The sequence below is a fragment of the Chelonia mydas genome, chromosome 2 (genome assembly GCF_015237465.2).
Source record: "Chelonia mydas isolate rCheMyd1 chromosome 2, rCheMyd1.pri.v2, whole genome shotgun sequence".
Lineage (NCBI taxonomy): Eukaryota > Metazoa > Chordata > Testudines > Cheloniidae > Chelonia > Chelonia mydas.
The window spans coordinates 92751247-92821033 of record NC_057850.1 but is presented as its reverse complement, the minus strand read 5'-3'; the positions used below and the strand labels follow the sequence as shown (position 1 = coordinate 92821033).

The following is a 69787-nucleotide window of genomic DNA, read 5'->3' as shown; positions in this document are numbered from 1 at the left end:
ACATGTCTGTTGCCCTCCCTCAAACAATTCTAACAGATTGGCAGCACATGCTTTCCCTTTACAAAAGCCATGTTGACTCTTGCCCCGCATATTCATTTATGTGTCTTATAATTCAGTTCTTTACCATAGTTTCAACCAATTTGTGTGGTACAGAAGTTACGCTTACGGACCTGTAATTGCCAGGATTGCCTCAACCCTTTTTAAAAATTGGCCTTGTGTTACTATCCTCCAATCATCTTGTACAGAGGCTGATTTAAGTGATAGGTTACATACCGCAGCTAGTAGTTCAGTATTTTCGTATTTGAGTTCCTTCAGAACCCTTACATCAATACCATCTGGTGCTGGTGACTTATTACAATTTAATTTATCAATTTATTTCTAAACCTCCTGTGATAAATAAAGTGGGGGGATAGCCCCCCTTTATGAACACCCAGCCAGCCAGTTAGCTGTAAAATCCCTCTTGGTGTCTATTTGCTGCGTGCTATACCTGTAAAGGGTTAACTAATCCCCCAGGTAAAGAAAAAAAAGTGGGCACCTGACCAAAAGAGCCAATGGGAAGGCTAGAACTTTTTAAAATGGGGAAAGAAACTTTCCCTTTGCCTGTTGTTCTCCGGAGAAGCAGGGACACAGTAGCAGTGCTATAAGCAGGAATGCTGTGTAAAGTTTGAACCAGGTATGAAAAATTATCTTCCATACCTAGAAGGAATCATTTTGATAGGGAACATTTAGATAAATGTGATCAAGTTCATTCTTTATTTTGGCTTGTGGATCTCCTCTCTGCTAACCCCATATGCTTTTGTTTGCTTGTAACCTTTAAGCTGAACCCCCAAGAAAGCTATTTTTTGTGCTTAATTTTTGGAAACTGCTCTTTTAAAATCAAGCAAAAGCCTAAGTTCCAGATGTATTTTCTTTCTTTTTGTTTTAATAACATTTACCTTTTTTAAGAAGGATTTGGATTTTTGTGTCCTATGATGTTTGTGCATATGCTGTTTGATTAGCTGGTGGCCACAACTAATTTCCTTTGTTTTCTTTCTCAGCTCTTAAGGGCTTAAGGGTACCCCACAGGGAGGAATTCCCAAGTGCTTCTTCCTGGGTCCAAGGGTTTTTTTTTGCATTTGGGTGGTGGCAGCGTTTACCAAGCCAAGGTCAGAGAAAAGTTGTAACCTTGGGAGTTTAATACAAGCCTGGAGTGGCAATTTTTAGAATCCTTGTGGGGCCCCACTTTCTGCACTCAGAGTGACAGAGTGGGGATTCAGCCTTGACACCTCCTCTGTTGACTCCTCAATCTGCCACGGTTCCTCCAACTTGTCACCTAAAGAGAATGGTTCAGGTGTGAGAATCTCCCTCACATCCTCTGCATTGAATACTGATGCAAAGAATTCAACTAGCTTCTCTGCAACGGCTTTGTCTTCCTTGAATGCTCCTTTAGCATCTTGATCATCCAGTGGCCACAACGACTGTTTGACAAAGTTCCTCTTCTGATGTACTTTTTTTTAAAAAAAGGCTGTTTAGCTTTTTGTGTGTTTTGCTAGTTGCTCTTCAAATTCTTTTTTGGCGTGTCTAATTATACTTTTACATTTGACTTGCCAGGATTTTATGCTGCTTTTTATATTTCTCAGTAAGATTTGACTTCCAATTTTTAAATGATGCCTTTTTGCCTCTAACTGCTTCTTTTACTCTGCTGTTTAGCAACAGTGGCATTTTTTGTCTTGCTATTTTTGTTTGTTTTTAGTTGGGGTATACATTGAGTTTGACCCTATATTGTGGTGTTTTAAAATAGTTTCCCTGCAACTTGCAGGCACTTCACCCTTTTGACAGTTCCTTTTAATTTCCATTTAACTAGCTTCCTCATTTTGGGTAGTTTTTGAAGTTAAATGCTACAACAATGGCAGGCAGCACACTTTCAAATAAATGTCAAGTCCTTCATTTTCATTAGAAAGTGCAATGGGGCGCAGAGCTTCCACAGCAGCGCCTCCTGCTGGTTGGTTTGGGAATTAGCTCTTTCAGCAGTGCAACTTCACTAGTGGTGTCTCACCTACTGCTACTCTCTCGGTCTCCACAGTTGGACCCACATCACTCTCGGACTGCGGCATCCGCTTCTGGATACTGCCCTCCAGCTGTGCCCGCTTCGCTGGCTCTCCTGCCCCTTCTGGGGGACCAGCAGCTTCTGTTTCTATCACCCCCCTTCAGTGGCTCACTGCAGTCCTCATTCTTGCCCCTTCCTCCAAGAGCAAACTGTAGTCTGTTTTAGCCACTCTCATCACTGGCAAGTGGGGGGAAAAATGGGGAGCCCAGGCCTGCCCACTACTCTGGGCCCCGACCCAAGGACCCTGTAGCAGCAGCCACTTACTGCCCTCCTCCAACTCTCCTCTACTGCCTGCTTCCCTCGGCCACTTCCCCACAGCACCAGCACCTTCTCTGCCCCTTTGTGTCAGGACCCCAATCTGGCAGTGGTCAACCTAGACCTCCCCCAGCCTCTACTGACTCTGCCAATCCTTGCTCCGTTTTGGGCACTTCTCTAAAAGCCAGTTCTTCTCCCTTTGCCCTTCAGGGAGACACTGCCCTCCTCACTGCCTGGCAGCCTTCTTATAGGGCCCAGCCTGGCCCTGATTGGCTGTTTTCAAGCTTCCACTTGATTGGCTCCTAATAAGCCCTTCCAGGATTGGCTGCGGCTCTGCACAGCCTCTCTGGCTTGCTTTAACCCCTTCCACACCAGAGTGGGACATCTTATGTGTATGCTTTATAATTCACACTAAGAATGGTGTATTCCCCCACTGTCTCAGCAAATGTTTAATAATGGAGCACAGCAGTGTTGTTTCACATTATTAAAATATAATCATTTTAAGTGAAAAAAATATCGGAATTTTGCTAAAGGCCAACAATGTGCCTGGTGTTATGAGACATGGAAAACGAGACCGAGTCAGATTCTGATCTCATTTAAACCAATCTAAACCAAGAGTAAATTTGCAATGGAATTAATCTTGATTTACACTGATGTAAATGCCCCCCATCCCGAATTTAGCCCCCCTTCATCCTGAAGATTTTACAGTGTAGGCACCAACCCTGTAAGGGTCTATTTAAGCGGACACTTGCGACCAAGTAGACCCCCATGTGGAGCAGCTGTAGCATGCATAGTAGTATATTATGAAGCATTGGACAATAATTAAAGTTATAGTTATTTAACAGTATTTTCCACTGTAATTATCCTTTTTAAAATTGCTTGATCATAGGATTTCATAAAATCTTATGATTTGCAATGAGTCTTCCAATCAGTTAAAAATAATGACATTCACTCTTTTTGGCTTTATTAAATTTAAAGTTATTGCTACTTTTGTTTGCATATGTAACTAATTGGGGGAAGCTTGGTGAGGGGAATTCTGCCCTCAGATACATATGGTGCATTTTACATCAACAATAGCCTTAGGCACATATCTAAGTCAGAATTTGTTCCCAAGTTTATACAGCTGTGTACTGAAGGATCACAAAATTCCCAGCTTGAGTCCATGAACAGAGAGGACGACCTTTTATTAAATGAAAAAAAAAAGATTTGATGCTTGAGCTCTAATCTACAGAACAAAGACCAACGTTTTTTGGGGGGGCAGTTCTTCAGGCACACACAAATACAGTAGGACAGAAGGTGGTAAGCAGCAATGAGAGCACTATATTACTTTCAGATAGATCCCAAGCCTTTCTAGCCAATAGACACCATCGGTTTATTTGCATGCAGACATTTTAGGCCCTGTCTACACTGGCAAGTTTCTGTGCAGTAAAGCGGCTTTCTGCGGTGTAACTCCTGAGGTGTACATACTGCCAAGCCACTTAGTGCGCAGAAATGGCTTACTTGCAGCGCTGTAGAAAAAGCCACCCAAATAGAGGCGTATAGCTTTCTGCACTAGTGGGTGCAGCGCTGCGGTGCCGGTGTAGACACCCTGGTTGATTACAGCAGTGCGATTGGCTTCCAGGAGGTGTCCAACAATGCCTGTTCTCACCTCTCTGGTCATCGGTTTGAACTTTACTGCCCTGCCCCCAGGTGACCAACCATCATCCCCACCCCATAAATACCTTTAGAATTTTGAAAGTCCCCTTCCTGTTTGCTCAGTGATGTATGCAGTGGTCTCAGCGCATCTTTCCAGGTGACCATGCCTGCTCCACGCACCAGGTGATCCCCCGCTTGGAGCAATGCCGAGTTGCTGGACCTAATCAGCATTTGGGGAGAGGAGGCTGTCCAGTCCCAGCTGTGCTCCAGCTGTAGGAATTATGATACCTATGGACAGATTTCATGATGCATGCTCACAGGCTTGTTTCCCAAGGCTTGTTTCACTGCAGTCAGTGCTTGTTTTCCAAGCCCAAAAGCGGCGTTCCACTGTGGTCAGCACCTCCGTGAATGCCACAAGCAATCTCGTGTAGTAGCTAGTATGCATGGTGAGATCAATGTCACACTCCTCTTGCCTTTGTAGCGTAAGGAGTAACTCCACTTTCACTTGTGATATGTTAGTCAGAGCGAGCAGCATACTGGTCAGCAGTTCAGGATCCATTCCTGCAGACCAAAAAGGCAGAGCGCGCAGTACGCAAACCATTGAAAGATGGCGCCAAATGTGGATGGAAGCACAAGTATTGCTGGGATGCGAAGCAATGCATCACGGGGCATTGGGACAGGACCCAGGATGCCCCATGACCCCCTCCACCTTCCCACAAGTCTTCGCAGCAGAAGAGGAAGAGGTGTTCTGTGGGATACCTGCCGAGAGTGCACTGCTCTGAATACCACTGCAGGTGCCGCAAGTGTGAACATGCTATTGCACAGGCAGCTGACAATGTGAACACACAACAGCGGTTTCCCTTCAGCGCTCTCTGAGCGGCGCCGTAACTGCCGGCACTGTAACTCTGCCAGTGTAGACATACCCTTAATTACCATTAACCCCATATTTATTAGATTAAAGAAATGGTACAAAGTACATCTCTGGTATCCCCCAAGTCATGGGAAAAGTAAATTATTTTTACATAAAGATTTTCCTAGACAATTACAATAAAGAGAAAGGAAGCTGATACTATTATGGCATCTTTCTTCTTTAACTGATGTCCAAGAAAGTATTCAGATATCTTATTAGCCATATCCAGATTACTATATTTATATATAGATAGCCTTATGCAGTTGATTTCTGGTTGCATAATGATGCAACGTATCCAATGTCCGACTGAAAAAACACTGATTCTTTACAGACAACTAAGTCTGCAGCGGTTTTTTTACTGTAGTGTCAGCCTATATCTTGGCACAGAATGTTCTGTGCTATATCTAATTGCGTACAATCCATTTTAGTAAGTGGAAATTCTATTTCTGTTCCACGTATCCAATTTTTGGCAAAAATGTTTGGTACATGTGTTCACAGAGATTGAGCTTTTGAACCCAGGAAATACACATGTAAGAAATTGTTCCAATTCCCTTTTCAACTTAAACACATTCTATTTGAATCAAAAGATGACATAATACCTTCTAGTGGTTATTTTTTTTTAGGCCTTGGCAAGATTTTCTTCTACAATAGGTGTAATGGTTGTGTGGATTATTGGCCATATTTTCCCACAGTTCTCTATTGTCGAGATTTTAACCAAAAGTAGGATCCTCTGCCATTTGTCAGATGTGTATGCGTACTGTTTCATCATCCTACCCTCACACACAATCTTGTCTTGCCGGCTAGAGCTTTAACCCAAAACATGTATCTTTTTCTCTGGAGGTACATGAAAAATGTCTGCTAGACAGACTACATTTATTCTTCTGGACCGGATACAAAATAATTTCCTTGTCTGTTGCATAGTCTCGGATAGCCTCTTGCCTTTTTCTCTTGTTTGCGAAAAGTCTTTAAAGTAGATTTCATCTAACACACTTTACACGTTGCATCCGATGAAGTGAGCTGTAGCTCACGAAAGCTTATGCTCAAATAAATTGGTTAGTCTCTAAGGTGCCACAAGTACTCCTTTTCTTTTTACACTTTACACTGAGTATTAGGGTTAAAAGGAAACTAATGCTAAAATCAGTTGAAAAATACAGAACTGCCAAGGATAATGAAAATTTTCATGTCACTAACAAATGGAAGAGGCATTAGTGTCACAACTCTCAACTGCCTTTCTGAAGGAGGAGGCACTTGCTCTTTTTGGCTCTATGTGTATTTTCATCCTATGAACCTGCCTAGAAGTAAAGTTATCCCCTTTCATTTCAATCTTAGTTTGAAATTTCCATTTTGTTCCCTTGTGTCCAAATTTCACTTGTGTTTCAGGTTGGCTTATTGAGAAGTGTACATAGTCTCAATCCCAGCAGTAGGGTTGTGGACAGGGATTGTGATACATACACAGATGACTGTAATAAAAAAAAGAGGGGGAACAAGATGTCAATAGTATTGAAGAGAACAAGTTGACTGTGCAAAAGGCTGTAGCTGCAACATCAAAATGCTTAAAAAGAGTATGTTAGTACAGTAGAGACACAAGGTGGGTGAAGTAACCTCTTTTATTGGGTCAATTTCTGTTGATGAAAGAGACCAAGTTTGTGAGCTACACAGGGCTCTTCTTTAAATCAGAAGAATATGTATGTTTTAGTGTTTCTCTGCATTATGTACTCTGACTGCCACAATAAAGACTTTCATTCACTTTTAGTTTCAGTTGCACTTTTTGTTTTGCCTACATTACCAGAGTTGTAGAGAGGGGGGGAAAAAACAGTGGTTTGCATGTGCTTTGCCTTTCAAAGCATGGCCTGCTTTATACCGTGGAGCTGTTGAGGTATACTTAATCCCTAACTAGACAGATACCGCTCCGTGCAATTTTACAGTAGTATTCAGATATGGCTACAGCTCTGCCTACTGAACCTAATTATTTTGCACATCCCTGGACTACGCCAGTGGGAGGGGAAAAATCGTGACATCTCTAATGAAGAAATAATCAATTGATTAACTTTAAAGGATGGAATCTTTATTTCCTTCAGACTGATTGTCCCTCTGTCTGAACAAAAAAGGCTGATTGCTGAAACAGTTGTCTCACAAATAAATGTTCAAGTGGTGTGGCCACGACACAGTGGAATCCCCTGAAATGTATAAATTGTCGGTTTTCACTTGTCACAGTGCAGGGCAACTGCAACTGCATTGCCCCTCATGGTCCAACAAGGGAAATCAATCTGTGCTCCCAGCTCCACAGCCATCACTTCTCTTTGGCAGATGCCCACATCTCTCTCCCTCCTGACTGGGGTATTTCCCGACTGTACAGCTCCCCTGCCTACATTGGGAACTTCCCAGAAAAGTCAGACTGCCTAAAGAGGACTGTTTTATTTTTCTCCTCAGAGACAGTGTAACGGTGAGGCCCCCACCTCTCACAAGCGCTTCTTCTGGTCAGGTGTGTCAGCAGTAGTCCCAGTCCTGCTATCGACCCGTATCCCCCAGGCTTCCTTGGAGAGGTACTTTTATTATGCCAACAGGAGAGGTCTCTCCTGTCTCCATAGAGCATTTTTACCAGATACACTGCAGCGCTCTATGTGTAGACATCCCCTAAGACTTAATTCTGACTAACAGGTAAGAATTGGTTACAAATCTGAACATAGAAAGCACTGTGGGTAAAAGTGATAGATATTCTGATTCTAAGGAAAGGAAGGAGTGAGAACAACAGAATAAGGACAATGGACTTCCACAAATTAGACTTTAATAAACTCAGAGAACTTGTAGGTAAGGTCCCATAGATAGGCAAGGCCTTAGATTTTCTTCATGAACAGTTAGCTCACAACAATCTAGGGAGTGAATCTACCTGCAACAGCCTGCTGCAGTCAGACTGTACCCAGGTACACTCCTGATGTGTGTTAACAATGATGAACTTTAAGCTAGTCCTGTTTCAAAGAGGACTAGATCGGCAACCTTTCACACTCGGCCACTGAGAACCATTAGCTGTGGTTCGCTGCTCCAGGCCAATGGGAGCTGTGGGAAGTGGCTGCCAGCACATCCCTCGGCCCACGCCGCTTTCCCCACAGCCCCCAGTGGCCTGGAGCGGTGAACCACGGCCAGTGGGAGCTGTGATTGGCCGAACCTGTGGACGCAGCAGGTAAACAAACCAGCCTGGCCCAGCATGGGGCTTACCCTGGCGGGCCGCATGCCAAAGGTTGGTGATCCCTGGACTAGATTAAAGGGTGCATATGGACAGTTCGACTGCAGCAGGCTAGCACCAGGTAGAGTCCCACCTCAGCTTGCCATGGTCTGATTTGTTAGTGTAGACCATTCCTAAGGGAAAAAGGAGTTCAGAAGAGCTGGCAGTTTCTCATAGAAACAATATTAAAAGCAAACAGCAAACTATCCCAATGTGATGGAAAGATAGGAAGAATAGTAAGAGGTCAGTGTGGCTTCATCAGGAGCTCTTTAGTGACCTGAAAATAAAAAAGGAATCTTACATAAAGTGGAAACATGAGCAAATAGCTAAGAAGGAGCAAAAAAGAATAGCATAAGCATGAAGTGCGTGTCTCCATGCAGGGTTTCTACTGGTTTAATTTGATTGATTTTTAAATCAATACAGTTGAACTGGTGCAGTTTTCTGAAACAGATGAAGCCTCAGGAACATGTTACTATCATCTCAAATCTGTCTCATCATCACCTTATTTATAGAATCATTTCCTGGGTAATAGAAGTTCTGGAGATCTTACTAAAAGTGCTAATGTGTTTTGCATTAGTACATCATATTAGACATCTCTTCTGGGACCATCGGATACTTGTCTTTCTTTCAACAGTGGTAGACAAAGATTTTATTTAACCACAATATACTGTTAAATGCTTCCAACAAAAATGAGGAAAAAAGTGTTCTAAAGCCTTCACTCAGGAGATTACGATGTCCAAGAGAGACGCTTCTGGAACCAAATTTGAAAGATGTGACACTCAAACTGTGGGTCTTAAGCCACCATAAGGCTTTTCATAGTCCTGTATATGGTATTCTTTTCAGGTTTGAGTAAGGCACTGAGTGACATCCTGAGAGAGACATGACAGCTTTCTCAGAAAAAGAAAATCAGTATGAAGTAATATATAGTTAACTATCTTCCTTAACTCTACCCTTACCTGAGCTTATACAGAATAGCATTCTAAATCAGAACACCATTATCTGAAACAGATTTTGGTTAATAGTGGGTACACTAAAAAACTGTTTCTTGATTAACCCGGATAATATTAATATATATCACTCAAAACATGTAATTCCTATGTTGTAACTTTCACTAATTCATGTTTAGTGTCACCAAGGGATTGTGTGCCAGACCCTATGGTGGTGTATGTTATACAAATCATCAGATATATAGCTCAGTGAGCTTAACCATGCAGCTGAAATCACCACAAGGTAAGGGTGATCCTCCCATGCCACAGAGCCAACAGAGCCCATATACCACTTCCTCTCATGCTGCTGCAACAGTAGAGTTAAGAGGATGCCCCAGCAACATGCTGATTGTCAAATGTGTTTTCAACTCCTTGGGTCATCTGCAATCTCCTCAGGTTGCTGTAGCACAACACCAGGCACCAGCCCCTCACAGAACGGCAATAGGGTCAGGGCAGCGTGAGGGTGAGCACCTTTCACCCACCTTCTGACCTGCCCTATTGCAATTGCACTCCAGGATATCTCTGTTTCCAACTCCCATAATTTTATTACGTCTTGCGATATTTCATGTTTTACATAAAACCCCAGCTTGGAAAACAAGTACAGTACGTTTTCTAGACCTCATGGTTGGGGAGACAATCATGAAAATCTGACCCAACCGCATCCTAAAGGCTCAAAAACCAGAAGGCAAATGGAAAAAAAATGTAATGTTAATCTTATGATTTTTAAGCCAGTCTCAAATTTAGGGGGGGAGGTGGCTTGAATGTTTGTGGTTGCCAATTCTGGGGTATGGCCACATGTTCCTGTGACAGAATGTGAGTAACTTAAGGCTATGTCTGCACTGCACTTTTGCCAGTAAAACTTTTGTTGGTCACACACAAAAACACAGCCCTGACCGACAAAAGTTTTACCAATGAAAAGTGCCAGTGTGGACAGCGCCTTGTCAGTGGGAGACGCTCTCCTGCCAACAAAGCTACCAGCCCTCTTTGGAGGTGGTTTTATTCTGTGGTCAGGAAAGCTCTCTTCTGCCAACAGAGAGTGGCTACACTGTGTACCTGACAGTGGCACTGCTGTAGCTGCTGTCTCACCACTCTACGCACTTCCTAAGTGCCTCCACATGGGCCAAATTGACCACAGAATTGATTAAGCACCAGGTAATTAACCTATTAACAAGTGATTCAGCAGGAGGGAAGAGCTGGGAGAAAAGGCTGGAGAAACCTGGGATCTCACAGAGGGGAAATCTCCCAAGCATCTGGGGAAAAGGTAAAAGCTTTATGGGGGGGGGAGCAAACAATTGTATAGCATGTTGTAATTGAAGCACATAGTGTTGAATTTGCCATGGGGGTGTGTGAGGACTCTGCAACAAGGAGTGCAGGGTGAGGGAGCCCTGCCTTGTGTCAGTTCCAAAGGGAAGGAGAAAAAGGCATTTTGTGGTATGTATGGAAGTAGAATATGAGGCACATCATATATTGGCTTTCCAGAGGTTTCATGCTACTGCTAGCTTGTGGCACAGCATAAATTACAAGTAGATTTGTGACATGCTATCTGGTGTCACAGACCCCTTTCCCAATGGATTCAAATTGACCCCTGTGCTGAGAGCCAGCATGAAGCCTAGACACTAATTAAGTCAATGAGCACAGGGTTTGCCATTGTTTTGAGGCCAGGAAATGCATTTTTAGTGATTCAAGTCTGTGGATTTTTCTGAAAGGAGTTTTAAGGAAATATCCAAATGACAATTAGCTGTAGAAAGAGTTTTGAGTAGGAATTTAAAGGTAGGATGAGAGGATGCATGGAATATAGCAGAAAGGAGGCTTTTCTTCTAGAAAAGCAGTAAAGTTGCCCCCCAGCCACCCAAAAGTACTCACTCAAGAAACAGGAAGATGACACATTTATTGAGAAACTGACTCTTTGCTTCTGTGAATTAACAGAGTGTCATTGAAGACAAGAGAGCTATGCAGATATTCAATAGTTAAGATCTGGCCCATAGCTTGCAAGAGCAATGTCAGCATGGAACAACGTTTAGCTTAAAAATGGACTAGTGTAATGTCTGGGAGGTGGGCCAGAAATAGAACTACAGTAGATCTCTTCCTGGACAATAACTTAATTTCTTTTTTCCCTTTCTGTAACTAAAGAAGAAAACAGCCAGCAGCCCAGTTCCACAGGGAAAAGTGATCTCTTTAAAGATCTAGCTTCTTCCATTTTCTGTTTGTACACTTAAAAAAAAAAAACAAAAAAACTCCACCTTATTGGCTTTATCTAATCTGCACACAATTAGAAGTATAATAGAGAAAATATTGGCTGGCACTTTTGAAGGACACACTATCTCTATTCTCTTACAAGGAGGAGAATAAATCAGGGGATTTGTGATAACCTTTGTGCTGGTCACAGGTCTATTGGGTTTCTACCTATAAGCTGTGCCAAAGAATGACTTCTGTGTTCCCTACGGACAGACAAGAGTGATATATTCTGTCACCAAGAGGTTGTTTATCACAGAGCACAAACTTGAAAGTTAAGCCAGGTTTCTTGAGAAGTTTACTGCAGTGTGTAACTATCTCAGGAAACCCAGTCCAAGTTTTGATGATCCTAGGTTATGAAGGGCAAACTTATGGTTTTTGGGTGGAAATCAAGCGAGGCAGAGGCTTTACCTACACTGAAAAATTGCTTGGTTTATTGTGACAGAACACATGATACCTAAGGACTTGTCTACACAAACATTTAGCTTGCAGCTTGCTGGGGTGTGAACCTACTCTTCATTAGCCTGTCATGACATGCATTAACTGTCCATGTGGACCCTGCTAATATGCTAATAGTTCATTAGTGCACTTTGCTCTATCCCAGTCTGAAATGGGAGTAGATTAAAGCACACTCCCAAACTTGCCAACACTGTGTGCTAAATCTTGTTTAACATTATGTTCAGTAACCTTGAGATTGGTGAGAGCTAGACTCCTGGGACCTGATTGGGCACTCCTGGAGTGGACCACAGAGTGGGGGGGCTACAGGTACAGTTCCCCTGAAATGGTGTCTTGCAAACTGGTGTGCCTGAACAGGGTCCAGATTAGGGATAGTGGTACAAATTTGGAGTCATTTGTTAAAGAGATACAGGACCCAGGGAAATAGGTCATCTCCATAAAATTTACCTGTCCTGTTTCTTGCGCCCACTTGGGATTCAAACTATTGTGCTGATCGAGCCCAAACACATAGCTCATGCCTACTGTAGCAGAGGACGGCTTGACGTCCTCACATCCCTTCATCTATCAGATTGCTCCTCTCCCTGACCCCTCATACCTAAGAGAGGACAAGAGATGGCAGTCAGCAGGAGGAATGAATTTAGGGACAGGAAGAGAGCAGAAATGAGGGCTACAGAGCTGTCAGGAATGTGGTTACCAGCACCTCAACTGCCACCTGTCTGCCCTAAAACATCCCAATGGCCATGGAAGTGGGGAGGGGAACGGGGGATCTGGCAACTGTGGGGAGTGCAACTCTCAAGCTTACTTTGGCTGCAACCTCAGAAGCAGGGATAGGAGCTGCATTCCTGTTGCTGCTGCAGCTTCAGCTGTCCGAGAAGCTGGGCTGGTATCGTAGGTCCTGGGACAACTTTGGGGACAGGTTCCCTTGTTCCCTTATAAGCAGTGGGAAAGAAGTAGTGCAGAGCCTCTTATCTAAACCTACCCTAGTAGCTGGGGTACTAGCTCTGATCCCCTGAGCCAGAACTGTTGCAGCAGAAAAGGAATGAAGCTGATTTGAAAAATTACAACAAAACATTTCCCAGTTGGAATTGGCTGATTAATTGAAACTGAGAAATGCTGCTTCAATGCTTAGATTTGGACAAAGTTCCAACAGAGCCCTGGCTGCCAGGTCGATTCTTGTCAGAATCCTGTTTGATTTTCTGCCAGCTCACCTGCCCACCTCCTCAGAAGCCCATTTGGTGGGTGAGAGTCTGGGAGCCCCTTGGCTCCTCGGGAGCCTCTTGGCTCCTCAGCAGCCTGGATTTCCAGGGTGTGTGGTTCTGGGGCAGCCTGCCAGGTGCACTGCCCTGAAGCCAGGGCTCTGTTTCCTTTGTCACAGTTGGCTTTCATTCCAAATCAGAACACAACCAAATTTCAAAGTCCTCTGCAAAATGGAATTCTTTCTCTGTCCAACTCCAGAAAGGAGCTCTGTTACTGCCCCCTACACCTTCCCTTACCCTATCTTAGAAGGGTTTGGGGCAATTACAGGGGGTGACCTCAAGGTAAAGGTATCCAGGCTCCCCTTGCTGCTGCTAGGGTCAGAGGATGTCAGGGATCCTAGTTCCTGGGCTGCTCCCTGATGAGGGGAGGATCCTTGGGTCTCCCCTCACTCTAAGGATGCTGATGCTGAAAGAAGGAAGGGGGAACAATTATAGCTCCACTTCCTTAAAGGTGGAATAAGGAGCAAAAGAGAGGTGCCCAAGTGCTGTTTGTTACCACCTCTATTTGTGGAACCTGGACATGTATATATTTCATAAATAAAATAATTACAGCAGGAAAACATCTGACTCCCTGTCACTGATTACTCCTGCAAACCCCAAAATCTGATACTATTTTGTATCACAAGATTACAAGTGTTTTACCACTGAATTCAAAGGGAGAAGGAGCAGACCCTAAATTTGAGTTCTTCTGTCCAGTAACCTTGGTTTGGCGACACAGGAAGTGCCTTTGCTGCAGGGGCCTGTAGTTTCCTATTCACGCTTTCATAGACTCCAAGATTTTTGCTGTTATTGTACACCCTCTTTCCACTAGTTCCTTCTTATTCTCAGCTAAAGAGATGTCAAATCCTATATATTAAGCACTGATATAAATAAATTATGACCAGTAGGTGGAATGTTTGCAAGTCTTAGCAAAATGCTGCAGCGCTTGCTTGCAAAGTGAGGCCTTCATTTGCAAACAAGGACATGTTAATGAGAGTTCATTAGCCTGGAAAGTGGCTACTGCTCAGAGCAAGCACCCAGAAATATTACAGTACATTTATTTTTTTCTTAGAATTGAAGTTGCTAGCAGTTTTAACCTTTTTAATAAGGAGGAACTATGAACTCCTAGAATAAGCTATTTAACAAAGCTGGTACAAACACCAACAGAGCAATCTTTCTGAATATTGAAAGTTAATTGGTTACCTAGGTGCTTCTGAAAACTTTACCCAATGTGTTAAGTGTAAAATGAATCACTTGCTTAACCTTAAAAGTAGAACCAGCTCTAGGTTTGCAGGGCCCCCTGCTAAGTAAGATTTAGAGAACTGCAGGAGCTAAGATAACCTACGTAAGAATTGAGGGCTTTGTAACTTGACTGTGAGTGGTAGAAAAAGCTCTTCACTGCAGACATCTGATCTGTCTGCCACTCTGCGAGATGGAGATCTTTCTTTTTAATGTTTGCAGATGGAATCACATATCTGAGTTTGAAAATACCTGAATCTGTAAGTATGTCTTTCTCTGAGCACTCTGCTCCCTACGGAGGGAAGGCTGCTTAGAATATTGTGCTAGAACTGCCACTACCATCTCATATATTACCAGATGCAGTTGTATTAATCTGCCTAGAACTAGGAAGTAAAGAGGAAGTTAATAAAATATACAGAAGGTTGCCATGAAGTTCCTGTTGAGGGCTAGAAATTGTATGTTGGGCCATGAATGCTCACAAAATTGGGGTTGGGGTGCGGGAGGGGGTGAGGGCTCTGGTTGGGGGTGAGAGCTCTGTGGTACAGCCAGAAATGAGGAGTTCAGGGTGCGGGATGGGGCTCTGGGTTGGGGTGGAGAGTGGGGTGGGGAGGGAGAGGGCTCCGGCTGGGGGTGCGGGCTCTGGGGTGGGGCTGGGGATGAGGAGTTTGGGCTGTACAAGGGTGCTCTGGGCTGGGACTGAGAGGTTCGGAGGGGGATCAGGGCTGGGGCAAGGGGTTGGGGCATGGGGAGAGGCTCAGGGGTGCAGGCTCCAGGCAGCGCTTACCTCAAGCGGCTCCTGGAAGCAGCAGCATATCTCTTCTCCAGCTCCTACGTGGAGGCGCGGCCAGGTGGCTCTGAACACTGCCCCATCTGCAGGCACTGCCCCTGCAGCTCCCATTGGAGCACCGGAGGGGGCCATTGGAGCGCATAGGAGCCGGAGCGGGGCCATGCCGCTGCTTCCAGAAGCAGCCGCTGCTTCCAGGAGCAGCCCCTGACCCTGCTCCCTGGCTGGAGCACCGGAACAGGGCAAGCCCCAGACCCCGTTTCCCAGCGGGAGCTCGAGGGCTGGCTTAAAACAGCTGGCTGGCTGTAGTTTGCCCACCCCTGCTGTAGAGATAGGTCTTGCAACATTGTATGGAACAATGCCTAAATACCTCTAAAAATATGGGCCTAAGTCTGTCTCCCTTTCAAAAGTGACTTTGGCCCTTCATAGCGTCAGTCCCATTCACTTTCCAATCCTTTAAAAATCTGAGCCATAGAGGCTGTTTTCCCACCCCTACCACCTGAAAACCTAGTTTGCACATCCCTTCCGCAACCATGGAGTAGAGAGGCTACTGTAGAATGTGTGTTGGGGGCGGGAGGGTAGCAGGGAGCCTGCAGTAGTGTTATCCCCATCCCCTTGTTTGCTCCTCAGTGTTTAATTGAGAAAGTGTGAAGAGTGTATCCTCTATTACCTTATCAAAATGCATAACCTCAAAAAGAGAGGAAGGATGGTCTTGTGGCAAAGGCACGGGTCCAAGACTTGGGACATCTGGCTCAACTTCCAGCTTGGCCACAGATTTACCACGGGATCCTGGGTTAGTTACCTCCTTTCTGTATTTCAGTTCCCTGTCTAAAAATGGAATACCAATATTTCCTCTTTCCAGGTATTGTCTTGCCTCTGTATATGGTAAGCTCTTCATATGATCTGTCTGGAGCACTTAACACACTAGTGCTGTGATGTCAGTTGGGGCCTCTGTAATAAATAATAGGTGATTTACTAATCTTGGGCTTGTTCAAAAGAGTTAAGGGAGCTGAAATGAAATTTTAGGGGAGAAAAAAGGGCAAATGTATATTAACTCCCCGCCCCCACTTTCCCAGTACTTGTCCTGTCACTGATTCAGATTAAAAGTTGCCGGGGGGAGGGGGGGAAATACCCTTTTCCTCACCCTCCACTGATCTTTAGTATCAACTTAGCATGATATTCACACTGAACAGCACTTTCTGTCTTACATAAATTCAGAGTGCTGGTCTGAAAAAGAACTAGCACACTTCTCCTTTAAAGAGACATCGTCAAGTTAAAATGTTAAATATGCATTTTGTAAAAAGAAACATTAATAAAATCTAAGACCAACCTAATCCCAATAGAAATGTTTCCAATATCTATTTACATTTAATTTTCAAAGGAGTAAACATCTCCCTGTAGTGTTTGAACCCAAACACTGCAGAACCTGCAACCTGAAAGTGAAGCTGACAACTACAAATAAAGCAAAAAGAAAAGGAGTACTTGTGGCACCTTAGAGACTAACAAATTTATTTGAGCATAAGCTTTCGTGAGCTACAGCTCACTTCATCGGATGCATTCAGTGGAAAATACAGTGGGGAGATTTATATACATAGAGAACATGAAACAATGGGTGTTCTCTATGTATATAAATCTCCCCACTGTATTTTCCACTGAATGCATCCGATGAAGTGAGCAATATAGCAATTCAGAGTATTTCTATACATATACCTAGATTAGTGGTTCTCATCCACTCCACACTCAGAACACCCATTGATTTAGCTGGATCCCACCTCCTGTTTACTAACATGGGAAGGGTAGTGTTGTCATGATCCTCGGGTACCTGTTTGTGACCAAGTAGTTTCAAAGAGAGAAGGAAAAACAAGTTAAGGTCCATTCTTTCTGGAAGCACTAATTTTGCTACTGACAGAGTCCATGTATGGTTTATTTCATATCCACAGACAGGGAGTGTAGGGGAAAGAGGTTCGGAAGGAAAACTACTATGCTGGGAGAGATGTCTTGTTTATTCTTAACAAGGAAAATACATCTGCTGATTAGCTTTCCTTAATTGAGTTGGGATTATAATTAGTTCAATCTTCATCCCTAGACTGCATTTGTAATGAACTGTGTTTGTTTAGTCTTTCTGTGCTTTTCTGGCTTTTTCATAGCCTTGCTAAGCAAAAGATTTACTTTTCGCATTTGTTCATCCTATTGGGTTGGTTTAAAATAAACATAAAGGTCCTAAAATTCAGCAGGAAAAGGAGTTGTGTGTATCTTACTTAAGCAATGAACAGTTGAAAGAGAAGGATATTTATAACATTAAGGACTTGTAAATTGAACTTAACAATTTTTACAAGGGGCGGGGAGAAGTAAAGTATCTAAAGGTGATTAAACTATTATTCAATGTTAGATGGAAAAAGAAGAGAGGATTTGTAAAGAAATTGTGAGGAAAGGGTGGTGGAATCCCAGAGAGCTAAAAACCGAAGAGGAAGTTAAAAGTGGCTGATAGTTTAAAAAAAATAGGCTATAAAGGTGGTAAAATTCACTATTGGGGAAGTTGTTGAAATTCCATTGACTTGTCTCTAACAGCATTGTCTAATGGATAGCAATTACTTCTATGGATTTGTGCCCATTCACTGCAGGGCTAAATTTGGGCCCAGGGCTCATATTTTAGAGAACAGATGTGCCCTAGAGTGATGCACATCCAATATAGACATCATAGCAGGGTTTAGAAGTGGAAAATAGTGATGACTTGATTCTGACGGGTCAACAATTTTGCAACAAAAGGACAAGGATAATAGATCAGGTGTCTATGTATAAATGTCTCAGATTATGACTATTATGTGAGATGTAACTGGATTTATTCAGGATGCTAGGGAGATGCCTATTATGGAAATCTACTGACAATGAGTGAACCAATTTGAGGAAAAATTCTCAAATTCCAAATGCAAAACCAAACTGAGCCTGAACTTCTAAATTATTTAGAATACTAAATAGGCAATATAACCAAGAATTTAGAAGGAATATAAACCCTCATGTTTCAGGGCATACACAAGTCTATCTATTAGGGATTAAGAAGAAACACACCCTTGGAGCAAGTTATCCCATAACTGCTTACATCAGTGTTTCCTGCACTTTCTTCTAAACACCTGTTACTAGCCTCTATGTATGGCAGATGCTGGACTAAATGGATCACTGTTCAGATCCATTAGTGCAGTTACTATGTTCCTAAATATGACATAGCTGATATAAGTATCCTCCATTTCCCTAAGAAATTTCATGTCTTTACTGAACTCCCTCTTAAAATTTCAGCAACCTTTACTGGGCCAGCTACTCTCTTCAAACCTTATGTGCTGTAAACCTTTCTTTGGGGTCAGAAGAAAAGAATACTGTTTGTGGCACCATTTGGTCTAGAGAAGACCTGGATCATGTGAAAGTCAATTAGATAAATTGGCCAGAGCCTAAGAGAGTGAGTGCTCAAGCTTGGACTCCTAATGCCTTCTGGGATATCACAATGCAGAGAATGAGATGGGGTAGAGAGCATCTTTGGGATTAGGGTGACTCAAGGGTGAGGGAGTGGTAATTGAGTGACAAAGACATAGCAAGATAGGCCAGGGAAGGTAGAAGGATCTAGCTGAGATAGTGGGTGAGAGGGTGTGAAGGAGAAAATGGCATGTGGAAAATAAGGTTTGTGGATGAGAGGACAAGGAAGGCTAATAGATTTTTTTATTAAGTATCAAAACACTTTTAATCTTATCTGAAACAAACCTTTTTAGATGTATATCTCATTAATATGTAGCATATGAGGATAATAGTTACATAAAAGGAGATCTGAGCATTCCAGGCAGTTCAGAAGGAAGGGGCTGAAGGGTGGGGGACAATATTAGAAAAGCAGTGCCTTCAGTTACTTGTTTTATCAGTTAAATAAATGAAAATTGTGCACCCTAATACAGAGAGAGTGCCAGATTTGTCCTTGGTGTAATGCCACAGTATTTACTGAAGCTACATCCAGTTATGAAGTTAGTGTATGACTCTTAGTTAGACAAATTATCCAATTTTGTAGTAATTATAGATGCATTGGTAGCGCAAGAACTGCCTATTACAGAAACATAATGGGGTTAAAACAAAAGAAATCCAGATATATCTGTTTTTATAGGCTTTGCTTTTATTAGTCAATATGCAAATACAGTGGGCAATTACAGGAAGTGCACCATGGGATTTCAGCAAGCACTCAAATAAAAATGAAAAGCTTTCAAAATCATTGTTAACCAACTCAAAGAGCTTTAATCATTTTTTTATACAGCTGTACTGTAACAAATCATTCTGACAAAAGCGCCACCCTTATTTTTTATTATGTCTGAACTCAGCTCTTGGTGCCTTTATCTAATTGAGGCATAAGCCTAGTAAACTGAATTTGGTAGGGTATTGATTGTTTCCTGTACCTCTTTTAAAAAAAAAAATCTTACATCATCAATCACTTTCACAGATCATTAACTTTGCTGTACTTTTTATCCAAACTTCCCCTGAATTGACAATCATTTTCAGACCTTGCATCAGTCAGTCAAGTTGATATTACAACATAGACCATACATTTTACAGCTTTATCTCAGAGTTGCTGCCCCATCATTCAAAAAACTTTATACACCATTTGTCAAGTGGGATCACAAACCCACATCTATTCCTTTTGTGAATACATTCCCTTCCTTTCTCAGTTGTCCTTTTCTGTGTTTTTTATCTGTCCCTTTGTTTCTCTTTGATTTGGTAAAAGGATTTTGATCATCTTGAAATATATGGAGGCCATTGCTTAACATGAACATAAGACCTCATAGCTCTGTTTCTTTAGAAGAATATGTCATCAGTACTTTGACTTTGAAATCATGAAGTATTTTATGAAAGATCTATCAAATGCCTTTCTTTTCTTCCCCATAGCTCTGATGTCTCCTCTTCACAAGACATGCAGTATACACAGAATCCCAGGGATAATCTGAGGCTCTTAAGGGCTATTGACGTCAACAGAGTTATGCAGATTTATACCATCTGAAGATCTAACCTTATGTCTATTACAAAATCTCAGGTGAAGTCCTGACCCTGTTGAAGTCAATGGGCAAAATTCCCACTGTCTTCGGCTGTCAGAATTTCACCCCAGGTTTCTACTTGAAATCAGAATGACTAGCTATTGTAGTGCTGCATAGCCACATGTTAGCACTAACTTATTTAACCTGTGATTGCTTTTACAAAGTTATTATTTAAATAAAGGAGTTATCTTTATCTGGCTGCTTGTTGTCATGGATCAGGGTGCTGAAACATTTTGGATATATCTGAACTAGGATGACTTACTGTCCTAAGAATAATTCACATTAGTTCATGTCTACTTCAATTCCTCTTATTAAGTAAGTGTAGAAATTAACACAAATAAACCAATGCAGGTGTGAAGAATATAATCTAATCTTTGAATAGTTGGCAAATCCAATAGCTCAACTGTGGGACATGGAGTCCAATAAAAAAGCAATGTTGTTATTCTAGGCAGTCAATTCTTCTAGGAGACATCTTCATTATTCATTGGCAATAACCTAACTTGAAGTTTTCTTCAAGTAGCATTAACATTTGATGATAGAAAATGAAGGCCAATAAGCAGGATGGTGTATGTGGCTGTGTAAAAAGAATGGGCCTTTGGGAAACAGAAGAGCTGAAGCTTCAGTTGTAACAATTATATTTTTATGGCTCAAGACAGAAATAAAATGTTGAAATGGGAAATTAATGCAGAGGCTTAGTTGGAATGCTATGAAAAACATAGAAGCTGGGCATATAAAATCATTTTCATACATCAGTGTGTCTGTTTATGAATGAGCAATTACATAGGAGCTAAGAATTATACAGGAGGTTACACTACTTCATTTTCTGTCACAGCAAAATGCTGGGAAACCCTTCATTAAAAATCTACATTGCATGAGTTCTACTTACAGGAAGTTCTCATGCAGATTATAGTAAGTGCTGAATCTTTTATGAGTTACAGGTTAGTGTCTCTGACTTTTGTCTTGGTGATGTCATGGTCGTGTATGCAAAGGAACATTAATGAGCTACTGTGAGCATCAAAGTAAACTGTGATACAGTATTACTTGAGACAAAGTGTCATTTCTATGCCTAAAAATGCACAGGTTAGCAAAGAGAAGGTGTGGGGAGGTGGAGAGAATCAAATAACACACTGTCGTTTAGAAATTAATTACAATAGGTAACTCTCCCCTTTCCTGCTGTAATAACACTTAAAAATAATTTATGTATCCAAATCTCTCTGGTGGCTAGTCAGAATACAGTAGACTTGTTTTGGTTTTGTTTTCAATTTGTCATGCTGTTGTGCATCCAGGCTAAAAGAGGTCTATAATTACTGGCAGCAGCAGTTAGCAAAAGCTTGGGATGCTCTATGGTGTGTAGGTTTTAATTTCCTAAACCTTATTTACAAATCCTACATACTCTACTGAACACTGAAGTTAAATGTCATCTTTGATTTAGCTCATTTGATTAGGAATGTTTAGGCCAAATACTTAGGTTCACATTTCTACATGTGCGTGGTGCTACTTTGTTCTTTTACTACCGCATGTGAAAATCCCCAGGTTACACGCACAATAGCGGATACTGGTGTCTAAGCTGATTACCTTCCTGGACAGGAAGTCTGGGGGAGGGGTGATGCAGAAGCCCAACTTCTGGTATATCAAAACAATTGGAAGTGCATCCCTGAACAAAGAGAATCTCTATCAAGCACTTTGGGAACAGAGTGATTTACTGAACACCACTACAGGCGTGTGCATATCTAACTATGCATATGTACTGTAGGAGATTTGAGCAGGCATCTGGGTATCTGGGCACAGTTATTAATTTATATTTTTATATTACAGTATTGCATAAATGCCCCAAACGTAATCAGGGTGAAACCATTTTGTTTGGGTTTGTACATACCCTTATTAACAAACCATCTTTACTCTAAAGAGCTTCCAATCTAAATAGACAAGTCCGAGAGGATGGGAGACCATTCTTTTTCCTATCTCCACTTTACATATGGGGAACTGAGGTCCACAGAGGTTGTGTGACTGTGCCCAAGGTCACACAGGAAGTTGATGCAGAACCAGGAATTGAACCCATGTATCTTAAGTCAAAGTCCGATGCCTTAACTAAAAGGGACCCAATCACTTAGCTGCGTTGATACTACAAACCAGACTCTTGATGTGTATATATACAAATATACCATATTTCAAAAGAGATGCCCACCTGTAAACTACCCTTTTGAAACACAAGGCAAGAAATATAAAGAGAGAACAGCTGTGATAGCAGCTAAGAGCCAAATTACAAAAAGGTTCCCATATGAATAACTAAATTAAATATAATTCCATTGTTAACTTCCAGAATCCTCTTGGTTTGGTTTTGTTTTTTTAAATAATCTAAACTGGCATTTTAAATGAAAATGAATTTAAGACTATCCAAAAAGTTTAAGCTCCCCTTCACTCTATCATCACTGGTGGACTCTTGGCTTCAGGTTGCTCCTGAAGTAGGATAGTATCTTATGCTGCCCCAATGCTGGCTTTAATTTAGTTTAAGACGTATCTTGCACAAGGCAGCATCTTAGAAGGCTTTCTCTGATTCATGAAACACTAGCACAGAGACTAGGCACCATATAAGAATGTGGAGAGTAGTTGCAGCTGCAATAAAACTTCCTCATAGTGCGTTAGTGACTTTGGTGCCTTCTCTAGCTTGCTACATCACTACTCCTCTGCAGACAAAGTCCAAATGCGCTCCCGTCTTCTCCTGTTCCTTTCCCTATAGCGCCCCCACTCAACAGAAGGTAGCATCAATTGCTGCATCATTTCCCCCACCAGCAGGAGATGCTGTGGGAAGCCTGAGGAGACTGTATAAACAGTTTATCTTTGACTTCATGAAGAGGCAATTTTTTTTATTTCGAAAGAATAGATAAACATACTGCTAACTCTACAGTAAACAGGTATCTATTGCTGAAAATTGCCAATTTAACAGTAATCAGCCCAGTAAATCAGGAGGAAAATGCTCTGTGGATTTTAATAGCCAGGCCGTTTTTAGTGTGGGGGTAGTTCTCCATCCAATTCAATTATTTTGCATACAGGTCACAAAAATAAACTTAACCTTAAAGAGCCAATAGGACTGCAGTGGGTCAAGAAAGTTTGGGCAGAATTTCTAATCAAGACTTGCTGACTGACATGCAGAAATATTAGAATACCCATGACATTAAAGACAAGATGCTGAATGTGTCAACAGGAAGCTTTTACTATTTTTTTTTTAATACCATGTTTTTATAATGCATTTGTTTCTGTTGAACAGTTTTCAGCAAACCACTTTTCTGGGTTTTTTGTCCAGCGACTATGATGCAGAAGCACATCAGTCACCTCATGCTGCACAACATAATGCAATGAGATTTCCATAAATCTGAACAACTTAAATGGGAAGCCAAGCGTCAGCCAAGCGCAGTGGTGGTCAAAGTGCAGACTGCAAGTCAAATACAGCCTACTGAGCTCTTAATGAGGCTCAGCACTACCCTCCACTTTCGTAGGGAGTGATGGTGTTTGCAGACATGGCTGTTCGGGGCCACTTAGATCAAATCAGAGTACTGCGTGCTGAGATGTGTAGTCTGTGTGGGCTTCACCTCCCTATTAAAGACATAATGGCAGCGATCTGCTCTATTTCACGGGCAAGATTCTGTCACTCTAACTTGCACTGAGTACTACTGTACTTTAATTTGCAAGTTGTCCTATTGCCTTCCGTTGGGTTGCGGACAACTTGCAAATTAAAGTACACCTGGGTTTCCTCCATTTTTGAGGAGTTAAATGGTATAAATCAATAGTAGATAAATCTGCAGTACTTAGATTTCTTACTTGAATGGGGGTTTTGCTTGAGTGAACAGTAGAGTTGTCTGCCAACCTTGTCTCTGAGTAACAACTTCAGGATTTATTTTATTATTTAAAGGCTTTTCTGCGGCACTCATCCCCACTGTGCCAGAGCACTTCACAAACATAAATACATTTAGCCTCATGTCAATCCCTGAAGCATGATTAAAATTTGGCCCAAAGTGACTAAGTTGTCAGGCGAGTTGACTATTCACTGATATGCTCTTCGTCTCTTTATTTGCTATACAAGCAGTCTAATCATCTTAATGCTTGGCGTAACTAAAGCGTGGCTCCTTCACTCTGTCTGCAACCAGACTTCTTTTGAACCAAGCAGATTGGCACGTGGCTGACTTTGCTGTCAGTGTGTACTCTCTGCTGCTCTTTAGACAGCTGGCAGCGATCCCAGTCTCTTCCATTCTGGAGATCCTACAATTCAGGTTCATAGCTGCCTAAGCCTCAGATGTTCGTTAAATTATGTAAAATCCAGGGAGAGAGACAAGAAAACGATAGAAAGCATTAGCAGTTCTTGGGGGAGTTTAACTGTTTAGACTACAATTGAGCAAACAAAGTCTGAAAATAAATTGTAGAGCACATGGAAACTGATTTTTTTTTTGGTCTGTTTTCCAAGCCTGCATCTCTGAGAGAACAGTCCCTTATGGGAAATAAATGTAATTTGCTGTCTAATTGTTTGAAATAACAGCCATGGCCAAGAGTATGGTTGTGAAAGGTAGTATCAAGAGTAGAGCGCGCTCTCTCTCTCTCTCTCTCTCTCTCTCTCTATATTTGTCACTTTTGTAATTGCCACCTTTTTTTCCCTTGTGGAGTTGTATTCATTTTTCTACAACGCACAGTCAACCTGTGGAACTCCTTGCCAGAGGATGTTGTGAAGGCCAAGACTATAACGGGGTTCAAAAAAGAACTAGATAAATTCATGGAGGATAGGTCCATTAATGGCTATTAGCTGGGGTGGGCAGGTATGGTGTCCCTAGCCTTTGTTTGCCAGAAGCTGGGAATGGGCAACAGGGGATGGATCACTTGATGATTACCTGTTCTGTTCATTCCCTCTGGGGCACCTGACACTGGCCAATGTCACAAGACAGGATACTGGGCTAGAATGACCTTTGGTCTGACCCAATATAGCCGTTCTTATGTTCTTAAGTCGTGCTCTTTTAAGTCCTATTTTTCCCCAAAACAAAATGTCATCATGTATGTTAACCCTACAACAAAACTTTGATGGCATAGTTTCCTGTGAAACACCTCGCATGCTGAATGTCACAGTTTTAGATTTAACTGCACCTTTTTCTCCCTTTTCCTAGTCTTCCCAACAACACCCACTTAAAGCTCTCAGGTTTCTTAGTTGTCACCTGTCTTGGAAAGGAACCCCCATCTCTCTCCCACCAAACCAGTAGTTTAGACTTGCAGTCCTCTTCATGGTGATTTCCCCCCAGCTGGTCTGAGCAGGGTCCAGCAACTTTCTCCAGAGGTTACAACAGTGTCTGTCAGTTTCCAGCTAGTCTTCACAAAGCAAAAGACACTTTTTCTTATAGTCAAAGCATTCCAGAGAAAACAAACAAGTTCCTGTCCACATGCTAAAAGCTTACCAGAGGTCACCTATCAATCTTATGAGGCTCTAGTAAGCCAAAATCTTTCCAACCCTCTGCAAAGGTTGTCACCCCTCCTCCCCCTTGGACAGAAGGTCTGAATCAAAAGAAGGCTCTGTCAGTTGAAACTCAGCCTTTTTATATAAAAAAAACCCTTCTTTGTCTGTTGGTCTCTGGAAAATCCAGTTTGAGCCAGTATTTGCAAGCCACCCCAGGGGTGGTACCTCGCTGTAGGTGTTTATTATTTCAGTTACTAGCACCCACCACTACTTTTAGTTCCCAGAGAAGCTGTGGTAACCTTCTCCCCCTTCCCACTCGCCTGGACAACCCTGGGAATTGCATACACTTCCTGGCCCACAGTGATTCACAGATGATTCATAAACTTCACACAAATGACGCACATGCCCTTGCAATATCTGTCATACTGAATGCAACTTAAATGACAGTCTGCAGAAACGGTGTCTCCCAAAGGAGGGGTTGAATGTACACAAATTTGTGCTCTGTTTTTTTCCTGAGACACCTGCCGTGACCCTGCTGATACATCCAGTAAGAAAAAATATTTGGCATCGGCTTTCTTCCTAAAAACTTAATAATGGAAAATGTTCCCTTCGTATGTATGTAATTCTTTTTGGGCTCTGCAGGGAGAGCGGGGAAGAAGACTGAATGTGCCCACTCTCTTGATTCTTCTGCTCACTCTGATTCCCAGAGCGATAAATACCTCCAGCTCCTCTTTGAACCTTTGTTTTAGGGTGAGGGAACTTTCCTAGGGGTGTGAACTGGAGACAGCTGGGCTCTTTCAGCTCTATTCTCTACTCTGAGAGCTTCTTTATTTCCTCAAAGTCTTCCTCAATTGTTGTTCCCCAGGCCCTCCAAAGACAGCACCCTCTTGATGAGACAAAGAACTGATCTTCTTTTAACCCAATAATAGGTGGTATTTTCCCTGTTATTTCTACTACTATTTAGTAGTAGTATATCTTCCAAATTATTTACGCATACATTTAATTCACATATTCCTTTAGTGGGAATAAGCTCACCAGCGTAAGCCCTGAATTTTGCCTATTTACTTTTAAGTTGGACACTGACACACAAGCCAATGTGTTATAAGACTTTCTCTGGCAATTCTAAAAAAGTAATCAACCCGTTTGCTTTCAGATAGTGCAGTCATCTTCTGCTGCAACGTTATGCATTGCTCCTATGAAGAATTCATCTGAATTAGTGGTACCATTGTCACACTGTTTCTCCATGCTATGCACATGCTCTGCTGCTGCTTGTGAACTCTTGCAGAGTAATGTAATCCATTGCAATTCTGGTATCTTTTCCAATATGCTGGACATTTTGTTGGTTGCCACAGCATGTCTGGCTCCATGTGCTGTTTTTGCAAGACTCTCTGGATTTGAGCTTCACATACCTTTCTGCCTCAGGTAGTGTTTTTTTTTTTTCTTGCAGTATCTTGGATTTTCAGTCATGTCTACAGTAGCATAAACATGTCAGAGTAGCATAAACTTCATAAGCTTTATTCAGGACAGGTAACTTCCATTGCTTGGCAAATTTTAAATGCTTTATCAAGGGTTAATCCTGGGTCTTCCAGTAGAGTCTCTGAGGTATTATTTTTTCCAGATTCCAGTCATGATCGGATCTCTTATCAGGGACTCTGTTAGCTCCCAAAATTTCAAGGTTTGGTCTGCAGCCTGGGATCAGTCACAAACTCTTCTATAGTTTCACCTTCCTTTTGTTCTCTGATTTTAAAAACAACTTTCATGTTTTGTTTTTTGTTTTTTTTACATGGAGTGCAGTGCTCTTCACAGTGTACTACAGTTTCATAGTTAGCTTTTTCTACCTGAAAACTGTTGAAGACATCATGTGAATCAGAACCAACCACTGTCCAAAATAAGACTACCTTCTGAATGTCTTCCTTTTTTTACTGGCACATGTTGATTGAAGCAGTGTTTGAATTTTCTCCAGTAGTCTTCCATGTATACAAAGAGTTTCAGCTCTGCTGGAGCTTTTAACTGCTTTTTTCTTCCATTCAGGATATTTTTTTAGTTCTTCTTTTTATGTTAATTGACTTTGGAAGCTCCCCTCAGTGTCCTAATCCAATTTCATTATCCAGTGAGGACCACTGGAGTCAGTTTCAAAAGGGTAAGTAGATATTGATCTGCTGTGTGAAACTCTATTACATGGTCTTCTAAACACTTGGAGTAAACCCTAAAACTATTATACAATGTTCTGGTGATGCAAGTTGCATATTAAACAAGACCAAGAGTGAACCTAACAATCACCTAAAGATTTATATTCTAAAAACTCTAGGGTTAACCTACCTGCACAGTAAATATATTGGTATTGCAAATCTTTGGCTGCATGTTTGTGAAAAAGAGTGCACTATCTATTTAAGGTACAGGCTGGAGGCTGCAACTGGGATGTAATCAAGGATTGCTTGTCTTGCCCTAGAGATAGAATATGTAACCAAGAAGAAACTGAGTGAGAGAGGGGGTGAGAAGAGAAGCCATGCTTCGCTCAGGTTCTAGGGAGCAAGCTTCCCAGCCTGGATAGACAGACTTGCACTAGCAGGGCTCAAACTTGTATGTTAAAGATAATAGTACTTCTAAGGCTGCAGCTTGGGCTCTTGAGCCTAGGTGGTCAGGTGGGCTTGAGAGTCCAAGGTGTGGGATGAGCCACAACATTCACACTACTAGTTTGAACCCACTAGCCTGAGTCTGTCTTCCTTTGCTAGGAGGCCTGCTAGCATAACTCTGTTTACCAGCTACAGTGTAGACTTACCCTAGCAGACCAGCCAAACCAAAGGCTTTGTTATGTAGGCTTTAAGTTTGGAAGCTGAACTAGGGTTCTGAGGTGAAGACCCTATGAACGGTTCATTTTAATTACTCCTTCCCTGAAGCCTTCTTAAAAGAGGATGTGGCATTTTGTTATGTGTGTTAGCTTCTCCTTTCCCTTGGGCTTTTAAGTGATTCAATTTCCCCTACCTGGGGTGACAATAAAGGTGGAGCCCACCTGCAGCACCACACTGTGCTCAAGGGGGTCTGCACAGTTTGGCTGCCCCTTTACAAGGTTCCACCATGTATTTATGCATAAAGCTTATGTGTGTGAACTCAACTCAAATGAGGCTTATAAGTTTTCAAAACTGGCATCACAGCAAACTGCTTCGGGTTTGTCTATCTCCATGTTAAGATTTTCAAAAAAGGGGCGTTTGTGTTTGGGATTGTGTGACACATTCTATTACTCCAGTGCAAACTTCTGTGGGGTTACATGGATGTAACTGAGAAACATTATTTTAAGAGAGATGAGACCTGATTCAGAGCCCCTGAATACAATGGGGCCTTCAGTGGGCTTTGCATCAGGGCTATACGAATAATAACTTTCCCCACATTCTATAGGGACCGTAGCAAGCATACTCAACCTTTGCATTTTTTAGGAAACTCCTGGGTCATTACTTTTTTTAAATTACCTCTTCACACCATTACATAGCAATTTATTGGTTGGGTTGGCTGCGAGAGCATCCTGACACTTAAAGTACATATCTAATTGTGATGTCCTTAATTTAAATCAGAATCATTTTTATTTCTATTCAATAGCTATATCTTTGTCATGGAATTGATGACTGCTTAAAATTATAATTCTAGGACAAAACACTAATTTGTAAGATGGCTAGGATTTTTCTGCAAAATAGTTTTCATAACAATAAAATCATATATACTCATGTCTTAGGCTTTTATTTGTAATCCTATTAGTCTGTAAAAAGATTTGTAATCATTTATTGCAGTGAAATCATTTTCATTTCTCCTAATGATGTCTATTCAATTTTCATTGGTTTGTGGAGCACTTATCTATTCTACAGAGAACTAGGGTTGGAAGTCATGAAGGCGCCCCCATCAAGAGCAGAATGTACTTGTGAAACTGTGACAGGTGTGCTTGGGTGAAAGCTGTTCCTGATTACTTCAATCAGATGTGCAAGGCAATATATACAAAAGTCAGTGATATTAAGCAACTGTCAGGCAGGTACAGTAAAACTCTTTTTCCTGGTAATTGCATGTGAAAGAATTAGAACCGCAAAACCCGTGGAGATTGGTATTTTTGTGCTCCACAATGCAGTAATTCAGTAAACTAAAAATTGAAACCTGACATTTGTTGGCTTTTAAGATTACTAGTAGTCAGCTACAAGGTCAAAAACAACATATAATGTTTTCCTATCTGATTTATGTTCCTAACCCCTGTAAAATATCAAATTGAAAGTGGCAAAGAGCAAATCTCCTGTGCCTGAATGTTTCAAGGGAACCTTTGCCATGTGACCTGCAAACCCTTGCAGAACATCATTTTTGCTGACACAGTAGTGATGCTGTTTAGATGTTGGTAAATCTCAACACACCACATGAATTTTGGTGACATTTACTACCCAGATCCCTGCTTTTCCTATTGCTGTCACAAGCATATTTGTTCACATACCAATTCCTCATTCTAAAATTAAACACATCAATTTATACTTCTTGCAGGTGTGGTGTTGGAGAATGACATCTGTGCAGCCACCTGCGGCTCAGTCCCTCAAGGATGTCTGCCATATAGTTTGTGATTTGACACTTGCTCATAAAATATTGTATATGGTGTGCTTGGCCAGCATAAGAAGGAATGATATAAATCACACACTGCTAGCCTATGAATTTCTTCTTTTTTCTTTTGTTTTTAATTGTCCAAGGCAAATATTCATTGCTTGAGCTCTGATAAGTTAGTTCACCTCTGAAATGTGAACCTGGATTGACATCAATGCTAAGTGATATCAGTCAGAAACTAATTCGCGTTCTCTAGTTTTTACAACCTGTTAGATGTTACTGCATTACGGGGGGAGGAAAAGCTGAGGTCACCCAACAAAGCTGTCTCTCTTAGTCTCACCTTCTGTGACAAAATGCCACGAGCCTAGTGCTGACACAGCATGCTGATCCCTAAGGTACTAGCTATTTGCACCCCTGGAGTGGACTTAATTGAGATGGGGGCTCAAACACTTAATTAGGCAGGAGGCTGACAGGCTAATGAGAACAATCGACCCATCATCTGGGAACAGTTAAAAGAGAGGAAGGAAGTGCAAGGGAAAGAGGCTGGCAGGGGGCAGGAGATGCAGGATGAGGAAATCTTTCCCCCTCCCTTCCCAGAGAGTGGGCTAAGGGGGAAGTTGATGCCCCTCGTTGTTTGCTGTACTGATGAACTGGTGGGGAGAACCTAATAAACAACACACTAGCACTTATAAACCTGCAAAGCATCCAGCCTGTTTGTGGTGGTCCACAGGGCACAGTAGGTATCCCTGTCACATCTTCCTGCTTTGCCATTGTCTTTTAATCCTCTGTCTGTCCATCTTCCCCCTCCACAAAATATCAAGTTGTCTGTTGAACTTCTCTGCACTGTTAGCACTGGCCTATATGTATGTATGTATGTGTGTGTGTGTGTGTATATGTGTGTATATGTGTATGTGTATGTGTGTGTGTGTATATATATATATATATATATAGGATGGGGAATGTCTTTTCAAACAAAAGTGTGTTTGTGATATATGTATTAGGGCTAGTTGGGAAAAGATTCGTTTTCTTGTGGAAAAATTACTTTTTTTGCCAAAAAGTGCTAAGAACTATTAAAATATTGCCCAAAAATGGGGGGGGGGGGGAGGAAATGATGGTTTCAGGTTTTCTAATGAAAAATCTCTATACTTTTTAAGTAAAACAGCTAAAATATAACTAATTTAATCAAAAACCCAATTATCCTTAAAAAAGTTGGATAGAAAAATTTCAGTCAGCCCCCCTACTTGCCTTTTATTTTAAGTCTGCTGTGATAGTTATTTCAAACACAGTCTCCAACTCTGAATATTTTCCAGTCAGGTCCTCAAAGGAGAGAATTCTATCATTTCCCTCAGAGCTACACACATGTTCTTTGAAACCTCCATTTCTGTACTTGCAGTTGCTGTTATGCATACTTTACAGATCTGCTTTCAGCTAAGAAATGTGCAATATCAATACAGTTGTCTGGCTAATTTCTGTCACATTTCCTGTGAATGGGTGACTCAGTGGGACTGTGCCTATCTGGCAGCTCCCCTTTAGACAAATGTTACCTTTGGTTTGCTACCTTTGCATCCATCATGATGGGTTCAATCTGAATAGAGCAGCTAATGCTCAATGCATTTGCTCTGTGGCCTGAATACTTATTTTAGTGCCACCACTGCTTGTGGGTGGGTGGGTGGGTAGGACAGTGTGATGGAGTCCCTCCATCCCTTCCTTAAACAAAATGAATATAATCTTTTGACACTTTTTTTTTTTGATGGACCAGTTGCTGCCCTGCATTGTTAACACATCTGCTGCCAATAGATATGCTTGCTCTGTACATCTTAAGGATGCCTTATCTTTGTGTGCACTGTTTCTGGAGGTGTCTCTGCTATGATCTATTAAGATAGTTCTTGCCAAGTATGGTGCTTGGTGGTGGTGGTTCATTGTCATGTGCTAACTATAGCAATCATACATTCCAAACTGTTGATATTACTCCTAGTAGGGATGGGGTTAGAAAGTAACGGTGTTGGTCGGAATGGTAACCCCCACGTGAAAGCCCATGGGCTCAACAGGCCAGCAAAAATCAGAACACAGGGATGTGGTTGACAGAGAAGAAATAACAAGTCCTGTGCTGCTTAAGAAGGTTCTGGCACCATCTGGTACTACATAGAGCAGGGTTACCAAAAAGTCACTCATACAATTATTGGAAAAAGAGAAAAAGAAAATGCTGCAGGTGACTGCATCTGCGACTGCATGTAGAGCTTATAGGGGAGAAACGGTCTAAGATAGTGCCTGGGGAGAGGGTGCTACTGCCGTTGACAATGAGATCAATAGCATTAATGCAGAATCTAGTTGTTATACCAGCAATCTGCCTTGTTCTGGAAAAAGCCAAGTGGGAGACATAGTATTTGCTGTCACTCATGACAAAGAGAGTACATCTGGGCAGATGTTCTTATAAAATAAAAGCTAGTTCTACTACTGTGGTCTTTATACTAAACACACAAGGTCGTCTTCACTTTAAAATTTTCATAGTTGTTGAGCAGCAGTGGCTTCCACTGCAGTCGCTGGTAGCTGTGTGTGCTCAGCAACTCTGACAATCAGGTCACAAGTACTCCTTTTCTTTTTGCGAATACAGACTAACACGGCTGTTACTCTGAAATCTATAGAAACCAGCATTCACCACAACCTTCCAGCCTTCAGAACAAGACTGAGGACAGTGTAAATGCATGATGCCAATAACACAACCACAATAATCCACTGATTATATTGCCTGTTGGAACATGACTAATCCACATACAATCATAGAAATGTAGGGCAGGAAGGGACTTCAAGAAGTCATGTAGTCCATGCCCTGCTGAGGCAGAATCAAATATAGCTGGATCATCCCTGACAGATGTTTGTCTAACCTGTTCTTAGAAACCTCCAGTGACAGTGATTCTACAACTTCCCTTGGAAGCCTATTCCAGTATTTAACTATCCTTATGATTAAAGATTTATTTTCTAATATCTAACTTAAATCTCCCTTGCTGCAGATTAAGTCCATTACTTCTTGGCCTATGTTTAGTGGATCTAGAGATCACTGTCCTTATTATAACAGCATTGAACATATTTGTAGACTGTTACCACATCCCCCCTGCAGCCCTGTTTCTTAGGACTAAACATGCCTGGTTTTCTTAGTCTTTCCTCATAGGTTAGGTTTCTAAAACTTTTCATAATTTTTGACGCTCTCCTCTGGGCTATCTCCAATTTGTTCACATCTCTAAGTGCGGCACCCAAAACTGGACACAGTACTCCACAGACCTTACTAGCGCTGAGTAGAGTGAAACAATTACCTCCCATGTCTTATATGTGGCACCTCTGATGATACACACCAGAATATTAGCCTTTTTCACAACTGCATCATGTAGGCTCAAATTCAATGTATGATCCACTATAAGCCCCAGATCTTTTTCTGAAGTGTTACTGCCTAGACAGTGTTCTTGGACCTGGGACCAATACGGCTACTAGAGAGACAAGGTGGGTGAGGCACTATCTTTTATTGGATCGACTTCTGTTGGTGAGAGAGACAAGCTTTCCAGCTTACACAGAGCTTCTTCAGGTATGAGCACATATTTTCTTAACTGTGACTAGTCACTGTCATTGTTCTTCCTGGAATAGCTGTTGCCCGAAAAAACTAATTGCCTCCAACTTCTTTTTACAGAAACCCATGACTGAGATAATGAGCTAAACATATCACATGAAAAGCCACCCCCATGAGTTCCCCTCAGGGGGCTCTAATGTGCACCAGGGATTCAGATCAGCCCCAGAATCCAGTGTCTCCACATTGCATTTTCATAAGCAAATTAGGGAAATGGGGTGTAGCTTAAATTACTATTAGGCGGGTGCAAACCTGGTTGAAGAAACAAATTACTCATTGAGTCAACAAAAGTAATTGTGAAAATAGGAGGACATATTTAATGAGGTCCCACAAGGATCTGTACCTAGTCAAAACTTGCATTAATGACGCCATGGTGTGGTGTGGATGACAGCATGATAGGAGGAATTGCAAGCACTTTGGAGGCCAGGATTAGAATTCAAAATGATTTTGATAATTTGGAGAATTGCTCTGAAATCAACAGTTAAACACAGTTAAGAAAATCTGTGCTTTTAGCTTCCTCTTGCACCTTGTGTGAATGGGAAAATGTAGTTCTATGAATGTTAGAATTTTGTATCCTTACTCTTGCCTACAACAGAGAACTGTGCGAGCGCATAGACCTTCCTGTAGTACACTTGGGCTCTTAAGCATATTATATGTGAATGCTGGAGAGAGAGAGAAATCATAGTGGTCCAAGCTTGATGGTTTCACTTTTGAATCGCTAAATTACCCATCTATTAGAGGATTGGGCCAAATGAAATCTGATGACGTTCAACAAGGACAAGTGCAGAGTCCTGCACTTAGGATGGAAGAATCCCATGCACTGCTACAGACTAGGAACCGAACAGCTAGGCAGCAGTTCTGCAGAAAAGGACCTAGGGGTTACAGTGAACGAAAAGCTGGATATGAATCAACAGTGTGCCCTTGTTGCCAAGAAGGCTAATGGCATTTTGGGCTGTATAAGTAGGAGCATTGCCAGCAGATCGAGGGACGTGATCGTTCCCCTCTATCCAGCATTGGTGTGGCCTCATCTAGAATACTGTGTCCAGTTTTGGGCCCCATACTACAAGAAGAATGTGGAAAAATTGGAAATAGTCCAGCGGAGGGCAACAAAAATGATTAGGGGGCTGGAGCACATGACTTATGAGGAGATGCTGAAGGAACTGGGATTGTTTAGTCTGCAGAAGAGAAGAATGAGGGGGGTTTGATCACTGCTTTCAACTACCTGAAAGGGGGTTCCAAAGAGGACGGATCTAGACTGTTCTCAGTGGTAGCAGATGACAGAACAAGGAGTAATGGTCTCCAGTTGCAGTGGGGGAGGTTTAGGTTGGATATTAGGAAAAACTTTTTCACTAGGAGGGTGGTGAAGCACTGGAATGGGTTACCTAGGGAGGTGGTGGGATCTCCTTTCTTAGAGGTTTTTAAGGTCAGGCTTGACAAAGCCCTGGCTGGGATGATTTAGTTGGGGATTGGTCCTGCTTTGAGCAGGGGGTTGGACTAGATATCCTCCGGAGGTCCCTTCCAACCCTGATATTCTATGATCTACAAGTGTATTTTCTGAACTGATGTCCAAAGCAGGAAGCATTTTCCTGAGCAATCCTGAATGCTATCAGAACATACACAGCATCTTGCTTTTGAAAGATTTAATTACACACATACTCATGTCCAAGGAATTGTTGATCAGATTCTCCACTTGCATCCCTCTTGCACAGACGTAACATGAGTGAGTTCAGTGGGGTTGCACTTGATATTTTTACAAATGTAAGTCAGCACAAACAGACCCACAATCATCGGATTAATTAAACAGGGATAACTAAATATACATGATGTAAAGGATTAAACTGCTTTTCTCCTACCTTCCAATTTTTACAGTCGGAAAGTCAGGTCAAGCTGCTCAGAACTATGTATTTATTTCTGTGCATATGCAAAGTGACCTCTAAAACTGAATGCCCCAACTATTTTTAGGCATATTGCATAACAATCCAAACAATCATTCTATGGTAGTGGTTACTAATATGGGCTGTGACTTTACAGGTTCTCAAGACATTTTGGATAGTTGATTTATATACTTTGTGGTACTCAGCCTAACTTTCCATTCTACCTTAATAATTTGTACCAGTCTGTGCATCTCTGATTGTGTCCCCTCCCTGGAAGGTCAGGTTGTATGAAAGCCTGCATATGGAATCTTGACAGATTAATTCACACTATCTGCCTTGAGACCCGAAGAAGAGCTCTGGAAAGCTCAAAAGCTTGTTCTTTCCTCCAACAGAAGTTGGCCCAATAAAAGATATTCCCTTAACTATTTTGCCTCTCTTGAGACAATATCATTTCTATTTTTCATATAGCTTTCTGTCTTGATTTTTAGAATAATGATACATAATTTGTTGTTATATGTTAAGGACAAGAAACAGTCTCCTGACTTCTAATGACGAGGAAAAAATGGGGAATGACTTTGTTTAAAAAAATTGATGAGTGTAAAGCATTTTAGAAATCTTTCCCAAAAAGATAAGAGCTGTTAAGAGATTTTACTGTATTTACAATTCAAATGAGCATCAGTAAAATTGTCAGCTGAATTCTGATTTCAGGATCTTTATCCTTAGTGCTGTTGCATGAAACAGAAAGCACACACCATGACTTTTCAGAAACCAAGTTGATCCTGGAGGTGCCTACAGTTTACAAAAAGACTGTCTTGATTTATAAGCTGAGACTATTTTATATGGCACTCAGGGAAAAACAAATATGGTATATACTAAAATGTCATTTTACCAGTCTACTTTCAAAACCATCATTTTATCCTCTGGGATCTGAATGGAGATTTTTGGCTCAATAAGGGTATATACTTTATTTAAAAAAAAAAAAAGTTCCTGAGAATACTCCTTTTTTTTGAATTTTCAAACTAATTTATTTTGACTATGTTCCCTTTGTGTTAGTTTTTCATGAATATTCTAGCACATTCTTTAATCAGCAGGAATGTTCTCTGAAATTTCAAAGTGAATTGTAAGTGTTTGTTGGAGTATAGTACTGGAAAGCATACACTTGTGTTTTCACACCAAAAAAAACAGGTTCTGAAAGAGACTTGGTGAACAGACATGTGATGTTTCTAGGACCTATGTAACCAATTAAAACTAATAGCAAACCTGCCCATGTACCATCGAAGAACCAAAAATTATTTGTAGAATTTCTTTGTAAATAATTACAAACAATGAATAAATAGGGAAACTATTCTGTCAATGGAGAATTCATCAATGGAAACTTACTGCAGATTATTCAATAGCTCTGCCTATGACTCTATACTGTAATTTTTATAGTTGAAAAGTCAGGTCAAGCTGCTCAGAACTATGTATTTATTTTTGTGCATATGAAAGTGACCCCTAAAACTGAATGTCCCAACTATTTTTAGGCATGTTGCATAACAATCCAAACAATGAATCTATGGTGGTGGTTACTAATGTGGGCTGTGACTTTACAGGTTGTCAAGACATTTTGGATAGTTGATTTATATACTTTGAAAGAAAACAAATAATTTTATTTTACTATTTCACCTTGCCATTATTGTTCTTGATATTGCTAGGAAACAATGTCCATGCTTCATGTGCAAATGTTCAGGCTATGAATTTATGGGACTGGCAAATCTCCACCTTTGTATTAAATCTCCATTTTTTTTCCTTAAAAATAATCTGCCCTCAGTTACCTGGATGTAAGTAGAAGTTACACCCAAGAAATAGAATGTAGAACTGCACCCCCTACTGTTTAGTATATGGATCAATAGTTACTAATAATCTGTCATGTCTTATAATATGTGAAATCCTGATAAAGAATACTGTATAACTGCTACTTTTTGTTGAAAATATTTTGCAGGCGCATAGAAGCATTTATAGATTTGGGCAGGGCCTCATCTGATGTTAAATGGTGCAGTTCCAATGAAGGCAAGATCTGGGGTCCTGTAGCTGCTCAAAGATCTGTTAAGAATTTGGGGAATCCATGGATTCTGAAGGCCAATCCATGGATTGTTTCTTGGAACAAAGGTTAATGGTGGTGGTGGTTGTATTACATTAGCACCTGGAGGCTCTAACTGAAATCTCGGTCTGATTGTAGTCAGTGATGTACATGCACATACAATTATTCCTGCTTTAGTTTACAATCTAAATAAATCTCACATCTAGAGAATGTGAGGGAAAACAGGCACATAGAGGAAAAATTACCTGCTCAAGATCAAACAGCAGAGCTGGGAATAGAACCCAGGTCTCCAGCCTCCTAGGTCAGTGCCCTAGCCACTAGATATGCTGCCTCCCACCCAAAAGTTCTATAATGCTAGAAGTAAGAGAATTTGGAGGGCAGGGGCAGCAGGGGGACGGACGGATACATTCCTGCATTAGCACCTTCAAAAACAAAGTGTATTATTGGAAAGTATTATTTATGGTGGAGAGGTTGGAAGCCAAGAGGTCTAGTAAGTGTTACAAGTCAAGCCCTGTGTAGTAGCTGGGAATCAGGTGTGGGGCAGGTAGTCATTTCACTGTAGCCAGCACCTGAAGTGGGGTAAACAGCAGACTCGGTAGGAACAAATAGAAGAAGACAAGGATTTTAATTTCTTTCTTGCCACCTCTTTTCCTGGAGTCAGCAACTTGTATAGTCTTCTTCCAGAACTCATGATTGTATGCCTACCTGTCATGCAAATTGTTCTTTCATGTCCATTGATGTCTGCCATGTATCTCTGGGTTTGCCCTTGGTCGTCTTCCATCCCTGACCATTAAAGGTCATCTTAAATATAACTCTTAGGCTCAGATGGATATGTCCATATAAGTGTAGAATAACTTCCCTCAACTTGTCTTAATTGGGGCAACCTGCTTTATGCCCGTCACAATTTTATTCTGTTTCCTATAATGGAGAGTCCAACCATTTGACCAACACCTTTATTGCCATCATAGGGAGCATACTCATTTCTCTTCTTGTGGCTTGCAGAGTCTCTCTTCTGTACATTAGGATGGGTTGAATTACAGTTTTATACATAATTTTATTAGCATATTTTTTTTCTCTCAGGGAACTGGGATCAGTTCCTGCCACCTGCACCAAACAGTTGTAATATGATGCTGGGCATTACTCAAGAGGGCAACCGGCAATCCTAGGAATTTAAATTCTTTCAGTTTTCGAAGTCTGTAATATCCATTATGGTGGGTCCTTCTCCCTCAGTTATCACAATCTGTCTTACTAATGTTCTGTTATGGGTGGTCAGACCTAGTCAGAGACAGAATCTGCAGTATGAGACAGGAGTCAAGAGTTCACTGGGTCAGGGAGGTCAGAATCAGGAGCCAAACTGGAGATTGGAACCAGAGTCAGGCTGGATCAGGGTACCATGGGTTCAGAGGCAGGAACAGGAAGCACACGGCACACAGTCCAGAGTAGGGTGATTCCCAGTTGTTCAGACTACTTCCTGGTGATGGTTTAAGTCGAGCCAGCAGGCTAATCAGCCGCTCTGGGACTCCATCAATCAGACCTCAAGGACAAAGTCTCACACTAGGGCTTGGCTTCATGGGTCCCAGATAAACTGTTGCTAGCAGGCTGCCAGGTGAAGGTTGGAGCATAGCTGCTTCCATGAATCGTGTGGGTCTGGGTTGAAGACCCATGGGTCATGACATTATCCCATCCCCTAGGAGCCCCCTTAAGGCTACATTGCTCCAGGTTTTTCAGGGTGGCTCCTAGTAGGCAGTAACTGTGGCCCCTGGTCAGAGGTGAGATGATCTGGGAGGCCATGAAGGCATACTGTGTTGTTTATCCAGAGTCGCACAGTTTCCTTTGAGGAATGTAAACCTGTACAGACAAAGAAGTGAGACATCTTAAAAAGTGGTTTACCATATCAGGATATTTGTAAAATCACTGGATTCTGGTAACTCCACCATAGAGTCCAAGGAAATGGCCTGAGGTGGAATGTCCAGAGGTTTGAGGAGAACCCAAGGCTTCTGATGTAGCATCCTGGCGTGGGCATACAGATGGCAGGAAGCTACAAAGATCTCTATTGTGCAGCACATTTGGGGCCACCAGAAGAAATGGGACATTAATCGTTGGGTTTTAGATCCCTAAGTGTCCTGCCAGGGTGGAGTCATGGCACCATTGAAGAATAGCCACGCTCAGGTCCTGGCAACATAGATGTGGTCTCTTATGAACATGATCGCCTCCTGGGCGTCTTGTGGTTCTCAATTTGATAATGGCTAACTTGTGTGGAATTCCGGAGACCAAGGCAGAGTGAATGAGTGCAAGCAGGTCCTGGTGAAAAGTGGCACTCAGGAAATTATGGGACTTGAGAATTTGTGCTGGTTCTGGACTGGGGCCTTGTGGGTCAGAGCCATATCTTCAGGAAAAGGCATCAGCCTTGCTGTTTCTAGTTCCAGGGTGGTAGATCTAGCTAAAGTTGGATTGGGAGAAGAATAAACTTGCCAGAGTTGTCATTGATCTAGGGCCTTGGCCTTGCATGGGTTCCATAGGTTTGGATGATTGGTAAATGCTTGGACTGGATAGTGGGTCCCTTGCTGTAGTGTCACCACTATTTGAAGGCAGTCTTAATTGCCAGGAGCTCCTTGACCAAGATATAAGTTCTGTTCAAAAGGGGTAAGCTTCCTCGAGTAGCAAGCCATGGGGTGCAGTATTTGCATGGGTCCATGCCTTTGGGATAGTACTGCCCCAATCATCGTACTAGAAGTGGTGCCTTCCACAACTGAAGCTTATGTAGTGTCTGATTGGGCTAATACTGGAGCAGTGATGAAGGCAAGCTTCAGCTGCTCAAATGCATGTTGGGCCTCAGGTGACCCATGGCACTGGGTGTTTCCAGAGTAGGGCAGTGCAGGGCTTGGATTGATTTGAATTTTTTTTTTAAATGAATCTCCGGTAGAAGTTCACAAAGCTTAAAAAATGCTTGTAGGTCATGCATATTGTAGGCAGTTGGAGGGGGGTACCCAGTTGCACACAGCCTGAACCTTGCACAGACATATCTTGATCCTTTCCAGGGATAGGATGAAACCCAGTAACTAAGCTGAGATCTGATCAAATGTGCACTTCCAAGCTTAGCGTAAAGTCTACATTGTTGTTTCTCCAGGACTGTGCAGATCATTTGAAAAGATTAACTATATTCAATATGACCTACTGGACCAGTTCATGATGGCATACTTATGTAATATATTAATGAAGTGGTGGAATATTGTTGGCCATTAGTCAGTCTGAATGGCATTTTCAGAGTGGTCATAATGGGTCTGAAAGGTGGTCTTCGATTCATTGCCCTCTCAAATACAGATGAGATTTTAAGCTCCCTGGAGATCCAGTTTAGTGAATATGTGGGCAAATCCCAACAGCTGGGGATCGGGGTAATGGTTCAAGTTTGTTATCTGATTTAGGCCTTAGAAATCAATACAGTGATGGATGCTGCCATCTGGCCTTTTTTCACAAAAAGGACTGGCACACTACTGGTGAAGTTGACTTGTGTATGAGCCCCTAGGCCAGGTTCTCTTGGAGACACTCTTGCAATGCCACCAGTTCAGACTCTGACATTGTGCATAGTCACCCCATGCTATCTTTGCATCTGGCTGAAATACTATGGGGCAGTTCTAGTCCCAATGTGCAGGGTGCCTTTCAGCATTCTTTTCAAAGATGTCCGTGTAGTTGCAGTACTTGGGGGAGAGCTTGGGATTTCCACAGTTCCTCCAGTGGGTGTTTCAGTGGGTAACTACACCTACTTGAGTCTTCTTTGGTCTGGGTACAATGTTTTCTGGTCTCTGGCCATGCTGTAAGCAGAATTTTGGCAAAGTGACCTTCTACTCTTGCCAGTGAATGAAGAGGGTTATGAAGGGTGAGCCAGGAGATGTCAAGGATCAGAGAAAAATCCAGGGAATGGACCGTACCAATTTGTAGTATCTCACTGTGTCCCTGAATAACTGCCTCCAGAGGGATAGTCTCCTCCACAACTGAACCTAAAGAGAGCAGGAAGCTGTCGATAGTTACAATAATCTCAGGCATAGCAAGGGAAGCTCTAGAGCCCGAGCTGTAGCTGCATCCATTAAATCAGTGGTGGGCAACCTGTGGCCCTTCAGGGTAATCCGCTGGTGGGCTGCCAGACAGTTTGTTTACGTTTGCACGGCTGCTCCCAGTGGCCGTGGTTTGCCATTCCCAGCCAATGGGAGGTTCAGGAAGCAGCACGGCCCATAGGCTGCAGGTTGCCCATCACTGCATTAAATTAGCGGCTGCTCCAAAATCAACGAGAGCCTGTTGGAGTGGAATCCTGATGATGATCCTCCACACATCTCCACTCATTGTCAGGAAGTCTACACATTAGGATAGTAGCTAAACAAGTGGTAACTTTTCCATAATAGCCTTTTATTTTGTCATCGTATAGGAGAAAACTCAATTCAAAGTTTATAAACAAAATTTATATTGTTCAGTTTTAACACCCCCCCCCCACCTATACCATTGTAACTTCTAAAAAAAATCACTATGTAGCGTTAAAATATATAGCACTGTCCTTCTCTTCTCCTTTTATGAAAATAATATTTCATGAGTTATCAGGAATATTTATAATGGCAGCATAATACTTTTCTTTATTGATTTTTAAAAGAACATTTTTATGTCACCCTGTGAAATTGCATGGACATTTTATCTAGTCACCAAGGTGAATTACCGCCCTTTCTAAGAGAACAGCTGCAGATTCAGATATGAAAAGGAATCTGCTGGAAACTCCAGCCTGGTTCATCTGAGCCCTTTAAGTATATTAATACAATTGTGATGCCGAGTTATTAGTGTAATTGTGTTCGCGCTCTTATTATGGTGCTTGGGAGCCTGTCAATGTTTCAGCGATAAACTGTTCTTTTCAGGGGTTTATCAGGTGACTATTTAAAAAAAAATATTTCAGGCTGAAAATTAGATAGTGTTCAAACCAAGAAAAAAAAGGAAGTCTGAAAGATTAGCTTAGTTGTAAATCATTGAGGCAAAAATATTACTGGCTTCAGAGACCGTTTTGCATTCTTCTGATTTAAAATTATCTTTGGTTTCTACTGTAAATATTATGCATCTGACTTTCCATAAATTGAACTAGCTGCTTAGAGCATATTAAAAAACAAGAAAATCCCTGCAAACTGTTTACAACCCCAGCCATTCTTCAGTAAAATTTTCGTAAGGATTTGAGGTAGGCAGGATATCTTTTGGGATATCGTAATGAAGCTGTCAGATCCAAAGCACTCTTTTCTCTCGGTTCTTTGGTGCTTGTGTTGCTAGAGATGAGCTAACATGCTGGAAGCTGCCATTTCAAATATCTATCTTTGTACATAAATTGATCCTTAGATTGAAAACTGTATCATCATTAGAGGTGGGTGAAATACTTTGTCTCAAATATTTTTGCTGAAAATGCAGATTCAGGTTGACTGAAACGTAGTGAATTTGTGTTGATATCTGTGAATTGTTAATCTGAAACTAGCAAAAAAACCTTCAGAAATGGTGAAGTGGTTAGCTTACATAGTATGAAAACAAAATATATTGATTGTTTTTGGGAATGGTGTTGCGGGAGGAGCTAGACGATTCAGATGTCATTCACAAAACCAAACAGGTACTTAGTATAGGGCTTCTGAAATCAATGGAGTTATTCCAAGACTGAATTTGATTTGGTCTTATAACTTCCTTAAACATTGACATTAACCAAAGAGCTAATCATGTTCTTGCAGAGGGAGAGTTTTGACACTAGATGACAAGGCTCCAGCAAGTAACTAACACACTATTTCATCACAGCTAGTAATTGCCTTCGGTGTGAAAATGACTATTTGCAATCACTTGAATACACATTGCCAATATACAAAGTAAAAAACAGCATATGGAAATTAGTTGCTTACAATTGGCAAGATCAGTCAGCTGTGACTTTTATATTGATTCACTTGAAGCTTTTTATGGTTAATAAACTAAAAATGACAGCTACAAAGATTATGATTATATAACTAATGTTTTATAATTTCAAACATAATTACAAATATATTAAGATCTCCCAAACACAACTGAGCCAAATGTTGAAGTCTGTACTCAAGCAAAAATGCATTGATTTTAAATGACAATTGCACCTGTACAGCTGAAATCAGATGTATGTCTCAAGTATTTTTTTATACTTGCCTTATTTGACACTGATTTCTCTAAGTACTGATTATAAAACATTATTGACTGGCTTATATAAGGCCAAATCAAGCCCACAAAGGGCCTCAAAACCCTAAATAAAGTGCAACCTCTATAGTTTTGCTGTGAAGGGTATGATCAGGAAACAAGAATTCTATTAAGAGGATTTACATCTCCTGTGTGCCTGAGAGCAGAGCTTACTGTGAGCTCTCTGCCCCATACCATAAAATGGGGGTAGATCTGAAGGTTTATATTCAGTGAAACCAGATTTTTTTCCCCATAATTTACAAAGTAATGATTTTTTAAAAGAAATCTTATTCACATTGGCCTTTGGAAACGCACACGCACACACTCAGAACAAAGCTGATGTGCCCACAGCAGAAACTGATCACATTGTTATGTCAGAAATTAAGTCCCAAAGGCCAGGTTGATCATATCTTTCCTTTTGTCAGCTTCCAGCAATTAGCACTCAGCAGTCAGGGTGGATCTACTCTTGGGACCTGATCCAACTCCCATTGAAAGGCTTGTTTGCTTATTTATTTGTAGGTCCTGATCCTGCAGTTGACAGTCACTGAGACTGTGTCTGGGTACAGGACACAATCAGATGCAACTGACTGCAGGATCAAAGCCAAAATTATATTTATTCTGCCATTTTCTTGCCTATGCCTTACATAATCTGGGAATGGATGCCAAATTGATTTTTTCCTGGGTGGTGGGTTACTACATGGCTTTTGAGTCTGTCATGTGTCTGATCCCTTGTTTTTGAGCTGTTGGTTTTTATTTTAATGTATTTTACTGACTTTCATAGCCAAGTTTTCAGGTACTTTTTTAATAGGTGCTATATAAATGTACTAAACAAATAAAATGATGCAACAATTATAATACCATAGAATATGTCTACATGTGTGCTAAAATATAAGGATTACTTTTAAATCCTATGGTGTCTGATGCTCAGCATTTAGCCTTTCTTTTTTATTTTGACTTCATCTTACTTTGGATACACAAACATCAGTGTATGAAGATTTCATTTCAACCACATTAATTTTCTTAGGCAAGAAAGTATAGCCACCCTCTTCTGACACATGTCTGACTGTGAGTTCTGCAAAGGATTTGCAGAGGCAGGTAGCTAATAATGTCATCACTGAATACTTAAGAACAGGATGCACTTCTAAAGCCACTGCATGAGGAAATGTGCTTGGCAGGCTGCTGAAACAGAAAAATGTCATCCCAGTAACTTGCAGCTAGTGCTATTCAATACCACACTTGGACAGTCATAATTCTGTACTTTCATATCTTGACTTTAGTAGATTACCAAGAAAAGATTATTATGCTTTTAACAATGAATCTTTACAGTGTTCTACAGTAATACAATATGTCTATTCACACAGAAAAAATCTATTACATTGATGATGCAGATGTCTCTTCAGCCAAAAATAGAAAAGAAATGAAGATGGTAAGTGAGCCTTACCTCTGGTATTCAAGTTGTTGGGTTCAGTTGTTGTACCTAGTGACATCTAGGAAAACACTGTTTTCCAGCAAGTGTTTCAGGCCCCAATGTATCAGTTAAACAGGAGCTTAACTTTAAGTCCCTGTTTGACTGTTTGCATGCTTAAAGTTAAGCACTGTTCGTGTACTCTGCTGGATCAGGGCCTCAGAATATTTCAACATAGATTTCCTTGGCTTTGTATAGGATAAAATAGTCTATCGGAAATTCTACCTTTCATCTTTCTTCTTTGTGTGTGTCTGTATATAAATTTCTATTGATCAAAAACCTTCAAATTCTGAAATTTTTGATTGGAAAAAGGATTAGCATTTGCATACTGAAAAGTTATCCTGTTTTTTTGCCCAGTTATAATAATTCCCTTGAAACACACAATTAAAAAGAAGAAGAAAAAACAATACAATATTAATCCTGTCTAGTGTTCTTAGTGTCAATATTGGGACCATAATTCTTCACTGGTGGAAGCTGTAATATAGATAGGGTGCTGAGTCAAAGTGGGAATGGATGAGACTGTGAGAAAAATACCTGTCTGTGTTCTGTCTACATTACCACTTCCACCATTGCTTCCCCTTGTGGAGCTACACCAATGGCAAATGAAAGTCAATTAACCTCCCCATACTCGAATGAAGGCCTTAGACCATGTGTTAAAATGAGTTAATGCCTACTTAGAGACTCCTTAGTATATATGGACATAGGTTATTTTGGATGGCCACAATGGCTCCAAAGCAGCCACTACTGTACTCAAGGGTCACTTGGGGCACCAATTCATGGTTTGGATTGTATAAATACTCTCATCCATTTATCCTGTTGAGTCAGGGCCTTCTTAGAGTCCTGGAGTTTTCAAATCACTGAAACATTAGGTTACAATAGCTTCAAAAGACCTTTTAAGACCTACTGAGTCAAAGAAAGTGCTGCTGTATTGCAAACACATTAAGAAAATGTTTTTAAAGAAAATTTAGCAGTAACTATTTTTCTGATTAACTGCCCCTTACCAAACACCCTGTCAGATAAGTATGATCAGCTAGGGGACTTGTTAGGCTCTCTAAGCTTGACACTCCCTGACCAAAGGTCAGGTCACAAGTACTTGGCAGAGTACATAGCTGCATTTACTTTGTTCAGTGTTTGATTATTTTAGTGATTAGCTTTTACCTTGAAAAATGGCAAATTTGGTTTGTGTTTTTGTCTTTATGAATCAGTGCCTCACTAATATCGTCACAGGCATAATATAAACTAATATACTGAATCAGTATGAATTAATTTTTTTTTCATAATACCCAGGGAAATTCCACATGAGATAATTGACTGTATAATATTGGAAACCATCTTCCAAGGTTAAAATGTATTTAAGAACAAATTAAATTGGTAATGGGGTTGGGGAGTAGGGCGAGACACAGAAACCAACTAGCCACACACACAGAGAACTTTAAAGCACCATTGGCCAGGGTGATTTTGCACACTAATGATTTCAAAGCAGTTGCACGCATTTTTGTTGAATGTTTTTAAACAACATCTTTCTGTAAACTGGAGGCTGGGTATAACAGCTCTCACTGTAAAGTGAATTTCTATTGTGAAGCTATAATCTCCCTTTAAAAGGAGGGAAAAAAAAAAAAAAAAAAAGTTAACCAGACTGGATTTCTGTGATAGTTTTCTGAAGCCATGAAAATGGTGCAGGTAAAAGAAATACTGTCTCCATTCCTGCTTTGGGTCCACTTCTTAAACATAGATTTTTTTCCCCATTCACCAAGGAGTATAGTATTTAGAGATAAAAGAAAGTGAACATTTGAGCTGAATCCATACTTTAAGGTCTATGTAAGCAAACCCTTGATTTTTTGAGTCCTTCACAGAATTTCTGAGTCTTCATTCTCTACTTATCTCTCTTTCCCAGTCCCATAATAGATTCTCTAGCTCTAGTTTGCAGTCTCTGCAATGCTCACATGGCTGCCATCTTTATACCTCCTATACTAGTCAGGGGCTTCCTGACCCAGAATGCTTTACATGCCATTGGCTAGACCCTGAATTCTGGCTAATTGCCAAAAAAGGGTTATCAGTAACTTTAATTATATCATGATTTTCTCATATGCAAAATCTAGTAGTTAAAATACGTAGAGACACTTTCTTATTCTGACTGCAGTATTACAGGTTTACTTGATTTGAAGCTGAGCTCTGATTTGGCCTTTTAGTCACAGAGCAGGGAAAAATAAGGTTGCTGGGAGCAAATGGATCAATTAAATAGTGCTCCTTTTTAATGAAGGCTACATGTGCAGGCCAATGATAAAAATAACTGACTCTGTCACTCATGATATAAGCCATCTTCTTAGGCCCATGATGATAACCTACCAGACTCCAGCTACTAGCCTTGGCATTTTCATTGATCTTTGCACGTAGTATTTCAGAAGTCTGTAAAACATGCAGATCAGTTCATTATAAAAGACTGAGTTCTATGAACAAAGCCTCTGTACATGGAAAATAGGGATTTAATTGTGACTCTACTTGGGTGAAAACACATGACAGTGAGAGAAAAACATTCTTCAATATGCCTGGATACTTTTAGGAAGTAGCTTTATGACTCAGCCAAGGAAAGAGGGAGAAAAATCTCTTTGGTCAGCTACCTGTTAATGTTGTGAATCTTTAGACATCTGTTTTATAATAGGCACTGAAGCCACTTATTTACAGAAGTTTTGTACACAACTACACATAGTAAAAGCGGGATACTGGGGTCTAGTCTCCTCTATTCCATCTCTGACTCTGCCACGGATTGCTGAATTTGGGAAAGTAATGTACTCTGTGCCTCAGTTTACCCCATGTGAAATACAATATAACACGTATGCAGTGGTGCTGTAGCCATGTTGGTCCCAGGATATTAGAGAGACAAGGTGGGTGAGGTAACATCTTTTATTGGACCAACTTCTGTTGGTGAGAGAGATAAGCTTTACACAGAAAGCTCACCCACCTTGTCTCTCTAATTTAACAACACTACCACTACTGATATCCCAGGTATGTTGTTGCTTAATTAAAGTTTGTAAGGCACTTGGAGATCTTTGGATGAAAAGCACTGTATAAATATTTATTTTTATTATTGGCACACGATGTGTGGTTTGTCTTACCACTGGAGAGGCTATACACTAGAACCACAAATACTGTATGTCAAGGAGAAACTGGAATGTGTCTACTTTCCAAGCCAAATCTGTAATGTTGCATTGAATTTTGCACACTGTATACAGACACACATCTGCAAACTCCTACCTTTCAGCAGGCTGGTAAAGAGGCTACCATGGAGAGCAAGGGGCAGCTCAGAGAAATCCAAATGGGTTCTAGTGGTACAGCACACTCTAAAACCCCACTACAATAGTCTGGCTCTATGTTCAAATTAAAAGCCAAATTCAGCCATGGTGTAACTCAGTTGAAGTCTGCTGAGGTTACAAATTTGCCCCGTTAAAAATACGGGAAGGATAACTCCAGGATCTGCATAAAGAGAAGAGTCCCTGGACACCGATTTGCCCTTCCTGTAGAAAAGGGGTGTTAATGGACCATGTGAATGACCAGTTCCAAGCGTCCATGTGGAGCGCCATAGCATAAGCACTCACATCAGAATCTGCAAATCTTGCCTAACACCTACCACTACAACTAAACAAAGAATATTTCTATGCCTGCAAACCAACACAGTCATCAGCATAATTGATTGTCCCTAAAAGTTGATGCAGTTGTCAATGACATTCAAAGTGGTCCTCATCAGGGCCAGCACTGACAATAATATCAGCAAATGTTGAATGGTCTCAGGTGCTGGACAACACCGTATAGCACTGATTACAACTGCCAGGTGTTAGGCCTCCAAGAGAGAGACAGAGGAACCAACAACTGCCCCTGGATACTTGGGATGAACTTAGCCACGCAAGATCACACAAGCAATATGGCAGTTCCATTTTCATCAAACTTTATCTTGTCATCAACACAACATCTGTGACTGATAATGACATCGAAATCCTGACTGTAGACATCAGTGGCATTTTCATCACAGCTGTCTGCAAACTGCCTTGCAAACAATTCATATTTGCTAGACCACATAACCTCTAATGTGACAAAACATGGTGACTTTAATAGATATAGTGTCAAATGGAACTATGCTATAACTGGAAAAAAAATGGTGAACTAGTTGAACCTTGGGTGGAGTTCATACCACTTGAGCTCAATTCATAAGTCTAAGAAGCTCCCCAGTTTCTTTCAACAGCAGCTGATGGAAGTGGGGCTACAACCTTGATCTGCCATTTGTGTAACAAACTTAGTTTGGCTCCAATTCCACATTTGCTCAATGCCATCCAGAGCAATGCAGTCCTAACACTCGGTACCATTCCAGTGCCGCTTTAATTTTAAGAAACCAGAACGGAAGGACTTTACCAACAACCTCAATGACATTGTAAGAAAGATCAAATCCATACCAGAAAATTATGACCCAATGTGTCAATGCAGCATGCGCTGTCTTGAAGAAATATATTCAATGAGGCTGCACAACAAATTATGTGCCAGGACTAACACCCAAATTATTGGATTGGTATGGAAAATACAAGCTGAAGTTCAAAGCAGACCCATTCACCGAGGATGCTGTCAGTCAGCAAAGAACTGGTCTCTGCATTAAGGAAAGAAACAGAGAAGTCATGGCAGAATCTCACTGAAAGTCTGGACATGACCCAGAGCACTACGAAAGCATGGATAACCATCTGAAAACTTAGCAACGACCCAAAGAAGGTAGAGAAACACTACAATATTACTGCAGACTAGGTCACACACCAACTCCTAGAAAATGGCATGGCACTGAACAAACAACCCAAAATTATGGCTTAAAGTGTCAAAATACCAGGAAATTTATAATTTGGGGAGGACAGTATACAATGACCAAATTAGCCTCTAGAATTAATGCCTTCAAGAATGGCAAAGCTACTGGCCTAGGCAACATCCATGCTGAATAAATCAAACACTTTGGACCAGCAATAAAGAAGTTGTTAATCAAGGTGTTTAACAAATGCTCAGCCACATAAAAAGTACCCAAGATCTGGCAATGACCAGATGTTTTGGCACTCCTGAAATCGGGGAAGCACTCAGCAGAGCCAAAGAACTTCGGGTCTATAACGCTATTGTTGCACCTCTACAACTGTATAAACTTCTCATCCTAATCAGCCTATCACTGCTCATTGAAAAGCATTTAATCCCAGAACAAGCACTTAATCCCAGGCAAATCCATGCACAGGTCAAGTGATAATCATCACTCAATGCACTGAAGATGGGTTTGGAAAGTGTATGGTAATAGATGCCATGTTTGTTAATCTATCAGCAGCATATGACAAAGTAAATCACTGAACGCTCCTCACTAAAATATACAACATGATGAAAGATTGCCATCTCATATAACAGATTCAATCTCTACTAGTTTCAGAGTAGCAGCCCTGTCAGTCTGTATTCGCAAAAAGAAAAGGAGTACTTGTGGCACCTTGGAGACTAACAAATTTATTTGAGCATAAGCTTTCGTGAGCTACAGCTCAGAACCGATTGTGATGCTGGCAGGCCAGATGCCAGCTCTTGGCCAGGCTGCAGGCATTAGCTAAGAACTGAGAAATTTATACCTGGAAAAAAGACCAGACCAGCTCAAAATAAGTCTTTTAAGAATGTCTTATAAGAACGTACTTTAGTGTTTAGACTCTGTTAAACACTGGTAGATTAATGCATACAGCAATTTAACTTGAAATGTCTGTATTTCATGCTATAGAAAATATGTACATTTTTGCTTAATAACTTTTTGAAAAATGTTTGCTTTGAACTTGTGAATTCAAGCATGGGAATCACCCGCCCCCAACCCAATCAGAAAGACTGCCAAAATCAGATGGGCCATCAATACAAAGGATCGGCTAATGGCCCTTTTGCACTTGGGAAATGCTACATGCAATAAAGCTCATCCTGTGGGCTTGGAAGCTGAATGAAGGAAATAAAGCCACAGGAAACTTTTTTCCATCTTTTTTTTATCTTTGAACTCTCAAGGGCCAAAGACTCTAAAATAAAACCAGAGATCACCAGGGGCGGCCTCCTGGGGTTACCCTGAAAGACACTTTGAATTGACCGATCACTACAGTTCTGTCACTCTTAGGATTTAGATAACTCAATTGTGTGTATATGTTTTTCTGCTTTAACCTGAAAATAACTCTTATTCCTTTTTTCCTAGTTAATAAATATTTAGATCAGTGGTTCTCAAACGGGGGGTCTGCGAGGGTACTCCGGGGGGGGACGAATCATGTCCGGGGCTGCTGGCCCCCCTCATCAACTCCTCGCCCGCCCTCCCTCCCTCCCAGTGTCTTCTGCACACCATGGAACAGCTGTTCAGCAGCATGCAGGAGGTGCTGGGTGGGAGGGGGAGGAGCGGGGACCGGGCAGTCTTGGGGGAGGGGGCAGAAAGAGGCAGAGAAGAGGAGGGGCAGCGCTGGAGTGGGAAAAGGTGGGGTGAGGATTTGGGAGAAGGAGTGGAATGGGGGCGGGGCCTGGGGCTGAGCGGGGGTTGAGCTGGAGAAAATTAGAAGCTGGCTTGGAGGTCCACAAAATTTTTTAAATCAAAATGGGAGTCCTCAGGTTGCTAAAATTTGAGAACCACTGCTTTAGATAGTTTATTATAGGACTGGCTACAGGAATTCTTTGATGTAAGATCTAGGGCAGCGTTTCTCAAATGGGGCCACCAGGGACTTTTCTTGTGGCCACAGCCTCCAGGGCTGTGATGGGAGATGGGGAGGAACAAAGCAGCAGCAGCCCCTCCCCCTCCCTGGTGCTCCTGGATGCACTATCTTGGTGTTTGTTGCAGGGCTGCCAGCAGGAGTTGGACTCTGCCCCCTTCTAGAGACACCCGGGGCACAAAGTTGGAGGAGCAGGCAGCCCGTGAGTTCCCCATCTTCCCAGAGGTCGTGGGGCTCAGGCTTTAGGCTCCAGCCCCAGGCTTCAACTGCCTGGTGATGGGCCCCAGGTGCTAGCCACATGGCTTAGGGCTCTGTCCTCCAGCCACAGGGCTTCAGGCTCCAGTCCCTCCTCCCCCCCCACCAGTGCCTCCAACGACCCTCCATCCATACCTAATTTGTTCCCAAACTTGCCAGGGATGAGTAATTCTTCTGTGAAAAATGATACTTGTACGTTTGCTAATATCACTTTTCACAACAGACTTACTAACTAGTAAATAATAAATTACAATGATTTGGACGTGTGCATGTGCATATTTTTTTGTTTTTCCTAAATCTAATTAAATATTTTAGGAAAACGTGTGAGAGTGGCCACCAGCAATAGTTGGTGGTAACAATCTGAGGCCACCAAATAATTTGTCCTGATCTAGGGTGGTTGGTTGGTGTGTGTGTAAGTGACCATTTATCACTAAGTCCAGTTTGTCTGGGTGGCAGGATAGACTGGAGAGTCTAGGGAGACTGTGACTCCATAGTAAGACTGTTACACTGATCCAGAAGTTCATATTTGTTACTGACGTGGTGAAATCTAATTATAGAACATACCACCAGTTCGGGGTGTCTGCCCTGAGGTTGGCATTCATGGTTCTGAGCCACTCCAGACAGCGTGACACCTATGTTTTTTACATCAAACTATGCAGTAAACGGACCTGATAGCAGCAACTGAAACAGCATGCCACAAGGGAGTATATTTTCTCCAGTTCTCTTCACCGTCTATCCAAGTAATCAATGGATCCATCTTGGCACAAGAAGTTTTACCTATGCCGACAACCTGTGCATGGCTACCCAACCCAACAATCTTGTCCAGATGAAAGCTATGCTAACATCAGCTCTGTCTAGGCTTTCAGTCTATTACACCAAGAATTGGTTGTGTGCCAACCCAACCAAAATCCAAGTGAGTCTCATCCATCTTCAGAATCATGAAGCCAATAGGGGATGGGACTATCACTTGCCCACTTCAGGAATCCTGTCTATCTTGGAGTGATACTAGACTGTATTCTCACCTTCAAGACACACATGGAGAAGACAAAAGGCAAAGTTAGCAACTGCAACAACTTAGGAAGCTTGCAAATTCAAATGAAGAATCAGCACAGCAACATAGAACTTGCACTTTGCCATTTGATGGCTGAATATGCATGTCCAGCATGGGAAAGAACAGCTCCAGCAAAGAAGCTGGGCCCAGTGCTGAATGACAGCTGCTACTGTGTCACAGGATCAGGGCTGGATTAACTCTCCTGTGGGCCCAGGGCTATTAGATTTTGTGTGGTCCCTGGGGGTTTGGAGTGGGGGAGTGGGCTCAGGGCTGTGGGAGGTGGTGGAGGCTCCAGCCGGGAGGCGCTTACCTCGGGCAGCTCCTGGTTGGTGGCGCAGCAAGGCTAAGGCAGCTCCCTGCCTGCTCTGGCTCTGCGCTGCTCTGCTCCCTGAGGTGGCCGGCATGTCTGGCCCCTAGACAGAGGGGCCAAGCTGCTCTGTGTGGTGCACGCAGCCCAGGACCACAGGCGCCACCCCAGCTGCTCCTGTTGGCCCAACGGGAGCTGCAGAGCCAGTGCTGAGGGCATGGGCAGTGCACAGAGATTCCCTGAATGCCCCTCGCCGAAGGGCCACAAGGGCACATCCATGAGCCAGTGCTCGCAGCTCCAGGCCTGGGGGGTGGCGCCGAGGCTCAGGGATCGGTGTCCGGCCCTCAGCACAGAGACTCGTCGTGGTCCAGATGAAAAGAAGCAGACGGCCGCAGCTGGCCTGTGGGGCCCTCCTTAGCCCGAGGCCCTGTGCTGCAGCCCCCAAAGCCCCTGCATTAATCTGGCCCTGCACCGGATGTTTAAAACCAGCATACATGAATAGCCTTTATGTGTTTACCAGAGTTATTTCACTGGATAATAGGAGAGCAGTCACAAACAAAATGGAATGATTATGACAGGTTAAAGATACCAGACATCCACTACATAGCCACACCACAACAGTTAGTCACCTAAATCATGGAAAAGCTTCCAAGAAGCAACAGAACTATTTTTTAAAAATCACCATCATCCTATGTGACTGGAAATGTGGTGCATGTGGCTCAGAATACTCAGTGAGGACATCAAAATGCACATCAATATTGCCAAATGCCTTCTTGTTCATCCGGAGCAGATTGGTCAACCTGGAGATGTTTAAATAGCCTCCAAACAAGAGCTGGCAGGTCAAAAGTCAATATGCAGAAGTCAGCTTATTCCAATGACTCAGGGTATGTCTACACTACAAAATTAGGTTGATCTTATAGAAGTCGATTTTTAGAAATCGATTTTATACAGTCGATTTGTGTATGTCCACACTAAGTGCATTAAGTTGGCGGAGTGCGTCCACAGTACCGTGGCTAGCATCGACTTTTGGAGCATTGCACTGTGCGTAGCTATCCCACAGTTCCCGCAGTCTCCGCTGCCCATTGGAAATCCGGGTTGAGCGCCCAGTGCCTGATGGGGCAAAAACATTGTCGCGGGTGGTTTTGGGTACATGTCATCAGTCGCCCCTCCCTCCGTGAAAGCAACAGCAGACAATTGTTTTGCTCCTTTTTTCCATGCAGATTCTATACTGCTGTCAGCAGACGGTGCAGTAGGACTGCTAACCGTCATTGTAATCCACTGCAACTCTGCTCTGCTGCTCTTGTTTCAATAGCAAATTTCTCCATGTTGTCTGTCATGTGCTCCCGGGTACATGTGTTCTTCCTCGGGAAATGTGCGCGGTGCTAACCATCGTCCTCCACTGCTTCTGCTGCAACTCTGCTCTCCTGCAGACACTATACTACGACAAGCATGGAGCCCGCTCAGTTCACCGCTGCTGTTGTGAGCATTGCAAACACCTCACACATTATCCTGCAGTATGTGTAGAACCTGCAAAAGCAGGCGAGGAGGCGACAACAGCACGATCACGATAGCGATGAGGACATGGACACAAACTTCTCTCAAAGCATGGTCCTTGGCAATTTGGACATCATGGTGGTAATGGGGCAGGTTCATGCCATGGAACGCCGATTCTGGGCCCAGGAAACAAGCACAGACTGGTGGGACTGCATAGTATTGCAGGTCTGGGATGATTCCCAGTGGTTGCAAAACTTTCGCATGCGTAAGGGCACTTCCATGGAACTTTGTGACTTGCTTTCCCCTGCCCTGAAGCGCAAGAATACCAAGATGAGAGCAGCCCTCATAGTTGAGAAGCGAGCGGTGATAGCCCTGTGGAAGCTTGCAATGCCAGACAGCTACCGGTCAGTCAGGAATCAATTTGGAGTGGGTAAATCTACTGTGGGGGCTGCTGTGATCCAAGTAGCCAACATAATCACTGAGCTGCTGCTATCAAGGGTATTGACTCTGGAAAATGGGCAGGTCATAGTGGATGGCTTTGCTGCAATGGGATTCCCTAACTGTGGTGGGGCGATAGACGGAACCCATATCCCTATCTTGGGACCGAACCACCTTGGCAGCCAGTACATAAACCACAAGGGGTACTTTTCAATGGTGCTGCAAGCACTGCTGGATCACAAGGGATGTTTCACCGACATCAATGTGGGATGGCCGGGAAAGGTTCATGACGCTCGCATCTTCAGGAACTCTGGTTTGTTTGAACAGCTGCAGGAAGGAACATGCTTCCTAGATCAGAAAATTACTGTTGGGGATGTTGAAATGCCTATAGTTATCCTTGGGGACGCAGCCTACCCCTTAATGCCATGGCTCATGAAGCCATACACAAGCATCCTGGTAGTAAGGAGCAGTTCAACTATAGGCTGAGCAAGTGCAGAATGGTGGTAGAATGTGCATTTGGACGTTTAAAAGCTCGCTGGTGCAGTTTACTGACTAGGTTAGACCTCAGAAAAACCAATATTCCCTTGTTATTGCTGCTTGCTGTGTGCTCCACAATATCTGTGAGAGTAAGGAGGATATGTTTATGGCGGAGTGGGAGGTTGAGGCAAATTGTCTGGCAGCCGATTACATGCAGCCGGACACCAGGGTGATTTAGAAGAGCACAGCTGGGCGCCCTGTGCATCAGAGAAGCTTTGAAAACCAGTTTCATGACTGGCCAGGCTACGGTGTGACAGTTCTGTTCATTTCTCCTTGATGAAAACCCACCCCCTTGGTTGACTCTACTTCCCTGTAAGCCAAACGACCTCCCCGCTTCGATCACCGCTTTCAGAGGCAATAAAGTCATTATTGTTTCAAAATCATGCATTATTTATTAATTCATCAGACAAATGGGGGGAAAACTTGCAAGGTAGCCCAGGAGGGGTGGGTGAGGAGGGAAGCACTAGGTGGGGTGGTGGATGAGGGGAGGAGGGAAGGACAAGGCCACGCTACAGTTCAAAACTTAATGAATGCCAGCCTTCTGTTGCTTGGGCAATCCTCTGAGGTGGAGTGGCTGGGTGCCCATAGCCTCCCTCCCGTGTTCTTGGGCATCTGGGTGAGGATGATATGGAACTTGGGGAGGAGGGCAGGAGGTTATACAGGGACTGCAGTGATGGTCTGTGCTCCTGCTGCCTTTCCTGCAGCTCCACCAGACGCCTGAGCATGTCAGTTTGCTCCTCCATTAGACTCTGCATTGCATCCTGCCTCTTTTCATCGCACTCCTCCCTCCTCTCATTGCGTTCCTTCCTCCTCATCACGTTTATTTAACGCTTTCCTGGTCTCTGCCATCGTTTGCCTCCACGCATTCTGCTAAGCTCTTTCAGTGTGGGAGGACTGCATGAGCTCTGAGAACATTTCATCACAAGTGTGGGTTTTTTTTTTCACCTTCTAATCTGCGCTCGCCTCTGGGATGGAGATGATAGGAAAAGCGTAGAAACATTTGCAACTGCGGGAGGAAAATAAGGGAGAGTAGTATTTAAAAAGATACATTTTAGAGAACAAAGGGGAAGACTATTTCACAGTGAATCAAGTGATTCACATTACATAGCACATATGCTTTTGGTACAAGGTCGCATTTTGCCTCTTATACTGAGTGCCTGCCGGTTTGGTGTGAGACATCACACATGCTCGGCTGGGCAACAGAATTCGGCTTGCAGGCAGCCATGGTAAGGCAAAGGGCTTTGGCTTCTTCAACCTTCATAACATGTGGGAACAGTTTCAAACAGCAGCACCCTCCTTTCCCATACGAAGCAAAGCCCATTGGGTTGGCCATTTAAAAGGAGGGGCTGCGGTTTTAGGGTGAATGTGCACCACAAGCCAACCCCCCCCATTCTCTGGGATGATTGCTTCACCTCCCCCCACACCCCCAGATGGCTAGTATCAGGGAAGATCCCTGTCAGCCAAACGCAAACGGCTCAGCATGAACAGGCCTCCCCCCACTGCGTGGCTAACAGCGGGGATGATTTCTTTTCAGCCAAAGGCAAACAGCCCAGCAGGAACGGGCACCTCTGAATGTCCCCTTAAACAAATCTCCCGTATTTGAACCAGGTGATCATGAATGATATCACTCTCCTGATGCTAACACAAAGAGAGAGAGAACGAATGTTTCTTGAATGCAACCAAAGCCCGGACCAATTCACTGCAATGCTTTGTTCTGCAATGATTCCAGACTAATTGCTACTGGCTTGGCGTGGTAAAAGTGTCCTCCTACCATGGAGGACAGAATAAGGCTGACCTCCCCAGAAGCCTTCTGCAAAGGCTTTTAGAGTACCTCCAGGAGAGCTTCTTGGAGATGTCACTGGAGGATTCCAGCTCCATCCCCAGACACATTAACAGACTTTTCCAGTAGCTTTTCTGGCTGCGAATGCATCCCAAGTCTTCAGGGCAAATTAATCATTAAACACGCTTGCTTTTAAACCCTGTATTATATTTACAAAGGTACACTCACCAGAGGTGCCTTCTCTGGCTTCATGGTCCGGGAGCCCGCCCTGGGAGGGTATTGGCTCCAGGGTGGTGAACCGTTTCTGGCTGCCAGGGAGAAGGGATTCTCCGCTTGCCTGCTGTGCGCTATCCTCAACCACCTCCTCCTCCTCCTCCTCATCCCTGTTGAGTGAGACTCTCCCCTTGCAGGTGTCCACTAACAGTGGGGTAGTAGTAGGGGTGCTCCTTAGAATTGCATGCAGCTCATCATAGAAGCGACATGTATGGGGCTCTGACCCAGAGCCACCGTTTGCATCCTTTGTTTTTTGGTAGGCTTGCTTCAGCTCCTTAACTTTCACGCGGCACTGCTGTGTGTCCCTGTTGTAGCCTTTGTCCATCATGCCTTTGGAGATTTTGGCAACTATATTGGCATTTCGTCTTTTGGAACAGAGTTCTGCCTGCACGGATTCTTCTCCCCATACAGCGATCAGATCCAGTGACTCCCGTTCAGTCCATGCTGGAGCTCTTTTGCGATTCTGGGACTCCATGGTCACCTGTGATGATCAGCTCGCCACACTGGCCAAACAGGAAATGAAATTCAAAAGTTCCCGGGGCTTTTCCTGTCTACCTGGCCAGTGCATCTGAGTTGAGAGTGCTGTCCAGAGCGGTCGCAATGGAGCACTCTGGGATAGCTCCCGGAGGCCAACACAGTCGAATTGCATCCACACTACCCCAAATTCGACCCAGCGAGGTCTATTTTAATGCTACTCCCCTCACGGGGGAGGAGTACAGAAATTGATTTTAAGAGCCCTTTAAGTTGACAAAACAGGCTTGGTCATATGGACAGGTGCACAGTTAAATCGACCTCACGCTGCTAAATTTGACCTAAACTCGTAGTGTAGACCGGGCTCAGACACATGTGACTGCCATGAAACACAAATCATGGAACATCAGTTGGTCTGCCAGCTCCTGGAGGAACTATGCACCAGGGAAGAGCTCACCAGGGCTACAAGCGAGGCCATATCATGTACCAAACACTGGGAATACCTATGATTGTGGTGGAAAGACTTGAGGAGAAGCAGCAGCATCCATGTGTAGAAAGGGACAGAGTAATATGCTTTTGCACTAGCTGAAAAAAAAATACTACAACTCTGAATCTGATAAAAATGCCAGTACATAAATATCGATTTGGGCTCACTGATGTTGAATCTGAGAAGATTTTTCTCTTTTGATGATTCACAAATCTACTTAATTTTCTTAAGCAAGCTGGAAAAGAGAAGTGAATGACCAAGGAAAAAGCCAACAACATACACTCACAGTTAAATCCCAGATGCTACCCAATTTCCTTTTTGCCCTGATCTTTGTTCATATAGCTCAGTGCTTCATAACAAGCTAAGCTGTGTATTTTACTGACTTCTGAAACATAAGTGAAAAAACCAAAGTTACTGTAGTAGTTGAGTGGACTTGAGCTCCGAACTGGAATAAATGTATACAGATAGTTGGCAATACATATCTGAGTTTGACAGTATTATCCGGGGCAGTGGGAGGAGCACACAAATTTCCTCCCACATCATGCATGTAGATCTTCTGCTCAGATGGAATGGAACTAGTATTGTGTAGTATTCTCCTATTTTTATGGGTAAGTTTTTGGGGGAGCTCTTCAAAGGGCGAAAGGGCAGCTGGGCAGCTAGTTCAGTGGGAGCTGGGGACTCAACTCACATTTGTATCTTTTGAAAATCTCCCTGTTGATCACGTGTGCAGTAACAAAAAACAACTCCGATTTTATTCTCGGAAATGAATTATATTATTTGTGTTAATGTGTACTTTTATCCTCATGCAACTGTTATCTTGTGGATTTATTTCTATTTAAATATCCTTGTGCTTAATTACTCAATTTAATTCAAAATTAGGGCCAGATTCTGCCTGGCCCTTTTATGGATGCATCTTAAATTATCTTTGTGCTCTCCTCCTTGGGGAGGAGAGCACCACGATAATTTATCCCATCCCTCCCACGTGCATGGCCCATGAAATGGAAAACTACCATCTCTGGAGTCAGGGGAAATGCAGGCAGGGCTATCTCTTTAGTCTTGGGGAGCACACAGCGTGCTAAGGGATTGCGGATGAGGAAGTGTCACGGCTCTGCTCCCCCATGCACATGGTATCGGTTCCCCAGGTTGGTGTGGAGATGGAGCAATCTGCGCTTCTTAATGGAGTGTAGCAGAATGTTTCCCCATATTTGTCCTGGGGCTGGGCAGCTCAACACTATCCCTTGCTCAGTTCTAGAAGTAACCAGCAGTATCTAGTACATAGATACTGCACAGCTGCTATAAACTATCATAGAATCATAGGGTTGGAAGGGACCTCAGGAGGTCATCTAGTCCAACCTCCTGCTCAAAGCAGGACCAAACCCCAATTTTTGCCCCAGATCCCTAAATGGCCCCCTCAAGGATTGAACTCACAACCCTGGGTTTAGCAGGCCAATGCGCAAACCACTGAGCTATCCCTCCCCCCAAGCCTACAGCACCCAGTATTCCCAGGAGGTCTCCCATCCAAGTACAAACCAGGCCCGACCCTGCTTAGCTTCCGAGATCAGACAAGATTGGGCGTGTTCAGGGTGGTATGGCCCTACATTCAAAAACATTTTAAATGCGGTCTTTTTCCTCATCTCTCAGCCTAGGAGTTGTTTGATAAATATTATGCTGATTTACTGACCCCGAACACTGAATAAGAGTAAGTTCCATTGCAAGGTCTTCTCTAATGTACTTTACTTTGCTGTGTTCCCTCATTTTATACAATACTCCATGTTGTTCCTTATGGTCCTTTAAGGATCTCTTCCTTGTGATCAGGAGCTGCAGTTTCTTTTATTCAGCAAAGGGGGTGTTCCAGTTGCAGGTGTAGAAGGAAACTGGTGCCAGCCCTAACACCATTACTAATAGTCTAGGCAGTTACCCATCCATGCAACTGGTCTCGCTCCCTAATATGGAGGGATCCACAGTATGGATTTTACAGAGGTTTCCCCTAATATTAAGGGGGGAGGGGGGATCACTTACTTGTATCCTTTCAAATGGGGGGATAGTCAAAGTTCAACCCTATATCACTTGCTAGCCTATAACGAATAGGGCTGGAAACTTGTTTTGTTAAAAACATGAAACTAGCCTTGATACTTAGTGTCCCCAAAATGGGGTAAGAGTATGCCATTCTCAAAGCCTGACTCTGATGAAAGCAAAGCAACCCTCTATCTCAGCACCATAGTGCTACTTGTGTGCCCTTGTCAGGTTGGGACACACAAGTAAAACAAACTCCATATCCCCACCTGTCTTGCTTCCCATGCCCTACATAATGGACAAGGAAAACCTCAGAAGTGAGAGGTGGCCATTTTACTGCACCTGCTCTGCAGACGCTGCAGGTTGTTCTGATTCATTGCTGAAATCCAAGCAGAGCTACCCGGTGGCTGCTGCTTTTGATGCTCTGCTCAGTGATGTGGTGCCATGAAAGAGAGCCTCCTGATGAATAACATAGGCCCCAGTCCGGCAAAGCACTTAAGTACATGCATAACTTCAAGCACACAAGCAGTCCCCTTATGAGTAAGAACATGCTTAGGACCCTGACCTAGCAAAGCATTTAATTAGGGATAAGCATTCATCTGGAAAAAGGAAGAACTGGACTGAAACTGTTCCCAAAACTAAGTCCAAATCTAAACATTTTAAGGTTCCAGGAAGTTTCCCAGACCAGCACCACAGTCACCCCATTTCCCTCTATTTATGCTACTGTCTAATAGGTCTTACGAACTCCATTTCTATTTTCCTGTCTGTGAGCAAATGTTTGGGCTCATTGCTTTTGTACAGCTGAGAGCAGGCCCAGCAACTCTAGCAGTTTCTTACTTTGTGAACATTGGTACAGACTCATAAGGATCTGATTCTCCTGTCACTAACACAAACCTATGTGATGCTGCACCCCATGTTCTTCATAAAAATGTTATGATATAAATATGACATAACTAAAATATGTTTTATGCAAGATGGGTCAGGTAAGGTATTAAAAGGTTCTGATTTGCTAAATGTAATTATCCAATTTGTATGCATGTATCATTTCTACATCTAAAATTAAAAATATTAACCATGCAACAATTACAACTCTGTGTGTGTGTGTGTGTGTGTGTGTAAAAAAAACCACGCACCAAACAGTAGGCAAGCATCCTAAATAGACCATTAAAAAACAACCAAACAGTAAAACTCTAAAAATATTAATCTCCCAAATCAGAAATACTCTATGGCTGTCAGTGTAGTTATGTAAGTGTAAAATCTGTATTGGTGAGATCGGAATCATGCCCTTAATCTTTCATTCTGTGATTCCTGAAGTCGGAGTGTGCAAAATTTGAAATGTTAATAATCATTTCCTCGGAAGGGTTTGTTGCCCCCATTAGGGGACAAAGCCATGAAGATCTAGCTTCCTATTACACATTTAAGCAGGGGCTGGCGGGTGGGGACAAACAGGAAAATGCAATGCTATCTATGACAAGGTCATGTTAATATTATTTTTGGCATTTTCACTTATTTGAATTTCCAGATTTTGTGATTTTTTTTTTTTTTTTTAGTCTCACTATTGTATGAACAGGTTTTTCTATTTTATTTCCTGCTGCTCTTTTTCTCCTCCAAAAGAATCAACCTTATTCTGTTAACCACTGAAATATTATAAATTAAACATAGCAGGATTAGATCAGTGCTTGAATGTGGAGCTTCTACAACTGACACAGATGCTCAGGCAGTGAATCAGAAGGTGACATTCTTCTCCCTGAGTCAATCCTTATTCCAAGCTGAGCGCGCTTTCACGTACTACACCTATAAGAATACTAATTGGCACAAATTCTCATATGCATGATTATAATAAGCAGTCAACTTTCTAATTTTTTTTCTATAAGTATTGCTTGTATTTCTAACACAGAGGCCATGATGTTTATTCCATTGATGTTGTTTTTTTCACCTTTCTGACTGACATGAAATGTGTGTCCCTGCAGTATATTTTGGAATTGTTTACACTGGAATCTGTGCCTGCAACTTGCAAAGAGATATCAAAGGAAAACTGTATCTGATATATAATCTGAGCTGGAGAGGAAGGATACGGCACTTTTGAAAAAGTTTATTTTAGATCTTTAAGTCAGGAAGCTGAAAAAAATTGATCAGTCTCAGTTATCTCAAGTACATGAAACAGCAACAAGTTCAACTGGCAGGTTTATTTTTAGCCTTCCACCAAAGGTGCAAAGAACCTGTAAAAGGTGACAGTCAGAGAGAGCTTTTAACATCCAATGCCAAACTAAAATAATTTTAAGGTTGAGGTAGAAGATAATATTATTATAAAGAAAAAATCTCTCGGGGCAGACAGGCCTTTTCTCATGCTGGATATGTTCTCAGAAGTGAATGAGTTTGTGAAGTTTAACAAAATATTAGTTCAGCCATGTCTGGAGTTATTTCAGAGTGAAAGGTGTTTGAGGTTCTTCTTCCCCCTAGTTGGGGAAATAAAAAGTCATGAAAGCAGAATTTTCTAGGACCACCTACTGATGGAAATGCAGAACTGAAAATTATCCTTGCTATATACAGTTCCAAAATATGCTATATTAGAATAATAATTGTTCTTTGTTTTAATGATTACCAGGTAAGATTTATATATAACTATTGCATTTCAGCTCTCAGGATCATATGGAGGAGCAGTCATAGCATCTCTCCAACATTTAGGAACACACTGGATCAGAACTGTGGTCCATCTAGTCCAATATCCTTTCTCTAACAGTACGCAGAGGAAGAGGCAGGAAAGTTTTCCATTAGACAATTAGAGAAAAGCCTCTGCCAGGCAGTGGTGCTGGAACATTTTTAGTAGCAGGGGTGCTGAAAGCCAGCCCCCTTATCGCTCTCTATGCCCCCTCCCACCCCTCGCCGCTGAGGCTGGGAGCAGGGCTGTGTCTCTGGGAGGGGGGGGATGTGGACGGTTGTAAGGGGGCTGAGGCCACAGCTGGGGGAAGGCGTAGGGCCCCAGGAGTGGACCCCTGGGAGTTTGGGGCCGGGTACGGGGCCCCGGGAGTGGAGGCCTGGGAGCGTGGGGTGGGGCCAGGCAAGGAGCCAGTGGCTAAGAGCCGAGACCCAGGTGAGGGGTTGGGGAGTGGAGTGTGAGCAAAGGGCCGGGAGGGGGGCATAGGCGTGGGAACCACCCCCAGGTTTTATTCACGGGAGCAGGGCAGGGGGGCTGGCCCCCGGGACCCAAGTTGGGAAGTGGAGCCCCACGTACGGGGCCAGCAGCCCTGCATAAAGCCTGGGGGTGCTGCAGCACCCCCACACTCCTATTTCCCGAGCCTATGCTGCCAGGGAAAGTTTAGTTGAGCTGCTGCTGTACTGTGCTACTCAGTTAACTAAAAAACACCATGCAGTAAAGAAGAAATTTGATTTCATTCTCTTCTGGTAAAAGTCTGAAAAGATTGTGCCCTACTGCAATTTACAATAAACACAGGCCATCCTTGGGCCTACTTCTGTAACTTTTACCCACCTCCACAGGTTTTACCCAGGTGAGCAGTCTTGCTAACATCAATGGGGCCAACTCTTGCAAGGTGCTGAGCACTGCTTGAGCATGCTGAATGCCCCCTGTCATGCTGTCTGGAGTAGTTCACGACCTCCGGTGCCAACCTCGGAGCAGACAGCTCACACGGGGGGTATTTCTAGAAGTAGATTCCACCAACCCAGTCATAAATGTGAACGCCTGGATCACTGTAACAGTGTTAGCATGGAATCAGACACCGTTCCCTTGGGCACTCCAGTCTACGTTGCCACACAGGCAAGCTGGACTTAGTGATAGTGGGTTGCTATTCACCAAAGATTCAGGTTTCTTCCAGTCCCAAGCAGGACCGGCTCTAGGCACTAGCAAAGCAAGCACGTGCTTGGGGTGGCACAATTCCAGGGGCAGCATTCCGTTGCGCTTTTGGAGCTTGGGACAGCGAAAACCTTAGAGCTGGCCCTGGTCCCAAGACACCAGTCAGTTACCCCAGGTCAGTTTGTACCTCAGATCTCACATGAAAGACAATGCTTGTACCTACCCTATAGTTAACTGAAGATTTATTAACTAGGAAAAAGAAGTTAGAGAGTTATTTATACTTTAAAGTAGGCAAACATGATTTTGAAAGATGACGTAGTTGAGGTAATCGGTCAGCCCTGAATGTCTTTTAGGGCTAACCCAGGTTGACCCTGAGGGATCTCTGCTTCTGTGAGAATTCAAACAGCAAAGAGAGAGAGAGAATTTTCTTGTGTCCCTGTTTTATCCCCTTCTTCTAGCATTCAAGCTGATGGGACAGGCTTTCTGGTCTATTAACCAACTTTGTATCTAACTGTATTAATTAGGCTTTGTATCACAATGTTCCACAGTTGCCCACTTAGTTTTAATAGGCCTTCTTGATGGGCCGTGGACCATTCCTCCTGACCGGGTTCACAGATTCAGAGCAAGCATTTTTACAGTCATAAAGCAAAACTTATATATCATGGAATACAGACATTACAAGTGAAATAAATACATGCAGCAACATCCAAGCATTCCACAGAGTCTAAACACAGGACACCTTCGTATAAGTCTAATGCCTATCTTGAACAATATTAACATGTATGTGAGCTGATCTGGCTTCCAGGTATGACTTTGTCAGTGCTCAGCTGATGCCTACAGCCTTGGGAAGAACTGACATCCGGTCTGCCAGCATCACACCCTCTACTCCAAGTGACATAACTGGGTGTTGCGGATGTTCAGCACCTTATTGGATTAGGTTTTACCTAAGAGGAAGCACCTTAGAGGAAGGATGGGGCAGTGGCTAGAGTATTAGGCTGGACTGTGGCACCCTCAGGTTCAGTTCCTGTTCTACCACAAACATCTTGTGTAATCCAGAACAAGTTGCATTCTCTCTCTGTGCCTGAGTTTCCCAGCTGTAAAATTAGGATAATAGCCGTGTCCTACCTCACAGGCATGTGTGAGAATAAATACATTAATGATTGCGAGGCACTCAGATAGTCTTGTGATGGGACCCTTGTAAGTACTGTAGATAGGCTCAGTTGGACTACTTTTGTGAGCTATCTGAACTGCATTTGGAATCCAGCCTGTGTCCCTTTGATTCAATGAAAGCAGAACTGAGACCTTGGGTCCTAGCAACTTAAGTGAAGACTTGAATCTGCAAGGTGATGAGCACTTCCCCAGCAGCGGTTCTCCAGCAAAAGGCAATGCAGCCTTGAGGCTGTAGTAGTACTTGTGAAGAAGCTCTGCAGATGTGAGAATAGGATTTCTTGCCCTTGGATGCTCTGCACTAAGTTCAGCTACTTGGGTGTGATTTGGGATGGGAGGCGGATTCAGACCAAAGAATATGTATTCAGACTTCGTAACATTTCAAATAAGCAGTGAATAGGCATGTGTAAAAAGGACAATCTGGTTTCTAGAGGGGATATTTCTCCAACTAAATGGTAGTGTTAGGTGTACCGCAGCACTCAGGGAAACAAATGAATAGGACCCAAGTCCTCTCCATGTGCCAAACCAGCATAAAAGGGCTTATGTAGGGTTATTCTACAGATACCCTCTTTCACAGCTATAACATCGTCACCATATAAAAGATCAAGGGTTCCTGGTGGATCTGCATAGTCATGCTCCATCAGCCACCCACCCCAAATCCCCCATTCTGCTTCAGTCCTGCCATCAAAGCACTCATTTGTGCTGCTGAAGATGGCATCCAGTGAAGCACAGCTATGTGCCAGCCAAGCTGCCTCCCTCCCCCCAGTTACCTGGGCTCTGCACATCCAACACCTGCTTTGTCATTCAGGTGTACCTGTGTACCTGGCCTTAAATGCCGATGGGGAGAAGAGGAAGTGCTATTTGGCCCAATGGGCAGAAGTCCCGCAGGATGTCTCCCTAGTAATGAGACTTGACCCTTATGTAATGAAGATCAATTTCTGCATTTATCCTGAGCTTGGTGGGTGAAGTAAACACATTTCCATTTTCCATCATAGCAAATTATATGCTAACATTTTATCAGTCTTCAAGAGCTCCTTCATAACATGTTAGAACAATGGAAATCCTCTGAGCAATTCAGTTTTCTATTAGCTGAGCAGCTCTGAGGACACAAATGCTCTATGAATCTATGTCCAATTTAATAAAGCATTAACGAACATAGCCCTTTCTGAAACTGAAAACACCTACTAGTTGGACCCTCAGTCTTAACCAATGCCAATACCACTGAGTACAGGCACCTACCTTTCTCTTTTCTGGAAAGATATATTTAAATATTCATACTCTAGCAAAATGTTAGTTCAGAGTGCGTGCGTGTGGGTGTATAGGAATCCAAAACTGTCATTTAGACTTTTTGAGTGTTGTCCTATTTTCTTATGTTCTCAAAATTCAAAGTGTGTGTTGTTTTTGTTGCGTAATCGTAAAATAATTTTGCCAAGATGAAATTTCAGGTTCTGCAAGTGCAAAAAGCCCTTGGAGAATTGATCTGTTTTGCTTTGCCTCAAAGGAATTTTATGACGCACACAAAAAAGTTGACATACTTTCATCAATTTCTGTCTTTTTTTTTTCCAGAAACAGCTGTTCCAAGAAACATCAGTGGAATCCACATAAAATGTTTTGCTTTTTGGACTCAGCCAACACAAGAGGGAGTTAGCCCTGCCAATCTACAGAAGTCTTGTTGAGGATACTATGTACTTTATAGAAATAGTATCTTTGCCATTAACTTTTAGAAAAATTAAAGTGGTATATTGTGAGATGCAAGGGAATTTGAACCTTTTGTTCCAAGAACTCCACAGGGGGGAAATGTTTTTTCTCCAAAGCAAAACTAATGCATCTTCTTGAGCATTTGCTCTTTTAATGTATTTGTCAGTAAACATGAGAGGAAAAACTACCCTAAGCTCCAGTGAAGGTCCCAGTTGTTGAGCCCTGGAGGAGTTGAATACTCTTGACCCCCAGTGGTGTCAACAGAAGCTTGAATGTACTCAGTGTGAAAGGCCTCAAAACATCTAGCTTTCTAACCCCAACTGTAAGCCAAGAGCAGATCCCTTCCTTCCACTAGAAAAAATAAAATATTACCTCCTAATACCCTCCCCCAACCCCCAAGAAACACAAAACAAAACACCAAGAAAAGTGTAAATCTTTGGGTTGAAATTATTCTTCATGTGAGCTAGATGGGATGGGATGGAATCAGTGGAATTAGCACAGGGTGATGTAGCATACTTCTACCTTCCCTCTGGTGGGAGGGAGCAGTTTTGGATCTGTCAGTGGTTTGTAGAAGCCTGACTCACTGAGGCTGCTGAAATTATGTGTGCTGTCAGTGTATCTTCCAACAGCGGTGGCCATTCCCCTTCCTGTTCGAGTGCCATGCATTTTGTGGATTGTGCTGCCCCCCTTTGGGCTCCAGGAGTAAGGAATGTTGTGGCCCCACTCTTCCCCTGGTGGGCTTTATACCAATCACTCTGAATCTTGTCTGATGACTGGACATCCTACAGGCACATTGTGCACAGCTATTGGGCCAGTTCTCTCCATTGACTTGAATGGCATTACGGCAGCAGAGAATGTGACCCATGGAATGCTGAAACAGTAGTATCATGGCTAATGGTGGCAACTGTGGTTCAATACTGGCAACATGCAATATTCAAAAGTAAGATTAAATCAAACCTGTAGCCTGCTGTCTTGCTATTTGTGCTGCAGGGCACCCTCCTCTGTAGAGAGATCCTTCCTCCTGAAGGCACAGTAATTCAACACATTGCTCTCTAATTTAAATAATGTCAAAAAGATTAAGTGCTACCAAAACCTATGGAGATAATTAATACATAGTTGTTAGTGTGTCTGACTGTACTTACTTCTCTGTCATTTTTAACCAGTTTTAACAGTGCACAATTTGACTTTCATTTAAGCTTTTCTGTGTTTGAATATTAATAGTTCTGCTTTGTTGATGATGGAATAAGTAAACAAATGTAGGACTATAAGAAATACTAAGATGGGTTAACCAGTACAATTACAATAAGAATCCCTTTGCCTGTTCCTCAAATCAGTGTTTTCAGATTAAGGATAGTTGGGTTAAGGATCGTCACCTGCTCCCTACACATCAGGAAAGGAGTACTAGTGGCACCTTAGAGACTAACCAATTTATTTGAGCATAAGCTTTAAGTGAGCTGTAGCTCATGAAAGCTTATGCTCAAATAAATTGGTTAGTCTCTAAGGTGCCACTAGTACTCCTTTTCTTTTTGCGAATACAGACTAACACGGCTGCTATTCTGAAACCTACACATCAGAGGTTCCTACAGAAATGAAGAGATGTTTCTCACACCTATGTCTAGGTCTAGGAGCTCAAAATTCTGCAGTCCATTCTGGAAAACCAGTTCCAGGTCACCTTTTATTAACAAAGGAGATAAGGGTTTTATGGAAGAGTTACTGGGTCTAGCTAGGCAAGAATGAGGGAATGGGCTTCAATGGGACTATTACAGTTCACACTGATGTTTCCAGTAGTAGCCACAAAGGTGCTGTATGAGTCATGATTCCTGGAAGCTTGAGGCACATTGTGAAGAAGGCTACTTCCATATGTTCTGGTTTCCATGGGGTTTGCATAGTCCCCAAGGTGTGGAGTCCTTTCCTTCTGTTTGATCCTTGGGATCTCCAATCCTTCACTTTACTGGAAGCAAACTCTACAGTTTAATTTTGCTGAA

At 42.4% G+C, this 69787-nt stretch overlaps 1 long non-coding RNA gene and 1 pseudogene across 2 annotated transcripts; one reads left to right on the top strand and one right to left on the bottom strand.

The window, feature by feature from the left end:
• Positions 1-10206: 10206 nt before the first annotated feature.
• Positions 10207-68270, top strand: LOC122464506. Of its 2 annotated transcripts, XR_006288599.1 has the most exons (5): positions 10207-10353; positions 14477-14514; positions 29357-29535; positions 45207-45271; positions 67671-68270. It is a non-coding gene; the product is annotated as an uncharacterized LOC122464506 (long non-coding RNA). The 2 variants fall into 2 exon arrangements; XR_006288600.1 differs by lacking the exon at positions 14477-14514.
• On the bottom strand, positions 60598-60716 carry LOC114021080 (annotated as a pseudogene).
• Positions 68271-69787: the final 1517 nt, after the last annotated feature.